Source organism: Vigna angularis, chromosome 6 (genome assembly GCF_016808095.1).
Source record: "Vigna angularis cultivar LongXiaoDou No.4 chromosome 6, ASM1680809v1, whole genome shotgun sequence".
Classification (NCBI taxonomy): Eukaryota; Viridiplantae; Streptophyta; class Magnoliopsida; order Fabales; family Fabaceae; genus Vigna; species Vigna angularis.
In genome coordinates, this window is record NC_068975.1 from 3,527,501 (window position 1) to 3,583,841 (window position 56,341).

Genomic DNA, 56,341 nt, shown 5'->3' on the forward strand with positions numbered 1-56,341 from the left:
GGCGAACCAAGATCATGCAAGGCCCAACAAGGGATGCCTCAGTCTTTGTATGAGCTTTGAATGTTCAGATGAAAAAATTTTGAGATTTAACAAAATTGCTCAATACTCTGAATGGGCTGAAGCATATGAAAGTCACGCCTTGGTTTTGGGTATGAGTCAATTAAGCGAGGTTCCACAAGAAGTTGCCCCCCACTTTGGGTTTACGAATGATAAGATGGACTCAAAATCATACAAAGGATGCCCCTGTCTCGGTACGAACTGAATATACAGATGAAACAAATCTGAGACTAACAAAGTTGCCCCAAGTTTGGGAATCGGGGGAAGAGTTTGGATGAGATTTGAATGTGTTCAGGAATTTGTGATGGATATGGAAAGGATTGGCTTGAAAAGATTGCCCCAATTGGCTTGATTTTCCTTTGTATAATTTTGATCAAAAAGGAGTTCCCTTCGTCCGAGGACATTTATTTTTCATCATCATTTTTTTTTTGACTGCATTGTTGGTCATTTTTGTCTTGTCTCAAAATTAAGCTTCATGAAAAAATTAAGCAACCATCATTCAATCTGTGTGGACTTTTATTGGGCTTGTAATGTGGCTTGGGCTAAAGGGTATTGAAAGAAAAGATATAAAGGCTCAAATAAATTTTTGTGGGTTATATTTTTTTGAACAAGAGTTACCATCTACACCTTGTATCAGCTATTTGTCAAATCTGTTTTGACTTTCCTTGCTAATTTGCAAACTTCACTCTTTGTTCGTCATCACTTTGTGATTCTTTCCGTTTTTTGCCTCACTTTTGAGGAATTATCTTCATTTGATCACTAAGTGTGTTCCTTTGCAATTTGAGTTAACTTCTACTGTGATGATAACCCTTGTTTGGGTAAAATTAGAAAAGAAAATTCTTATTGGCTCAAATTGGGTATCAAAGGATATGTTTTTGTTTTTTTTTTTTTTTGGATGAAGAAAGATGGCCACACATCATTTCAAATTTTGATTGCTTTATTTTCAAAAGATTAATTAGGAGACAAAGACTAAATGATCTCAACAGAGTCATTTTCATTCTTTTTTTTCATTTTTTTTAACGGATTCCAGGATCTCCCAAATGAAAGCAGTGGAGGTAATGGAAAATCTGCCCCAGTGTAAAACTTGGTATTTATTATTTGGGCTCAAGAACATGATTGGGTCAATCTCTTGGTATAGCGAGGGCTAAAGGATGATGTTTTCAAGCAATGCACACACAAATATCCCTTAAGAATATGTGATTTGATCATTTGACTCCAGGAGATTATGACATCCATTATATTTTTTTTTTCATAAAATGGATGTTTTGCATCAAAAATAATTGACTCAACTTTTGCGTATTTTTTTGGTTTTATACATGAAGAAAAGTAAAATGAAATGAACATGATGATACTAGTTGAAAATCAGATTTTTTTTTGTTTTAAGAGAAAATTACGTATGGTGGCCAGTGTGAAAACTGGGCTTGGGGGCCAGTGTGAGCTGGGCTTAGGGGGCCAGTGTGAAAACTGGGCTTAGGGGGCCAGTGTGAAAACTGGGCTTGGGGGCCAGTGTGAGCTGGGCTTAAAGGGCCAGTGTGAGAACTGGGCTTAGAGGGCCAGTGTGAGCTAGGCTTAGGGGGCCAGTGAGAGAACTGCGCTTAGAGGGCCAGTGTGAGCTGGGCTTAGGGGGCCAGTGTGAGAACTGGGCTTAGAGGGCCAGTGTGAGCTGGGCTTAGGGGGCCAGTGTGAGCTGGGCTTAGAGGGCCAGTGTGAGAACTGGGCTTAGAGGGCCAGTGTGAGCTGGGCTTAGGGGGCCAGTGTGAGCTGGGCTTAGAGGGCCAGTGTGAGAACTGGGCTTAGAGGGCCAGTGTGAGCTGGGCTTAGGGGGCCAGTGTGAGCTGGCCTTAGAGGGCCAGTGAGAGAACTGGGCTTAGAGGGCCAGTGTGAGCTGGGCTTAGGGGGCCAGTGTGAGAACTGGGCTTAGAGGGCCAGTGTGAGCTGGGCTTAGGGGGCCAGTGTGAGCTGGGCTTAGAGGGCCAGTGTGAGAACTGGGCTTAGAGGGCCAGTGTGAGCTGGGCTTAGGGGGCCAGTGTGAGCTGGGCTTAGAGGGCCAGTGTGAGAACTGGGCTTAGAGGGCCAGTGTGAGCTGGGCTTAGGGGGCCAGTGTGAGCTGGGCTTAGAGGGCCAGTGTGAGAACTGAGCTTAGAGGGCCAGTGTGAGCTGGGCTTAGGGGGCCAGTGTGAGCTGGGCTTAGGGGGCCAGTGTGAGCTGGGCTTAGGGGGCCAGTGTGAGCTGGGCTTAGAGGGCCAGTGTGAGAACTGGGCTTAGAGGGCCAGTGTGAGCTGGGCTTAGGGGGCCAGTGTGAGCTGGGCTTAGAGGGCCAGTGTGAGAACTGGGCTTAGGGGGCCAGTGTGAAAACTGGGCTTTTGTGTTTTGAGAATTTTTGAAACTTGTGATTTGAAAAATATTCGCCAGTGTGAAAACTGGGCTTAATGGGCCAGTATGGAAACTGGGCTTGGGGGCCAGTGTGAAAACTGGGCTTTTATGGGCCAGTGTAGGAACTGGGCTTTTGTGGGCAATGCAAAGAATTGATATGAGAAAAATTTGATTTAGGAAAACGTTTGAAAAAAAATAAAAATGTTTTTTTTTTGTTACCTTCTGACACGGGAAAATCCAGATCGGATCGGACCCAAGGAGAAGTAAAATAGAAAGAAGTTGGACTTACCAGGCACATTGACCCAATGGATCAGATGACCTGAGCCGTGTGAACTTGTCACAAGAAGAAATGACAAAGAAAACACATTTTTTTTGCATTTTTCAAAGTTTATGGAACAAGCTAAAAGAAAATCATTTTTTTTAATTTTGTTATGAGAGGATTTCACAAATTTGAGCTAAAGAAAAATTTGCAACACAACTAGACTCAATGGGCCCAACACTATTCCTTTTACAACCATGACAAAATCTTTAGACAAGGGTCAGAATTCCTTTACTTTATTTTTATTGCACAAATACTTATCCTCACAAATGAAAAGGGAAAAATTTGAATTGAAAACACAAAATCTACATAAACATGCATTTTTTTATTTTTCAGAAATTCAGATGCACTCGTTCAAGAGAAACCACATATGCCGAAAGGGCCTAATGGGCTCAAAAACTGTTCATCTTTCATTCTCAGATTTTTTTTCTCTTTTTTTTCTTTTACTACGAATTCAACGAAAATCACACAAGACAATTTGAACAAATGTACAAGACATCAATCAACAGCAAAAATGTGAAAACAAAATATTTTTGACATATTTCCAAAAGAAGTATACTCGAGAGAAAAACCACGAAGGCCATTGGGCCTAATGGGCTCGAGCATTGTTTTTTTTTTCAATATTTTTGATTTATTCAAAAATGTAGAAGAAGAAGGAATAAAAATCAAACAAAATGGTGATGTGAAATTACAAACATGCCAAAATAATTTTTCACTCAAATTTATATTTCAGAAGAATTGGGTTCAAAGAAAGCTAACATGGTAATGAGGCCCAATGAACCTGAAAATGTCCTTTATCATGTAAATGAAAAACAATTTTGAACGCTTCAAATTTTACATCACTCCACTTATATATTTTTTTTGGAAAAATTTCCAATTATCATATTTTTGATTTTTTTGTTTTAATATTTTTTGGTGTGAAATCGGGTCATCTAAGAAGTCTTGAATTGGGCCGGATCGACCCAACAAAACCCTACCCGTTTTCAGATTTTCAAAATTTTTTTTTTTATTTTTTTTAAAACTCAGAAAGAAATCAGACCGACACCAGGCAGTTGCAGCGACCGGAACTGTAGCCCCAGTGGATTTGCTCAGCTATAAAATGGGTATCCCTTCGGGGTCGAGCGACATTTTCCCGATCTCGCTCTCTCTCTATCCTTCTCTTTCTCCCTCTTCTCTCTCTTCCTTGAGTGTCTGGACTTCTGCGAGGCTCCTCCGTCTCTGCCTTCCACAGCGTCCGTGCCTTCCGAGGAGCTTCCGTGTGCCTTCCACTTCCAGGTAAGTCCTCTGTACTCTAAATCTCTCTTCATTCGTGCTTTTCTTCTCTTAAGTTTTTTGTTCCTTCCTTCTTTTCTTCCCTCTCTCGATGCTTTATGTGTTCTTTTTTCCTTTACGCTTTCTGTTCTTGCTCTTCTTTCTTGTCACCTTTCGATTTTTTTTTCTGCTTTCCTTTCCTGCAAGCTCTTTATTTTCTTCTACTTTCTGCTTTGTCTGCTTTTATTTCTTTCTCGCCTTTCTCTGCATTTCTTTCTGAGTCCTCTTTTCTCTTTTCTCTTTTAATTTTAAAAACTTAAAACACTTAAAAACACAATTGTCCTAAACTTAAGGGGTATATAGGCTGGAAACCAGACGTTTATCTCCCTTCGTTTGAAGGTATGACAGAGACAATCGGGTAGAACAACGCCACGTACCCCATAAAAATAGAAAACTTAAAAAGAGAATTTATTTGAATGAACCGGACATGAACAAATGGACAAGGACAAAAGGACAAGGACAAAAGGACATAGATCCGTTTAGGACCCTTTTGCAAGGACCGTGAAACAGATCCGAGACCAGACACTGAAATAACAAAGATCGACCGAACAAAATAAACTTAAAAGGAAACAAAAACACATAAAGAAAACACTGAAAAAACTTTTTGTTTTATGCTTTTGTTATGTTTTTGTTCTTTTTATTTTTATATTTTTTTTTGTATGAAAACTTAGAGAGGAAAGATGAGCGAGATGGAGATGGAGAGGTACACCGGTCAGCGGTGGCGACCTACTGACGATCAGGTCAGAATGATGACCAATATTTACAATTACGGGGTCACACATCCCAGCAGAGCGCAAGTCGTCGAGATTGCGTCTCGACTAAGGGTTTTCGCAGATGTCAGCGAATACAATGTGCACTGCTGGTTTAACAACCACGGCAATCGGGTCAGGCGCTGGCAAGCGGAGATAGACCCCACTGGCACTCAGTTTTCACAACTGCCGCTATACATGTATGGTAAGCATCCTGATCACCTCCACCCCTTTTTTTTTTTGCTGATTTCCCTCTTCATCTTATTATTGAAATTTTTTTGTTGTTTTTTTTTTTTGTTTTATTTTTTTTTGGAAAGAATACGACTGGGTGATCATGAGGGCGCCGAGGCTGCTGGACTTGTTCCCCGTTCCGATCATCATCGACGACGATAGGGACACACGACAAATCGCTCCACCCATGCTTCTCACATTCCGCACCAGAGCTCCTTCGACGGAGCTCTCCCTTAGACCACCGCAACCAGCCCGGGAATACTTTCGCTAAATTTCCTTCATTTATTATTATTATTATTTTTTTTTTTTGGTCTGTAACTTAACGATCACCCGTGATCGAACCACGAACACTGTTTATTTGCTTTCGTTATCTGCTTTATTTGCCTTTTTTTTTTAAATTTGTGACTTTGCACTTTTTTTGTTATATCTGCTTTTTTCTCTTTTTTATGCATTTTTTTTTTCATGTTAAGATCGTATGAGTGTATTCAAAATGATACCTTGTTCAAAATCATCTTTCCGACCTTACTGTAAATCTTGCCCGAATGATGAAATAAAATGGATTTTTATGGTTTTTCTTTGATTTCAGTCTAAACAAAATTTCTAATCTAAACGAAATAAAGGAAAACCGGGCTCAACAGAAAATAAATTATTTACAAAGAAAATACGAAAAAAGACTTCGAATGAAATGAACGCCATGAGCATGAAGAACACAATTTTGAAATCATTATGCATATGAGACAAAGAAATGGGAAGAGAAGAACAAAGAACTCGTAAACAAATTTGCACAATTTGAAATTTCGACAAACCTCTTTTTTTTTATATCATCATTTTTTTTTTGTTTGGTGACACCCTATTAGGACATGATTTCCAGTAAACCTTGGAGATACCAAGTAATGAAAGTTCACATTAAAAGTTCATGGATGAAAGCGTGATATCAATGAGCGTAAACCTCATAGTGAGACAAATTAAAGCTCGATCAAAACAACATCAGTTCCAACTTTTACAATAACTTATGCTTTCCAAATAATCCGAGAGTCCTCTTCACTCGTCCATGGAATTTGTAGAGGTGAACTCACGCCTTGCCGCAGTGCTAGATTACATTTCTTCAAACTTTAAACATCCTGAATCGATCAAAAATTGCACTTTATGCTTTAGAGCCTTGCATGCCTCAGTTGAATGTCCACACGCTCCTGCATGATAATCACACCTGGCATTTACGTCATAGTTCTTTGGGTACGGAGGTCGTATAGGCCTAGTTGGACAAATCTTCATGAGGTTTCTACGGAGAAGATCTGGTAGTAACTCCGTATAGGTCATGGGGATAGGAGTGAAGTTGGCGACCCTCTCATCACGATTGTAATTTCTTCGTTCAGTGGCTCGACTAGACCTATGGGAATGTGACATTTGAGGATAGGCAGTAAAATGGGAATTAGCTCTTCGCTTCTTATCTTTCTCATGTCTAAGACCATACCCGTTTAGACTGGCTACTAGCTCTGGGCCTAGTGCAATTTTCCCACTTCTTATACCACTCTCAACCCTCTCTCCAATTACTACTATGTCAGTAAAACTTAAGGAAACGCTGCCTATCATGTGTTCATAAAATGGGGTTTGCAGAGTATTCAAAAATATGATAGTCATCTCCTTGTCGCTCAGAGGCGGTTCTACTTGAGCAACAATTTCTCTCCACCTTTGGGCATATTCTCTGAATGATTCAGACTCTTTCTTCACTATATTTTGCAGTTGTAATCTGTCAGGTGTTAGATATTTATTATATTCATACTGCTTTAGAAATGCGCTAACCAGATCTTTCCATGAGTAGATGTGAGTCGTTTCCAAACGCATGTACCAAGTTAGAGCCATGCCAGTTAAACTTTCTTGAAAGAAATGAATCAGAAGTTTTTCATCGTGGACATAAGCTGCCATTTTCCTGCAGTACATGGTTATATGGACCCTCGGGCAAGTATTTCCCCGATATTTCTCAAATTCTGGCATCCTGAACCTTGGAGGTATCACCACATCATGAACTAAACACAGTTTTTTAGCATCTTCAAATTCAAAACTTCCTTCACCCTCTATGGCTCTCAACCTCTTCTCAAGGACTTCTAATCTGCTCTTATCATCCTTAAAATCTCCTGGTGTAATGACACCAGATGGAGACTTCGTCTTAGGTTGTTTTTTCATCATCATGCTTTCAATATCTGGTCGGATAATCTGCCCAGGAATTGTGAAAGTGGTTGCCCCAGGCTCGTCTTCTACTTCAACTGCATTATCTTCGGCCCTTTTAGTGTCAAGATGGCCCAAGTCTACTCCTAAGGGTGGAGTATAATTCGGGGGAAGATGATGGGAAGGGAAAGTTTGTGCTCCCTGAACTTCTTGTTGTAGTCTTTGTGCGGATGGATCTCCGGGGATTTGTAAGGCATTCAGGGCTTCTAAGATTCGACTGATTTGTCCTTTCAGCTGTTGGATATCGGCTTCTATTCCTTCTTGAACTTCTACTTGGTTCTCCATGATTTTGCCACTGGTTCGTGTCCTTTAGGGTGTCTTAGATGTTTAGCTGTATATTTTTTTTTGTGAAACAAATTAAGAAAAAAGAAAAATAAAAATAAAAAAGAAAAGAAAAGAAAAGAAAACATAGTTCAAATTCTCTAGTCAGAAACTATAAAGCTGTGAAAATATTTGCCCCGGTATAATTTTGGAAATTAACACGAAACAGAGTCAATAAGGTGGTTCATCATTCTGAAATCCCCAAAATGCTAGACATAGGAATTCTTGATCAATCATCGCAGGCTTTAGTCATCACTTTCTTCATTTGTCTGATCAGTTTCTCGCAGCAATCGAGGAATGTTTCAATCCCCTTAGGCGGGTTGATGATTGACATTAGCATCAACTAAGAACTTAAGGACGTTTTCAATGGCTCCATTGGCAAGGGAAGCTAGCTATGAGAGACTTCTCTTCCAATTCTTTTAACTTGTCCTTATTCAACGACATATTCCTTCATCCGACTCATCAATCTTTTATGTCCTCTTTTAGCTGAATGGCAACATTCCTTATCTAGTTTTGTCATTGTTGTTTCTATCCACTGCTCATCATTTTGAAATTTCTTTTCACAAATTGGGTAGGGGAAATTAATGTGAATTACAACTTGATTGTCTTAACCCTTTTTGCGATCCATTGGCTAAGGGAAACTTCCACTAACAGTCCATGATCTTGGGCCTTTCTTTGAAGCGAACAACATTTCCCCGAATTGTCTTTAACTTGTTGGAACATTTCAGCGAAGATTCATTCCTCATATGATCTGCAATGTGGCGAGAGATGCAGGTGTTAGCGATCCTCTCAGGATACTCAAATTATTTTTTGCGCTAACACAGGATTGCAATTAATACAACACCTAATACCCATGAGGGGTACATTAGGATACCTCCCGCAATGATATGTAATCTGCGATCTATGTTGCCAAGGGACACACCATTTAACTTGTTCTTCATTTAAACTTGCACAAAGTTACGCCCATTCATTTACTCTTTTCACATGTGGTTCACAAGGAACAGCCTAAGACAAGTGCAAAAGTGCCTAAAAGTCACTTCTTTTTCCAATGGTGACCCTTATTCACCTGACTGATTACCTGTGATGGACTTTCTGTACAAAATCCAATTTTCTCTCGGGTAATCGTTTACAGTGTCCTTGTAATCGATTATATACTGCAATAACTCGTCCATGGGGTACAGGGAATTTAAGGCGTCTCCAGTCTCACGGAAAATGAATCACAAATACAACACTGGTAGACAACATAACATCTTTCCCCCCTTCAGTTCGTAACAACGATTAAGGGTCTCATAAACTTCGGCCAGGATGGTAGTGACTGGATTCTCACAGCGGTCTTTGTCTCCCACAAATGCATTCATAGCGGCATGATACCATAGAGGAGAAGAGCTAATACATCCTTAAACATTTCCCCATTTTCCTCTTAAGCCAAACGATGTAGGTATTCCTATAAGTATCTTTGAGGAAGGCCCCTCACTTTGCTTTTGATTGTGAACTCGCTTTCCAACTTCATTGGGTGTACTTTCCTTATCCTCGCTAACTGCAAGATAAGTATATACTACTCAAGGTAGCTGTATGGAGTCTTTTCCATATTTAAGACTTGCTCGAATTCTTCCACTGGTGGCACTAGTTGGAAATCTTGGAAAGTGAAGCACCTTAGTGGTGGATCATAGTACTGGGTTAAAGTAGTAATTGCTGATGTTTGGACCTCCACCTCTAACAGACTCAACAAATTCTTATACCCCACCAATATTATCCTCCTTTACTCGACGTGCATCTTTTCGTCAAAATGTATGAACTCGAATACCTCTTGACTCAAAATTCCATGTTAATTCCCCTTTTTTAGCTTAAGGCCTTAATCACAACTTTATAATTTTTTACTAGAATCCACAGAACGTGACAAGACTATAAAAAACGTGAGCTAAGACAAGAAGGAAAGAAAAAAGATAAAGAGATATGATGATATGTACAAGGTGCGTGATTTTTATTAAGCGAACATGGGGGTTATAAGAATACACATTTCTCCCTTTTGTGCCTTATCAAAGGTTGGATGACTGAAGTTCTAAGGCCAAATATATGCACTCACAAGAATAGCTTCCTAATGCTTAAGTCAGGCCACCAGAGCTATGGCTCTTTTCACTGTTTCTCCACAACAGTCAGAGTAATCAACTAGATGTGGAGACACAAATGAAAAGAACAGACTCTGGCTGGGGTTCTCACGATAGCCAAACAGGAAGTACATCCCAGAGTGACACCGCTACACAACCCCTCTATTTCTAAGTTGCGCTCAGACCCGGGTATAGGGCCTCACTCATGATATGCATATAATGTGTGTGTGTGAAGGGAGAATGCAATTGTACACCCCAAACCCTCACCTGCAAAACAACCAGAAAATTCCCAGGCAGATATAACATGTTTTCTATCCTAGGGTTCAATGTAATCAAAACAAACACATATACAATTATGACAAATATCAAACAAAGATAAAGACAAAGAAAGGAAAGAAAAACACAAAGAAAAACCACATTAAATTCGCACATCTAATTAAATGGCCTGACTCTCTGGCATTCCCCAGTGGAGTCGCCATCTGTCGCAACCGGAATCGCGACGGGACGACGATCCAATAAAAAGAAGAAATTTTTTTGAAAAGAGATTTTGGAGTCGCCACCATAGTTTATTCTGGAAAACTACGGAAAAACCATAAAATGATAAGGCATGGTCAAATTGAACCAGATTCTTGGTTCGGGAGTCGGTTACGTGTAGGGAAGGTATTAGCACCCTACAACGCCTGCCCTAAGGCAGTACCTTTAACTAAATGCGCGAATTTGGATGTGGGTTAATGTACAAGGAGTTACAATCGTAAAAACTAAATAATAAAAATCAAGAAACAAACACGAGCAAATAAAGGTCCATGAGCAAGATAGTGTGGATGAAACAGGGTATCAAAAAAAGAACTTTCGTTTTTTATCATTTTTATTATGGGTCCGAGGCCAAAGGAAAGGACAGGAGGTGCGCGGGTGGAATATGGGGGTGTGCAGGTGAAATATGGAGGCGCCAAGGGGACTCGGCCCGAAGTGTTTATTCCCAATTCAACCCGCCCATTAGGGGTTCTTCTAACTTCATCCATTTGAGTCAGCAGAAGACTCCATCTTCTCCTCTGAAAGAGAGAAACCCAGAGACATTCACCTCCACTCTCATAGCCACCGCAAAAGGGGACGACCTTTACCGGTCTCGGCGTCAACGGCAAACTCAGGCGACATCGGAACCACAACCAACCGCGGTGCCGCTGTCTTCTATTCTTCGATGGTCGCCACTCGTTACCGGGATCAAGATGGTCGCGACAGTTCTTCATTCTCCGCGCGCGGCTTCGATTTGCCACTGCTACACGCGACCAACTCCGGCGACCGCCTCGGCTCCACCGCCACCAACGTTGCTTCAGATCCGGCCGCCCTAGTGACTCCGTGGTTCGATTCTGCTCGCGCCAGTGCAGCTGTAGTTCCCAACCACCGTCACTGACGCGTGACTCCTTTGGGAATTTGGAAAAGTGGTTCGAAAACCTAGTCTGCTTTGACTTGGGGTTTTGTCAATGATGGTTGAAGAAAATAGTGGTACCGTAGATGATGCAGGTGGGAAAAGTATGAATCTGGAGGAAATAGTTGCAGGTGCCATGGTTGGCGAATTGGGATTGTGTAGAGTGAAAAAAAGTGAAGAGAGAAGGCAAAATTTGTATGACGAGCCGAGGGGTGGAGAACTTGTAGGAGCGTTTTCAGAGGGATTCAGTCTGGTGAACGAAATCGGGAATCCAAAACAGCTTAAGAGTTGTGCGTGTAGGAAGGATGACGCTTACCAAAGATGGGATGACTGAGAAACGGGTTTGAAATGTCGGGTCCTAGAGATTAAGTGTTGCTGGTGTTAAGATGATGATTGGGTGAAGGAGAATGGAGGTTAAGGATGAAGATGATGATGTTGACCGTGAGGTATTAGAGATGATCACGCGTCTTGAAGATGTTTTGGATTGGATGAAGGCAATGAGGTGGGTGATGGTGGTTTTGAGGATCAGTAGTGGTAGCTGGCAAGGATGGCGGCCTGAGGTCCTGTGGAGGAGAATGGATAATGATTGATGTTGGATGTTGGCCGTGAGTTTAGGATGTTGAAAATGGTGTGAAGGATGATGAAGGTGATAGGCTGTTTGGCCGTGGGATAAGGTGTCAGGATAAAGATGAATGGTGATGGTCTATGTGTAAGGATGAAGGTGATGAAGTTGGCTATGAGGTATTGGATATGAAAATGATGAAGTTGGTTGTGTATGAGGGTTGAAGGTTCAGTGTTGGAACGGTATTGGAAACGGAAGTGATGATGTTGGCCGTATGGCAGCGATGAAGATGGACGTTGGCCCTCATAGCCGTGGGTGCAGTAAGAACAGACATATACAAATATTCACAACACTAAGCATCTATTTAACAGCAACATGCAAACTCAGCAACCAAAGAGACATATTCAAAGACAATGTAACAGAGGCATATTCAAGGTCAATTAACCAAACTCAGAACAAACATGGAGTGGAAAGCATTACTTACCTCTTGAAGCTTGGTTCCGATGGTCTCCTCCTCTTTCTCTGGCTTTCCTCCTCCTTCCTGTGATGTCTCTGGCTTCCCGAAAGTGGACCCTCCCCTCTACTTACTTCCTTCTCTTTAGTAAAATGATGTTTCTTCTGCCTCCTCTTCTTTTTCGGTTTCCTCTTTCTTTTAATTTTTCTTGATGAATGAAGATGGTGAACGTTGGCGGCTGTGAGGTTAAGATGTTGAATATGATGATGGGCGTTTGGCCGTGAAAATGAAAAGGGAAGGGTGATAGCAGTGTGTGGATACGGCCGGAGTGCGTCGGATGGTTTCTGGGCGGAGGTCGCGGTGTTCCAGACGAATATGCGGAAGTGATTATGTTGGAGGTTATTACTGGTGTGTTTGATGATGGTCGTCGTGTGTGTGTGATTGACAGAGAAGGTGGACTATGAAAGAAGAAAGGGATCCCGGTGGCGGAGACGGTTTTGTTAGAGAATTTGTTTTTTCAGTGATGGTCGTGAAGTGATGAGGGTGAGGAGTTGCTATGGTGGCCGATGGCAAAAATGGGTGAATGTGCAGAGGTGAGGATGCTGGAGATTCTCTGACGAAGGTGAGTGGGAACCAAAGTTAATCCTCTGATGAGCAGAGAAAGTCCCCCCAATGAAGGGCTGCCTGGTGGAGGACAATAGCAAGTGGTGTCCCCTGAAATCTTACATGCCAGCTCATGGATGACAACCCAAAAATGTGAGTGCTCCTGATTATTCTCTTCTTCTGTAGAAACCCATACTGTGAGTGGCTTGTCAGACTGTTAGTGGTGGGCAGCGGCAGTGGGAGGTGGAGATAGTGGAGTATGATATTACAGAGTTGCAAGGGCAGCCGTTCCAGATGCATCATGTGGGAGCTCGTGGGAGACAACACCAAAAGAGGAACCTTTCCCTGGTGCAAGATGGGTAGAAGGAATCTTTCAGGTGCAAGATGGGCAGAATAGAATCTGGCAGAGCCTCCTGTGAGTGGCTTTCAGATGTTAATGGCGAACACGGCAGCATGAAGGTGGGAATCCTCACTGACATATCAATTTAAAATGCAGCCAGTTTTGGACGTTCGGTCAAGAGCCTGCTACCAAAACGAACGACCGTTCACGAAGATGAACGAACGCTTAGGCCGAACGCTCACAAGGTAGAAACAACCTGATACAGGCCGAACGCAAACAGTAGCAAAGAATGAACGTTCACAAGGTCAACCAACGAAAACCGAACGCTCACAAACACTACTCCAAAGACCGAACGCTTAAGATTCAAACTGAATGTAAAACCGAACGGTGACAATGGACGCTCGCTTAACTGAGAACAAAGCCGTATCAAGAACGAACGCCACTAATACGTAAGTGACCGAACGTTAACCTTGTCAGGCCGAATGGTTGATGACGATCGTCCAGAGGAAACGAAATGCCGAACGGTTGAACAGTGTAAAGGACGAACGTCCTAAAAGACCGGGACAAACGCTTTAAGATGAGGACGAACGTTCGCAATAGGCATAGGACGAACGGTTGGAAACAGAGGACGAACGTTCGCATAAAGGCAAGGACGAGCGGTTCGAAACAGAGGACGAACGTCCCAAATTAACACATGGCCGAACGGCCGAATAGTGAAAGACCGAACGCTCAAGCATTCTCTTCTGGGCGAACGGTCGCAGAAACAGTGAGTGAGGACGAACGGTCACTGTTTGGACGAGCGGCCAACAGTGGGGAAGGACGAACGGTTACAACAACAGTGGGGAGAACCGAACGGTCACTGTTTGGACGAGCGGCCTCAGCAACAGTGGGGAAGGACGAACGGTATTTGTTTGGACGAACGTTTTCAAAGAGGACGAACGCTCGCAAGCTTGAATACTGGCCGAACGGTTAAGTTGAGGTCGAACGGTTGAAACTGAGGACGAACGGTCACTGGACGAGCGGCCAACAGTGGGGAAGGACGAACGTCGAGCAGCGGACGATCGAGTGGTAGAAGATGGTAATGTCACTAAGACCGAACGCTCATCAAGACAAATGACCGAACGCTCAAGGAACGTTTTACTGTGTGGACGAGCAACCTAATACTCCAATTGCCGAACGCTATACAAGGCCGTTCGCTCACAACCGAACGCTGAATCCAGATGAAGATCGAACGTTCGAAGGTTGGGACAATGAGGACGAGCGCTTGGGGCCGAGAAATGCCGAACGTCCTCCCTTCCTCTTTTTTTATTTATTTATATTTTTATTATTATTATATTTTTTATTATTTTTTATTATTTTTTTTTTATTATTTATTATTAATCAACCCGGACGAAATTGAGTGTTGACACTTCTCAACATCTTCAATGACAACTTTTTTTTTACAACAAAGAAGTTTCGGAGTCTCTTTAAAAGGGAGGGACAACTGCATTGATGCTCAAATCAAATATTAGATTCTCAAGATAAGTTTATCCTTTAGAGCGTAAAATAAATTTCAACATGAGTTAACGATATAGGAGTCAAATCATCACTCTCAACATGAGTCCATCCTTTAGTGATGAAATCATCACTTAGACTCTCAACATGGTTCGATTCTCTACCCTCTTTGAGTTGTTCATGTTACTAACTTCCTTGGGGGTTCTATGATAATGTAGTGGCCATTAGGATGGTCTCCAGAATAAAAATAACATCTCATGACTTGTTAAGATGAATCTTGTGCAGATGTTCCTCAATGCATTTTGATAATTTGTTTCTTTAACTCTTTTATTTGTTGAGAGATGATCTTATTTTGTGCTAAGATGGCATTCTAAGTGTCGAACTCAAATACTTCTTTCTTATTAGGTTGACTTTTATCATGATGGACGTGATGATCACTAGTTGTTAGTGCCTTAATGATGTTCTTTCTTCCTTATCATCTTTGGTCATCATTGATCCTCTTGTTGAGGCATCTAATAACAAACTCGTTTGCGGTCTTAGCCCATTATAAAACATGTTTAATTTAGTCACTTAATTGAAACCATGATTTGGGAATTTTTTAGCAATGACTTAAATATCTCCTAAGCTTCATAAAGATGCTCATCTGCACCTTGAGAGAATGTGGCTATAGCTGATTTGGCACTCACATATTTGGATGAGGAAAAAGATCTTGTTAGAAACTTTCTCCCCACCTCTTCTCATTTGTTAAAACTCTAGTTGGGGCATGATTGCAGCCGCGTTTTGGCTCTTTTTGTCAATGAAAATGGAAAAATCTTGAGATAAGTTGCGTCCTCATCTTCATCTTTTACTCTTATATTACCAATAGGTTCATAGAAGGTGGATAAATGGTTATAGGGGTCTTCGTTGTCTAAACTACAAATTGGTTTGGCATTATTAATGACAGTAAACCTGACTTCATTTCTATTGTTTTTTATGGACTATCTATGCTGTAAAATTGTCTCAGTCCAAGACTTTTAGCATAGTCTCTTAGCTTTCTCCTAGGTCCAGCATCTCCTGACTTGATTTCTTCTTGAGATTGCTTATTTATTTCTAAAGTGGAAGGTTGTCCTTGTTGCCATGCTTGTCTTAATTGTTTCTTGTGTTTTTTGTCATGTTGTTTCTTCTTGTAGTTATTTCAATCTTAGGATCAAACAACAAATCTCCAACTCGATTTTTACTTTACATATACAAAAGTTCCAAGAATAAGTGAGAGCAACAAAGTAGATGCTAAGATAAAACTAACTCTATAGATTTGAACAAATTTACAACAAACCTAAAAGTGATCACATATTTTTGATAAAAATTTAGAATCAAATCCACAATAACAACGTCAAAAACTTGATGACCTCTTGGGTTGTGAGTAATCACACCGAAAAGTGCACTGGTTCAATTATAATACCAAGTGTCGTATCCATAAGTATCTAATCAAATTTTATCAGAACTCGTGATGTTATTTGGATTTGTATTTAAAATTGTTTGATTGTGAAATAGATTGATCCAGAACTTCAAAGTAAAATGGTTAACTCAATCAAATAATGCGTGTTGAGATTAGATTTCACAACTTTGTCCTTAAGTGTGGTTAGTGTTTCATTGGATTAACAACCTTCATTCATTGTTCCTCGAAGTACTCTAATGTAATATTAGACCTATGTCTGCAACCTAAGACTTAAAGACATTCAAACTATGTGTGATTTCTCCACTCTTGATGAATGAACTATTTGCATTAATTTGAACAAGACTTTGTCACCAACTAAAGCATATATATGCATGTCAACCACCAAACAACATTAAATGACTCAATTAGATCTATAAGACGAATTAATTTTTGCCTAACTCGAGTTATTTGTGCAATGGATGATTGACTAATCATATTAATGCAAACACTAGGTAGTTCAACAACTCATGATGATTCTAACAACTAATCATATTCCCCACCTCTCCTTTATTCTAAGAGATATTACAAGTGAAGTGAGAGAGAGGGAGACTAAGAGCCTGAGATGAAATTCTGATATCAAAACAAGAGGTTTATCCCTTAATTTATAGAATTTTAGGTCTTGGTTGCAGCTTCAAACATGGTGGTCATTCTTAAGAGCTTTTCTTCTATGATGGGTTTCCTTATAGCTTAGACTTTGTTCTTAGTGTCCTCACAAAACTTTCTTCAATGGTGGGTTTCATCCATGGTTGAGCTTCAGAGCTTTAGTGCTTTAGAGTGCTTCATAGTGAATTTTTCCTCGCATGGTTCAGACATTATATTTTCTACTTGAGTTGTGGAAGCAAAATTTGAATTATTTTGAAACCGCCATAAAGTTCTCAACTTGTGATTCTAGGGCTCAAGATGTTATGCTTTATTTCTTCTAAAAGTGCTTAAATTCATGAGAAATTGCATTAGTTTGTCACTCATGTTCATATCCAAATGCTTTCAGTGAATTTTAGGAAAAATGTAGTAAAATCTTAGCATATGCAATATAATCAATCAAGATAAGTTTTAAAATGCATGTGAATTATAAGTAAAATGAGCACTTATCACATACCTATTGTCATTCCTACTTGTCACAATCTTGATCTTTCTTGTATAGAATATATTAAGGACGAGACAAATTAACAACTTAATTACATTACACTGCTAAGTAATAGTGTTAGGCTAAGAACAAAGACTATCTCACCTAAAACACATATGCACTTGTCTTGAACTCGCACACTAATAATAACTTGGTACAATTAGTACAAAAAACTTGTGATTTCAAGGTATGGGTGTAAGATCCTTGAAAATATTTGTAAGTTAAATACTAGATAAAAAAAAATTAAAAAAAATAGTGAATAGTAAATTGTGAATAGTAAATTGTGAATAGTAAAAAGTGAATAGTAAAAAAAAATTATTTTTGGAAAGGATAAGTGTTACACGTAGCTTTGAGATCAGAATTCACCAATTTGCAAATAAAAAATTATTTCTGTAATAGTAAAATGAATAAAAAAATGAATAGTACAAATGAATAGTAAAAATGAATAGTACAAATGAATAGTAAATTTTTTTACTATAAATAGCCAAGGGGGGAGGCTGAAAATTTACACCAGAAAACTTAGAAAAATGTTGAGAGAAGAGAATTGGAAGAATTTCTAATTGCAAAAGGGATATTCTGGAAGTTTTTAGAGAGCGAGGAGATTAAGTCTATAATAGAGGTAAGGGAAGTCACTCTTATACTTTGCTTTTCTCTAATCCTAAATCTTGAATATGTAGTATTTTGTTGTTGTATGGTCTTGAATTTTGAATGAGAACATTTATTCGTTTCTTTTGTATTTTTGGAAGGACGAGAAGTTGTCTAACCGGCTCTGCCAGATTCAACTTCTTGTTTCCCCAAAGCTTTGGTTGTTTCTTATATCTTTATATGGTATTTTTGGAAGGACGAGAAGTTGTCTAATCGGCTCTGCCAGATTCAACTTCTTGTTTCCCCAAAACTTTGGTTGTTTCTTATATCTTTATATTGTATTTTTGGAAGGACGAGAAGTTGTCTAACCGGCTCTGCCAGATTCAACTTCTTGTTTCCCCAAAGCTTTTGTTGTTTTTTTTATATCTTTATATTGTATTTTTGGAAGGATGTGAAGTTGTCTAACCGGCTCTGCCAGATTCAACTTCTTGTTTCCCCAGAAATTTTATTGTTTTATCTATTCTTTTTATTTCATCTTTGTGGAAGGATGAGAAGTTGTCTAACCGGCTCTGCCAGATTCAACTTTTTGTTTCCCCTGAATTTTTATATTACTATTATTTTGATGGTAAGGGCAACTAATTATTTTTGTATGAATTTATAAATATACGAATGTTGAACTGGTGTTCTCTTGCGAAACTGTTTTATGACTTTTATTATATTGGGTGTTATAACTGAAACTGTTAAATTGTACATGTTGTGATGTGATGAATTTATTGAATGAGTTTGTTGGCTGAAATTGATCTTGTTAGAAGGTCTGGAGTAAGGGTTCTGTAATTGCTTATATATGAGTATTAAATAGATATACAGATACTGTTTGAGGTTGTTGTGAGAGGAAGTAAAAATATTAAAATTAGGCATTTTAGATTTAGAGTATAAGACAACAAGGTAGATAAATTAAATAAATAAATTGATTAATTATTGAGGGCCTCCCTTTGTTGGTAGGATAGAGGAACCTTAAAAACCTGAGTTGGCACATCCCTGATCATAGAGCAGCCCTGGTCTGGTCCAGTCAGTTGTGACTAGTCATATGTGCTGGCGTCGAAGGTGAGTTTGATGCGTTCAGACATCTGGGTCCTCTCCGGTGACCAATTGGGGTAAAGAAAAATCTCTACTAGGATGAAAATAAAATAAAACAAGTTGATTGTAGATGCATAATATTATCATGGTAAAAATTTCATATATATTTTATTTATCATTACATTGAGCCCAGACTTTAATATGTAGTTCCTACGATATGTTGATATATTTTGGTTGATCCATGATTTTTGTTTGGTGAAAATATGTTGAGTTATACTCGTTATGGGCAAAATGAGTTTATAATATGAAGCATGATATATGGCAATATGTTTAATTTATTGATACCAAAATGGGTTATTATGAATTCATGATTAAAGAATGAACATGATTGAGTTAGGTGGATAAGAGGGTATGAATTGTTGGTTTTATGAAATGTTGGAGTGGATATGAGAAATCATTACTTATGAAATGATGTTTACTACCGGGAGTAGTATGTTCGAGTTATACCATGAGAGTTTGGTATGAGCAATGTAACACCTGAGGTTTATGAAAGCAGGCAGAAAATGGTCTGACCATAAGGCTTTGACATAAACATATGATTCGTAAGTTATATAGAAGCAGGCAGAGAGGGGTCTGACCATAAGGCTTCAGAAAGTAAGACATAGTATATAAGTGAGGCTTAAGGAAGCAGGCAGAGAGCGGTCTGACCATAAGGCTTCATGAGTAAGCATGGTACACTTGTAAGATTTATGGAAATGGGAAAGATGATTTTGATAATGATGAATTAATGACATCGGAATAATGATATTTTATCAATTGCAGAAATACATGATTATAATATTTTTATTACAAGTTTAATGATTTTATGATATGGTTGGCTTACCCTTATTTGTTTGTACTATGATCATATAACTCATGTTATATGTGATTAGATAATGTTGCAGATGCGGTTGAAAAAGCTTAGAGATGAGAGAGATGCGGGGAAAAACTTTCAGGGATTTTTGTAAAAAGAATAAATTTGTATTGGGAAGATTATGTTGTGTAAAACTTATAAGTTGAAATTTCAATGGTGAAAACTATATTGTTTAAAGTTTGTAAGTTTGGTATTGTACTTTGGAGTAATTGAAATAAAGTTTGATTGTTTATATGAGATATCAAATTAATTTAGTCTCTACAATCAGTAATACCCTTTAAAATATTAGGGTGTTACAATGGGCATTTTAATTATATTGCATGTTTATTACTTATTACTCCTATGTTGATTTAGATATGAGAATGTCATTATAAAAACTTTCTACTCTTAGTTATGGATCCTCGGTCACACAGATAACTAGTAAAAAGTTTGGAACATTAAGAGTAAATTATGTAACAACATATGAAAATATGGTTCAACATGAAGAGTCTAAGCTAGAAATTTATAGATCTTGTATAAGAACACTTAACTTGAAGTATCTTTCGAACATCATTATTCTAATACTCAATTTTGGAAACTGTGACATTTTTTAGCATAAGTGTTGGAATCTTCTTTTACACAAATCATCATTGATCAACGGGATGTCCATTTTTTTTGAATTTTTTCTGGTCCCGACATATGATTGTATCAAACGATTTAAATAATCTAATAAAAACAACTATAACCTAATAATTTAAAATTTTAATTATTTTTCACATGTTTTAATTTTTATTAAATTCAAACAACTTTTTTTTTATTTTACTTTTTTCCTCTGGCCCTTTTATATGTGCTTATGATAAAACGTACGTTTGATTCCATGAAAAACATGGGAATAAAAGAAGAAACAACACTCTTTCTACATTCATTTGGATAAATTCCTTGTTATCATAACCACTCTTTTTAATTTTATCATTTTTACCATCTTTTTGTTATCTTAAAAGCAGAACACGCAAACAAGTCACAAAAACGCTTAGCAGATATGGACAAAAACACGTACATAAGCCTTGCTATCGTTATTTACGAAACTACCCTCTGTTCAACTACTACAATACCCTTACAATTTTTTCTTCCATCATAGCCGGCCACATGGACTCCTTTGGAGTCTCAGAAATATGAGTCAAAGCGCCTCAGATTGACCTCTTTCTTTCTTTGTGATATGCAATAATAGAAAATATACATTTAAATAAAAAAAATAGATATTTTTATACATTGTTTTGGTATTGAAAATATATATGATTCGCTCGCTGTATCCAATAGTTTCCTCTTAAAAGTCGGAAAAAAAATTAAATATGTTTTTTATTAAACTTTTTAAAATATAGATAAAATTATGACAGCGATTCTAATTTTAAAAACAGAACATATTAAGTACAAAATTACACTTGTAATAATATTCAAGAATGGAAAAATAAATCAACTACTTCAGCGATTCTGTTCATATCACATATTTAGTTTATAATTCTATGTAATATTAGCATGTTAATTAATTTAAAAATTAAATATATTTTTAATTTTTTAATTTATAAGTAAAATTGGAATTCTTTCATTTATCGTATAAAACACGTTAATTCTTCAGGGGTATTGATTTTTAATTGAGATATGTAATGGTCATGCTAAGTTAAATAGTTGAACTAAAAAAGTTTAACACTGCCAATTGAAGATATATTTCATATATTTTTCATATATTAATGAAATGTAAAGATCAGTTTTGAATGAACATTTTGACATAATTCCAATATTACTTGTTTTTATGCCTAAACTGCTAAACATTTTCTTTCATATTTTTTATATTTCAAATTGGTTGGTTGAAGAGTAATTAATTGTTCAAGGAATGTCCATCATTAATATTAAATCCATAAACCAAACAACTTTCAACTTTAAGTATTGGGGAATATTATTAAAAAAAAGGCACGGGAGAAAAAAGAACTTTATTGTTTATTCTGTCAAACCAAAAAGAGAACAATTAACAATTTAAACATATTGAATGCACAAGAATTTATGCTTCGTTGATGGGACCAAAGTAAAGCGATGAAGTAATGAGCATAGAGAAAAGGTAGCAGAAGAAGAAGAAACAGACACCAGTCTTCCATGGCCAAAATCATTGGCAAGAGCAGAAGAAGAACAACTCAAGTATGTCACAGAATGGTTCATCATGTCAACCTTAACTGCAACCTGTTCCATAGGGTGTCCTTTCTTGGTCGTTTCATCTGGGACAGGATCTTTCTCTGCTGTCTTGGAAGGCCTTCACCTGCCCCTTACCTCAGACTGCCCCTCCGTAGCGTCCCTTCCACGGCCACCGTGCACGGTGGCTCCTCCCTGCATGGACACCCCATCACCACCCCATGTGACTCTGACTCTGATTTGGTCAACCTCAAGATCAGTTTGCTTGGTGATTGCCATATTGGAAAAACCAGTTTTGTGGTACTTGTTTTCATGCTTTAATATATAGTTTATTCCTTGTTTCTGTTTCACTTTTCATTCATCTGAAATGTGTATCAGTTGTTTTTCCTTGGTTATTGTCATATTGGAAAAACTAGCTTCAAGTTTTAATTTGATCTGTTCCTAGCTTTTGTTCAGTTTTCATGCATCTAAAATGGGTATCAATGGTTTATGCTTGATCATTACCATATTGAAAAGAAAAAAAAAACTAGTTTTAAGTTTTGATTAGTTTCAAACTAACTTTTGTTTCACTTTTTACTTATCTAAAATGGGTTTTAGTTCTTTTAGCTGGGTATTTTTCTTCCGGGAAAAACCAGTTTTGGGTTTCTTAGCTTTTGGTTTCACTTTTCATTTATGCAGTGTTGGTTGTCTTTATGTTTTTCATTAGGAACAAACATTGACACTTACGTTTATGTTTTAAGTACAAGATTTGTTTGTCCCTGAAATTTATGTGACCCCAGAAACTTGGGTGGAAAAAAGATTTTCTTTTTCTCATTAATTTATTATTATTGTTTTCCATTTCTTGTTTTGATATATGAGTGTGACTACTATTTTCAGATCAAGTATGTGGGGGATGAGCAAGAAAAGAGGAGCTTGCAGATGAAGGGACTTAATCTGATGGACAAAACATTATCAGTTCAAGGAGCAAGAATTTCTTTTAGTATTTGGGATGTTGCAGGTGTTTAACTTTTAACTTTTAACTTTTCTTTGAACTTTTAAGGCTTTTCTGGGGTTGTCACTTTAAGTGAAGTTTTAATGGTGAATAATTTTTGCTGGTGTATGTATGTATGTATGTAGGTGACACAGGTTCTCTTCATCAAATTCCAATGGCTTGCAAAGATTCAGTTGCAATTTTGATCATGTTTGATCTCACCAATCGTTGTACACTGAACAGGTAGCTGTTTCCTTCATGATCTGTGGAAACATTTTGACAGCAAAAATGCAAAGATATTTATTTACCCTTTTGTGTTTATGTATTGCAGTGTTGTGGGGTGGTACAGTAAGGCAAGAAAGTGGAACCAGGTACAAAAATTCAATTTCACATGGTCAATAATTTTGAAATTACATGAATTCATTGTGTGTGGTACAGATAATTAATACCTTTAACTGTTTAAAGTTAGTTTCAAATTCTTTTCACATGGAATAGTACAAAGAAAAGGACAAGGCACATGCATGATTTTTACAAAGGTTTAATGACCCTTATGATTTAGGATAAGTATGTGGTGTAAACTTCTTACTGAGACCAAACATAGAACATATTAGTGATTGTTTTTGTGTGTTAAAATGGAAAAATCAGTGTCATTCATTAATGAACTCACTGATGTTGTTCATTTTATTTACTACAGACTGCAATTCCCATTCTGATAGGAACCAAATTTGATGACTTTGTTAGACTTCCTCCTGATGTGCAATGGACAATTGTAACACAGGTAAATGATTATTGCTGAGTAGAAGATTTCGAACATGTTTTCAAAATACTGTTTTGTTTTGTTTTAACATTTCAAACATGTGAGATTGAAGAGTGTTTTGATTGACTGAGTCTTGTTTTGATTATTGGTAAGTATGGATTAGTGATGTTGAAGTTTGATTACCCACAGGCAAGGGCATATGCAAGGACAATGAAAGCTACGCTTTTTTTCTCAAGTGCAACCCACAATATAAATGTGAACAAAATCTTCAAGTTTATCATGGCCAAACTCTTTAACTTGCCATGGAAATTGGAACGAAATCTGACACTAGGAGAGCCCACTATTGACTTTTGATATGTATTTCACATTTATATGTAAATAGCAGGACAGCGAAAACAACATTTTAAAGGAAAAAAAAACATTCATATTGACTAAATTTTGTTTGGTAAAGTTTATTATACGAGTAAAAGTTTTTATTTTTTTTACTCAGTAGAAAAATGGGAAAATTCATTGATTATAAGAAACAAGATTTATCATTTGATGGATGTTACTTTTTTAAATAGAAAAATTAATGATTATAGTTTTTAGTCTAGTGATAAATGTTCATAGTACTACATGTTTCCAGTTGTAACTTAGTATTTAATTTTAAAAGCAAACATTTCTAATAAATCAATTTTTAGTTAAGAAAAAACCAATATACTAAAACCAACTTTAATTAAATTTTAATTATGTAATATATATTATTATTATCTTTAATCCTTTTCACGACAAAATCATTCTTATTATTTTTAGTCTTTTCTTTAACACACAAAGATACCATTCCAATGAATCAAATTCAATTTCCTCATTAAGTTTTAAATCTCAACTTAAATCTATTCTTTGCTCCAAAATACAAGTGTAAGCGTTAAAACAATTTATAATATTCAATATTTCAAAATAACTCGAAGCAATTATAAATAGCTTAATTTAATCCATCTTTTAAAAAAAAATTAAGTACTTCTAAAACAATTTTTAAAGTTGGTCAGTTGGTTTCTACCAAATTTCAATTGCCTTTTTCATGATGTTATATTTTTTATCAATATTTTTGTTCAAAAATTAACATAGTATTCAAAACACAAATATTGGTGAACCATGTATAAATAATTCTAAATTTCATTTAAAAGTTAAATTATAGTTCACAGAATCAGTGAAGGAGCTCAGAAGATTCATATCCCAAATTTTTTTGTTATTATTTTATATATGCAAATTATAGTATAAATATATTTTTTTAATTCTAGAATATTTTACATAGTTAATACCTCTAAAATTGTTATGCAGATAAAACTGAGAAAAGTATAAAAACGGACACAATAACATGATTGAGAGGTATTTTATAATAAGACTAACCTTATTCTAAACTAAAATTTATTCATATAGAAATTATCCATGACAAGGGAGCCAGTAATATGAATTTGAAAAGGTGAAAAATGTAAAAAATAATAAGGATTGAAAATGTTGTTTATGTAAGATGAGCTATTCAATTTCTAATTGATGCTTCTTTTTTACCATAATATTGAAAAAAAATAATAAGTGGAATAACAAACTGCACCACACTCTCAACATAAATAATCAAGAAAATGAAAAAGAAGAAGAAGAAATATTCAAAGTAGTATAAAATATCCACAATAAACAAAATAAGAGAAAGACAATGAGATAGGAAGAAATACCTAAATTCGAAGGGTAAACACTAAAAAATTGTAGAATAAATAGAGGAAAAAAAAACTGGTTGGACAGTTCTATATAAAACTTGTCAAAATATGTCATATTATCTAAATCGTGCAAACAAGATAAAAATATTGTATAACGAAAAAAATATGTTCAACATGGTGGTAAACATTGACATATGTATATCAATGTATATTATACTTAATGACATTACGATATCATCGCCTATTAATATAAAATTATAAATATTTAAAAAATGTACTTAATATAACATTATAAATATTTAAAAAAATGTACAAACATACGTGAATATTTTTTAAGTTAAAGAAATGTCTTAAAATACCGAAATTACAAAAGCAACCAAATAAAGAGATTAATTTCTTTTAAAATCATTTAAATCAAGTGATTAAACCAATATTTAATTCAAGAATACAAAATTTATTAGAATATGTTTTTATTAGTAATAAATTGGTGATTTTCTTATAATATTTCTCTTACTTTTACCTTCTTCACTTCATCTAAAAAAAATAATTAAATTAAAATTGAAAGATGAATACGTTAATCAATAAGAAAATAATTAAAATAGATTATTGAAAATTTTGTATATTTATATATCTATATCTTGATACAGATGTAACTTTTTCTAGTATTATTTTTAATTAAATATTTTTATCTATTAATAAATAAAATTTTTATTATATGATCAAAATAACATAATCGATCACAGTCCGATCAAAATCAACTTCGATAAAAAAATATTATTTCTAAACTTTTATCATATTTATTACAACATTAATTATTTAATAACTTTAACATCATATTACCTTTAGCAAGTATTCTCAGAGAAAAGAAAGTATAACATTAGAACAAGTGACTCCTCTATGTAACATTCGAACCAACACCCGAAATAAAATTAATTAGGTAATATGATAAATTAAGTAATTGAATAATTTTTTATTTCAACATAATTAAATAGTTCTTTTAAATTAACGGTTATATATTTTAAAACGTATTACTTTCATGATATTTTATTACTTAATTATAAAAATAATAAAATTGTATTTTTATATATAATAAAAATGTAATTACAATGTATTTTCAATGGAATGGTTTATATATATGTTATTTTTATATAAATATCAAATACAAAGAAAAGTGTATATATTGTTATACATATCCTATACCCAAAACACGTATAAATTTGTTTACTAAAACCATCATTCAACAAACTAATTTTATTACGGTTTTTTCAAAACGATTTAATTGTTTTTTTATCAAATTATTACTATGAGTAATTTTTTAAAAGTTTATACAAATAAGTAAAGTGTGTTTTTGGAAATATGATATCAAAAAGGAAAAACAAAATCATGTTTTCCAAACACATTTTCAAACTAATAAACGTTATATTTTAAATGAGCAACTTCAATTTACTATTTTTTTAGAGAAATTATGTTTTTTACAAACGACTTCTTCTGATTTTTCAACTTCCGTATTCTTTTATTTTACATTTTTATATACTTTTTTATTTCCGTTTTTAGAAGTCGTGTTGGCTTCTCTTTTAACTTTTACATTTGATTTTCTATTACTTTTTTATTTTCAAATATGATAGTTTTTATGTTTTTTCAAATTTTTATGAAAATATTTTTTTTAAGTTTTAAATTAGTTTTTTATAATTTAATTGATGAATTAAAAGTAGTGTTTTTAATTTCTTTTACTCTTTAAATTTTTTTATTTAATCTAAATATTAGAATTTATGGATAATTTTTATTAAAAAAATATTTGAATATTATTTTAAGAAAATGTGACAATATTTTTAGTTTTAGATATTTTTAATAATCTGGTTAATAAATTAAAATGAAAAACTTCTAATAGTATTTTAATATTTTATTTTTAACTTATTAATTAAATAATTAAAAAAATTAAAAACACAAAGTATATTTGAATGAAATAAAAAACACATTTTGAATATGTAAAAACATATAAAATAGAGTATTGGAATTGATAAATATTTCAAAATAATGAAACTGAATATTTTAATGTTAAAATAATTTAATAATATAAATAGAATTTCATAATCAGACTTTATTATCTTTATAACTCATTTTCTAAGTTTTTTCTCTCTTTTCTCTAAAATTACTGACTCTTGAGACATCTATTTGACGATCAAGAGCTGCCTATACAATCACTATTTAATGGAATGTTACATGATATAAAAAGTTGAAAATGATAAAAATAAAATAAAAAAAAGAAGTAAAAATAGCACGTTCAAAGCTCCAAAATGCTACTTACCCATTTTTTACATTTTTTAAAATTTATTCATTTTTGAAAATTTGAATGAAAATTATAGGATTTTAATAATACAAAAGATTGTTATCTAAAAAATATTTAAAAAACTAAAACTAAAATAAAATAGAAAAGGTTAAACTTTTTTATCAAAAAATAAAATGCAACGAGATCATGTGTCAGAACCATTAAATCCATGCTGAGTGGAATCCAGGTGTTAGTGTGAGGGTTTATAAAATTCAAAAAGTGGAAGACAGGTGTGTGTATCTGGTTGGCCGATCGGTTTTTTATGATGGTATATAAGCAAAATTTTCAAACGTTGAGCCACTTTTGCATGCATCTCTTCTCTCCAGAATTCTGAGTTTCTCCTCTTCTCTCTATAATCCTCCTTCTTCTCTCTAAAAATCCTCACTTTATCCTTCTTCTGATCATCATCTAGGCTGTGTGTGAGTTCTTCCTTGGTGGCAAGAAGTTCTCTTCCATCAATCTAGTTGTTGTGTGAAGTGGGTAAGTAAACTCATTCGTTCTTTTTAAGTTTCAGTATTTTCTGGAACATGCAAGCACTGTTCAGCTTGCATGTGTTCTTCATCTATCTTTTTTTGAACCTGTTTCTGTTTTAATCCTCTGGTTGGTCCCTTTTCACCGATCGGAATTGTAGTGGGTTGCTTTAGAAGTGGGATTTGGTTAGTTAAAGTTGTGGAAGCTTAGGAAGTGTCTCGTTTATTCAAGGCAAGGGAAGCTAGTGATTTAATTATATTTTTCTGTGTTTGAAGTTGATGTGTGAACGTTTGCATGTATGAATGATGGTATGTTTGATTGAATTGTATTCAAATTTTGTGTTTGGCCGAGACTTGTGAACTGGATTGGAGTTCCTATTGTAGAACGTTCGGTCAGTCTGGGTGAGAGAAGAGAGTGTCGGAAAATGTGAGTGGTGAGCAGTGTGTAATAGGTTTAAAATAACTTAGAAATCACGTTTGGAGGGTTAGAAATTAAGAAAAATATCTTGTTTTGGTTTAAGAAGTGTTATTCAGAGATTTGTTTTGTTGACCGTTCGGCTGTGTTACGTACTCAGTCATTAACTGGGTTCGGTCTATTAGCAATATTATCTATTTATGTCCGTTTGGTCTAATCGCAGAGTTATAATATTAAACTAGTGTTCGGTCTGGATAGAGTATCCAAAAATCTCTAAGTACTCAGTCTAGTATAATATTCGGTATAAGTTTTTAAGAGTTTTCAGTGTAAGTTATGAGTGTGTGGTTTAAACTCTTTGGGTTGGGCTAAGTGTCTAATAGTTGGTTTCTATGGTGGTCGGTCAATAATATCGTTCGGTCATTTTCTTCTATTTTTTCTGTTATGAACCGTTCAGTTTTCTCGGTTGGGTAACTGTGAAGGTGTTCGGTCTCCAAAGTTCACATGTTCTCTTTATTCTGTGAATGGAAATATAAATGATGAATGATAGATTGTGGTGAAAATGAGAAGGTTGAACTTTTGAATACCGTGGAAGAGAATTCCAAGGCAGAATGTCTCGTGTATGGTTATTGATTTGTAAAGTATGAATATGGATATGCTAAGCTGACGTTCATCCTGAAATTCTATGAGTATCATTCTCACATAGAGAGAGGTATATCAGTTGTGAGAATAGCAGGAGGTCCTACCACCTCAGGGAGCCAAGGTAGGTATTATGGGATTAACCTTGGGTAGTAGCTTGATTGGTGTCAGCTGTTACACTACTACAAGTGCAAGGACGACTGTAGCTACATATTCATACAATCCGGATGGTCAAGTCATAGTGTTCGGTTTATATATATTTATATGAATTATGATGTTTTGGTTGTATGTGATGAATTGTATTCATTGTTGTATGATGTACCGTTCGGTTTCATATGGATTGAACTTGCATGAAATGCATATATGTGTTTATAATTAAATTACAATAGCTTACCCTATTTTCTTGTTCTGTCTTGTCTTGTCCGTTCGGTTTTCTTTTCCCCTGCGATGATCATCCTATGGATGTGAGCAGAAGGTGACGAGTGTTCGGTAGAGCAAGTGTTGGAAGGCGAAGATCCTGTCGCTTAAGTTATGACCGCTCGATCATCAGTTGTGTATAGTTTTAGATTGGGTCGTTCGGTCGATAGGTTTAGTATTCCTTTTGTAAACCGATCGGTTTATACAGGCTGTTGTATCATCGTTCGGTTTATGGTTATATTTTGGTATTAGACTTATGTTACTTTGTAAAGTTTTTAAGTTTTGTGGTTATTTTGGATAATTGTAATGTTAAATACTTTACTAACTCTGGTTGAACTGATCTATCTTATTATTATATGTGATTAATCTATGATATAATATTATGCTATATTTTGGGATGTTACACTATATAAACCTCAAACTTTAAAATTCTGAAGGCATTTTGTGAAAAATTATGTATAATTTTAAAGAGAAAACAATTATATATATATATATATATATAAATATTATAATAAGAAAAAAACTCTTTTTTTATTATTAATAATTATATTATAAAAAGGTAAAAAAATTTAAGAGGGGTTTTCGAAAATAGAGGTTGTTGCAAAAACCCTTACATTTTCAACAGGTATTCTCTTATATTTCTGGTTTTTGATTTTTGGGTTGTGAAAATAGGAGTGTCATACGTGGTGAAATTGTGAAAAGAGAAGAGTTGTGATAAAAACCTCTTCATGTAAGAGAAACTAAACATTTATTTTAAATTTTAAAAGGAGATGCTCCTAATATTTTCGTAAAGTTCATTTTGATTAAATTGTGAATTGTATTGAGTTGGAGATGTGTATATATTAATTTTGATAAATGATAGAGTAAAGACATAATTGAAATATTTTATTGTATGGAATGATGCTCAAAACTGGAACTATATTGACAAACTATGTAATGTCTAATGATGTGAATGGTGATATATGATGAGATTTTTGACTTGAATCTAGCATTAACATATATGAAGAAAGTGATTCATAGTGTAAATGATAGGTTGTGTTTTGTATTATAGAATGAGAGCAAGTACAATGATAAAAAACTATTATGTTAAGCTGAGGTTGGTTCTTTTGATACTTCTTATGATAAAAAGGTGATTTAGAATTTGTGAAGAAGAATGAAAATTTAGAGGTGAAATTGTATCATAAAGAATAATGGGGACAATATTTAGTATGATATTCTTGAAGAAAGAAACAACTTCATTTGTTTAGATTTTTTCTATTGTGTGCATCTTGATGGCATGTAGTTTTGAGTGTTAGGTATTATAGATTTTGTGAAATTTTATTTGTATCTTTTAGGCGAAGTTTGTGTCACATTAACTATTCTTAAAGAAGAATACTATTGTTTAGCTATTGAAAGGGGATTATGACATAAACAACTTTTCAAGCTTTTGCTTTATTTTATTTTTTTTGTGTGAAGTAAATGTCATTGTGAAGGAACACCGTAAGATGTATAACCACAAAATATAAGGTAGTTACATCCACACCACCCATACACCCACACACACTCGCATACTTCTTTTTGAAATTACAAAACACTTGTGTCAAATTTTAATATGTTCTTGTGGAATCAACCGTATCATGTGAAGTCGCTTTGTATTTTCACAAATTCTTTATTATCTATTATTCGTTTTCTAAGTTTTCTTTGTCCACTATAAAATAATGTCTCTAGAAGATTCTTTAAAGATTAAGTCACGACTTAGTCGGAGATTCTGATCAAAAATTTAAATTAAATCTAAAAAAGTGAAAGTTAAATTATGATTATAATAAGATTTATAGGTTTACCTCGTTGGCTATGGTACTCACTCAAATAAGCCATAGTTATGGACTCATTCATCCAAAGATCCAATGAAAAACTTACTTGTGAGAAACTAGAATGATTTTTTAGTTAAGTTATTCAATGAAAGAATGTCCTTAACAGGCATGACGAGAGTCTGGTAGGATACGTGATATCCTTGTTTATTTAGCAATGTTGTTATGAAAGAAGATGTAGTCTTTCATGTTGAAAGCATAATTCCTAGCATTCGATATTTGGTTTTTGACTATATGATTCATTCATGAAGCATTCACTACTTTATTGAGTGCAAACTAATACATGATATTATGGCTTTGTCTTAAGTAATCCAAAAGATGTAGTTGACAGAACCGAAGAGTCTTCGATCATATATAATACAAAATAATATTTTAAAAAATAATTTCAATAATAAGTGTATAATTAGAAAGTGAAAATTAGAAATTCTTTAAATAATTGAATAATAAGATGGAAACTTGAAAGCTGAAAAGTTAAAAATAATTCTTAACAATATAATAATGTATTATAATACGTAATAATATTTAATAATATAATAACACAATAGTTTTAATATAATGATAACAATAAAATATGATATAAATGATAAATAAATAATTGAATAATAAATACGTAATTTTGTATTATTTAATTTAATTGTATTGTCAACCAAAAATCAATTATTAAATTTTTTATATTATTTACAATTTATCATTTCAAAATAAATACGATAAATAAAAGTTAAAAATATAAATTTACGCTAAAACATCACTATAAGAAATTTATGAGATGAGTTCATTATACGTGTAACTTTAATATTTTTATAAAGTCTTTCATGATCCATCTTTTTTAATTTTAGATAATTTATTATTGGGTTAAATATGTTTTTCATCCCTTAAGTATTACACGATTTTGGTTTTAGTCCCTACTCGAAACTTTGATGGGTTTTAGTCTTCATAGTTTTGACACTCTTACTATTAGTCCTTAAAGTTGTATGTGGTTAACTTTTGTTTGACGTGGCTAATGGCCCACGTGTTATGCCACCTGACTACTTTTAATTGACGTGACAGTAAAGGTGTGGTGGTCGGTCGACCTGGTGGGTGGTCGGCCACTCGGTCTGGTGGTCGGCATGGTGGTCTTTGCCCATAACCGTTTGGTCTTTTCCCAACACTGTTCGGTCTTTTCCCAACACCGTTCGGTCTTTCATATATTGCACTCCACCCGTCACCATAACCGTTCGGTCTTTGTCCAACACCGTTCGGTCTTTGCCCAACACCGTTCGGTCTTTCATATATTAAACTCCACCCGTCACCATAACTGTTCGGTCTTTGCCCAACATCGTTCGGTCTTTTATATAGTCTGCTTCTATTGCATTGTTTTGTTGATTGTAATAGAACCCACCAGGCCCACCGACCACCACACCTTTACTGCCACGTCAATTAAAAGTAGTCAGGGAAGGTGGCATCACACGTGGGCTGGTCGTTAGCCACATCTACTAAAAGTTAACGCCGTCCAATTTTAAGGACTAATAGTAAGAGTTTCAAAACTACGAGGACTAAAAACTATCAAAGTTTCGAGTAGGGACTAAAACAAAAATTGTGTGATACTTAAGGGACGAAAAACATATTTAACCCTTTATTATTTAACTTCTACATTGTTCATATTTTTTATTATTAGAGAGTCATGTACTTACACTTTTCTAACCATGTTTTACGTAAAATTAAATTTGAATTCTTAATTTTAACTCAATATTTTAATATTTATTTGAAATAACTTTATACAACACATTTTATTAAAAAAGTATATAAATAAGTTAAATAAATTTTCATCATAAAAACAATCAAAATATTATTATTCAATTTTATAAAATAAAATACTTAAATTAAATTTTAGTTATACTTTTATAAACTCAAAAATAATACATATTGGACTTTATATGGTCGAGCGACCGTAACACGTATGCGGGAATATCATACTCGGACAAGATATGACGAAGACCATTTGGTCGGCATGATTAGAGATCGAATGGACGGTTCCATCAGTAAAGAACTCCTTAAGAGACATTGCAAATCAGGATTAAGGGTAAGTATTGATTTGTGTATAAATGGGCCGAGATTGGGTCGTGATTAGGGTTTCACTAATCTTAGGCTCATCTCAAAAACTATAAATAGAGGTCAAAGGTAAGAGGTAGGTGATCTCTGAATTTAAGACTTTGCTCTAACTCCCATTCGGATTAATTACTGACTTAAACATCGGAGTACCTTTGGTAGGTACCCCCGATCGGTTTCGAGAGCGGACGAAGGAAGACTTGGACTTAGAACGAACCTAGGGACGTAAACAACTAAGGAGAAAGTGTGAAGGTGTGTTTTTTGGAGTTGATTGACCCTACACCCGAAACACATATAGTTTAATTTTTAAAATCCTATTGCACGGTAAAATAATAGTTTAAATACTAGTCTGAAACAATTGAGGCAAGAATAACATATATGCTTTCCCAACTTCAATCTGAGTGTGGCATTTTACCTAGAATAATGTACAAGAATAAGAACCAACATCCACACTCTTCGAATTTCCAACATCTTTTAGAGGTTCACTACATGTTATGTTTTACACTTTCTCCACATTCAATAAGCAATTGCATAATGTTTCACAACTATCATGAAATTTATTTATTTTTTTAAAGCGAGGATTGCATTTGTGAGGAAAATTGTATGTACATCTTTTTTGGGGTTTCTTTGGTCTATATTGAAATTTGTTGGTGAGAAGGGACTTTAAGACTTATGTAATCAACAAACTCGGAGGAACTTGTATTTTAATATCATGCCTCCTTGTTATAAAACAAACAGAGGGTTATTCTTTTAGAGAAGTAACTCTATATTATGTCTAACAATTATTTTGCATGGTGTTTCCCACACACATACATAATAAATTGGCTTATTCTTAGTGGATGTAAAACGTTCAACACATGATATTATATTAAGAAATAGACTTTAAATTTAACTTAATTATACAAAATCAACATGTAAGGTGAAGTTTGCACCCATTTATATACTTTAAATTGATTTTATCTCTAGTCGATACAAGACTTCCAACAATAATGACAAAAAACATTCAACACATGATATTATATTAAGAAGTAGACTTTAAATTTAACTTAATTATACAAAATCAGCATGTAAGGTGAAGTTTCCACTCATTTATATATTCTAAATTGATTTTATTTCTAGTCGATACAAGACTTCCAACAATAATGACAAAAAAATATGAGTGGATATTTAAAATATGTTGTATTCATATTTATGTTGTGATGATGTTTCGGGCAATTCTTCTCTAGTGCTTAGCTCTTTGCCATGACATGAGGATTTTTTTTCCAATATATTGAGTTTTGTTTGCCTTTTCCTTACATGTGGTGTGTGCAAGACAAAGAAAAAGGAAAGTAAAGATATATTAGATACTATAAAACATAAATTATTGTTTACTATGATCATGCATTTATCTTATAGCATTATTGATCGAATTTATTTGAACCATTTTTATACTCCTTGCACATGTATTACTGGATGTTGTTTCATTGTTCCACATGGTTTCTTCTCTCTCTCTATAACCAAATAGTCAAACACAATAATTCTTGATGGAATTGAGGTTAGTTTGTTCCTCTTGTTCCTCTAAGTTTCTCATATATGAATGTAAAACGATAGGTTGATATATTTTCTTCTCCTTTATTAGTATATCTTATTGATGCAAGCTTTTAGAAATTTCTATCCTGTTAGTGATGATTTTGTAACATTAGATTTAAGGTTTAAGGTTTAGACAAGATCGTCTAAGCAAACCTTGTTTTGAAGTTTAATAGAATATTTAAATGAAATAGCATTTAATTGCCTAGGATAAAAGATAAGAAGCGTTAGATGATACACCTTAAGTGTCTAACTAGAATAGCGTCTAATGAATGTTTAACCATCTAGGATAAACACTAAATGCTATAAGGAATTCTAACGGAGTATCTAATATGAACAACGTCTAACGAAAGTTTAGATCAGCGCTAAATGCTATAACTTTAATATCCTAAACGACATAATGTTACTAAAACAGACTGTGTTAAACGATAGTATACGTATTATGCCTAAAATCTTATGATTGTTTAACGCTTCAAAGCATGTACATTCTAGCACTTCTTTATCTGTAGTGTTGTGCTCTCTTTTTCTGTGCAAATCTCAACCTTTATTCAAAAGCCTACTTAGCATCAAAATAATGTTAACAGATAGGAAAATATTAAAGAAATGTTTCCTTCATTGTTTTTTGCCTATACTTTTCATACACATAACATAGTTGCTTTGTCAAGACACAACATAGCTTCTGACTCAGTACCATAAAGGCTACACACTTAGAAGAAAGTCAAAGGTCTGAGTTACAAATCTTTTTTCGAAGAAGTTTATATAAAGAGGATTGCATGAAGAGATGACAACAACAAGAATTATATTATTGCAATACACTCACACTACTTCTCTCTTTAAGCTTTGTCTCTTAGACTTGGCTTTGAAAAGAAAAGTTCTTTTACAAGTTTTTAGAATATATTGTATTGATTTCAAATCCTCTTTAATAGATTTATACATTTTGTTCTTGTAATCTTTCAAAATACCTTGTGTTTGTATTCAAAAGTGAAGTAAAAGACTTGTAAGGTTAACTCAGTGAAGTTAGACTGTCTAGTCAGATAGACTAATGATACTAGGTGTGGTTATACTCGTCTAACCAGTGAGTTAGTTGTACACTAAGAGTGGTTAAACTCGTTTTTAATCATTCATGATTAGTGGAACCCTTTAAAGGAATTTAAGGGAGAATTGAACGTAGCTCGGTTTGGAGCGAACTAGTATAAAGACAATTGTGTCTTATTGCTTTTGTTTTTCAAAGGTTTTTCATTAAACGATGCTTTATAAACTTAAGTGTTTAACAACTATTGCAGACCGTCTAACCCCTACAAAGAAAATTAAACACTGATTTGCAAAAAGTTTAAAACTTTATTCAAACCCCCATTTCTAGAGTTTTTCCTGTGTTACAGAAATCATACAAGTTTACATTACACGAGAGGAAGCATAAAAGGAAGAATGAAAGTCAAGTTGAGGACTCTAATGACAATGTCTTTGTCTCGTCAATAATCTTATGCTAACTTGACACACATCTTAGTGTCTGTTTGGTTGTGGTTGCACGTTACCAACACTTAAACCATGTTTCAGCTTAAGCAATAATTCATAAGTTTTGTATAATATTTCTTGCTTGATGATGTGAAAATTTGGCCAAAATTGAGTCATGAGCTATTCATGTTAAGATATTATTCAACTTCATGGCAGATTAAAAGTGGCTAAAAATTGATACATGGGAGATTGAGTCATGACTATTGATGGTTATTCACTCACGTAAATGTAAAGACTAATTTTGAACATAGAAAGGTAGTTTTATTCTTTCTTATATCTTGAACACTCCTTGGTATGTATGAATCATGATTTTGTTTTGTTGAGAACCTTGCATCATATTTAAACTTGCATTTGACTTGTACCTTTTAAAACACATTGCCATTTTAGGAAGTAAGGATAATTGTTTCGTTTTTCTATTTAACTTAATTACTTTACTAAAACTTACTCATTAGCAAATGGTTTTCATGAATTATTTTTATATTTAAAAGTACCTATATGATGTAAAACTAGAGGGAATATTTTGATAGTAAGTTTGTAGACGAACATTAATACTCAAGAAAAATGCTCAAGAAAAATGAGAAGAGGTTACCTAATAAGATCTAAATTAGATTTTTATAATTTAAAACTCCATAAAACTCTTACAGATAGAAAAACTCTTACAAATAGAAATCTCATTTTCTTTTAGAATATATATGTCTTATTCTTATAAGATGAATTAAGCAATATCCTATGAATTTTACATTAATTCTCACTGAATATCCTTTAATACCCTTTAATTTGCATTTAATTAAAAGATAGAACATTATATCATTCTATGTTTCTTCCATGATAACATTATTTTATTACCTTTTATTGGTGTTAAGTTTTGTGAATAAAATAAACTTCTCTGTAGCTTTTATCTTGTTTAATCCTCAATTTCATCTTGTTTTTGCATTATTTGTATTTTAGTTGTTTTATGATTATTTTTCTCTAATATCTAGTTTGAGTGTATGAAATAAGTCAGTAAGAAGCAATTCTAGTGAAGGAAAACAAGTTGAAACTCAAGGAGACATGATTGAACAACAAAGAGTGATTTTTAGACAAATACTCATGCCGAGGGGCACTAGAATCGCACCCAAAACATGAAGAAATGACTCACCTATAATGTTATATAGCTACAAACCGCCCTTGAATGACCAAAAAACCACTATTAGGTGTTAGGCTGAGTTGTTGGGCTCATTAGCTGCTCGCTGAATGAAAATGATAACCTAAACCTACAGTATTCGAGTCGCTAGGTGAAAATATGGCTTGCCGAATGAGTTAAATGTTATAAAGCATCGATTTATACGTCTCATTGGGCGAGAATGAAGTCGTTAGACGAGTTTGTCAGCCCTAATACTCAAAAGTGGATATTTAATCATGTTTTTGCGAGGGTTTTGGGGATTCCTCGTTTTTACACAAATAAAATCACCTAGGGTGTTTGAGAGAGACTCTTGGAGATCGTTTGAAGTGTTGAGAAGCTATTCCTCTCCTCCTTTATCCATGGTGGTTTCCTCCTTTTGGGGTTCAAGATGAAGATAGGTTGTAGAATGGAGGTGAAAATGTGAAGGAGAGACGTGATTGGAGCTTGGAGTAGTTGCCAGGTGCCTTGGGAAAGGAACTTCATCTTCTTTATGGTTTCAATTTCTTCTTTATTTCTTCAATTTGTAAACCCTAGGTTCTCTACCATGGAGAGTTATTTCTATTTATTGATATTAGATGTAAAATACTGAATTCTTGTGTAAAATTGTGTTGTTAATATATATATATATATATATATATATATATATATATATATATATATGTGTGTGTGTGTGTGTGTGTGTGTTTTCCAATTCAAGTTAGTATTTGATTTTCATGTTTAATGCTTTATGTGGATTGTTCTCATGCTTGATTTATGATTATTAAAGTGTTGGGAACTATCTTTAGAATTTAGGCTTGAAATTAAATGTCTAATGGATGTTTGTATATAGGAATAAAACTTGTTTCTTTAGTAATCATAAACTCTTGAAATTAATGCATGATTTCACTTGTTGAAGATTTAAGGGATTGACACTTGATGAGTAATCATAAGCTTAAATATTCTAGGAATAAGATTTGAGTATGTTGGTGAGCTAATTTTGACTTGAATATGGAATTGAAATGTTTGTGGATGCATGAGAATAAAGTGGATGAAATATAATATTGACAATTGTAAATATACTAAATTTATTGTTGCAACCAATTATTTGATAAAAAAAATTCCATTGTGTTTTTGTGAACTTTGTGGTCTAATTGAGTTATTGAGTACGAAAGTTACCGAGTGTTGTACAAGTCTATTAGGGAATAAAAATATTTATCACTTTTTACGTGCGACCAATACATTTGTCGTGTAATTGGTTTTTCATTAAGAGTGTATTCATTCTCAAATGTTATGAGGACATTTCTTACCACGAAAATACAAGATCAAAGATCATCCTTTTATTTTAATTCATAACTAAAATTTGTGCACACATTTTCATTGATTGAGACAAAATAATAAGTTTCTGTAACATATCATTAAAATTCTTCCTTGAATTGTTGAAGAGACAAAAAAAATATTGCATAAAAACACAATCTTTATTATTACATTTTCTTTCCTCTTTGTTGGCCACTTTTTTTTTGTTATTTCTACTTTTCTCCTTTCTTTTATATTTTTTTAGATTTCTTTTTTCTCTACAATGTCTTATTTTCTCTATTCCTCTTCAATTTATTTCTATCTCAACTCCTTCTCTTTAATTTCTTTCTCTTCACTAATTTTCCTTTCTATATGTTTACTTTTTTCTCCATCTCTATCATCACAATTTCAACATGCTTTTTCTAATATTCATCACATATTTTTTCTTTATCTATGTACCTTTGTTTTTTTTTCTTTTTCTCTCCTCAAAATTCTCTTTCAATTCCCTTTTCATTTCTGTAAAAAACTCATCAACAAATCATTTATGATCGACATTGCGTTGAGAAACACTTTTAGCATAAATACCTACCATAAGTAAAAAAATACAAATAAATTAAAACCATATACTCAATGAATATTAAAAGTTGAAGCTTTGATATCAATTATTGAGAAATTGGGAGAAGGTTCTAACATTTCATTTAGAAGAAGATATTGACGTCACACTACAAAAAAAAATGAGGAGATGAGTGAGAAATCATGAGAATGATAACTACAAATTACCCATTAACTCACATTTAATTTTTATCATATGAATAATTATTTATTTGTCATATTTTATTAAAAGATAAAATATACAAACAAAACTCAAAAATTTGTTTGAGATAGTCTCATTGATGAGAACTCAGGAGGACCATTTTGATTTTTGATATTTACTTTGAAGAAAAATATTGACACTATCTTCAATAAAGATGATGAGAAAGTGAGTTATAAATTATAAAGTTGGATTGGTCTATGTGAATATATTAATAAGATCAAAATTGATTCTTATATCTTATAATTCCTACAAATTTTCTATCAAAATTTATATAACTTATATTACAAAGTAATTTTTTCATAAAATAAATGAGAAATTTTACATTAATTTCTTAATAAATAGGTTTAACACCCACTAATTTACATTTAATATCTCTTATATGAATATTTAATTTTTATATTTAATTAAAAGATAAAATTTACAATGAAAATTCCAAAAACTCCTCGAAATCTTATCACTACACCTCAGATTTTAGAAAAACCAACTAAGAATTAACTCTATTATTATCATATTCTTAAAACTGAGGGAAATTAAATGAAATTTAAAAAAGGTGCATGTTAATTAAGTTCCTTGTATGCGCTATAAAAGTAAGTTTATATTTCTTTTAAATGTGAATATCATACTAAGGATTATTTAAGATATAGAGTACGAATAGAAATATAGAGAAAGAAGACTTGATAGTTTGGCTTAAACTTTCAACCGCGGAGAATAGAGAAAACAATTTAGAAGAAGATTAAATTCTAGGTTTAATAGGTTCGGAGGTCCCTGTATTCGTGGGTTCGTTTCAATTGGGTCCTCCAATTTTGAAAGTGATCAATTTGGTCCTTAATTTAACAAAATTGAGTCAATAATACCCTTTCCGTTAAATGCAATGAACATCATTAACTTTTTAAACATGTGGTATGTTGAAGCATCCTTCAAATAAAACTGTGTCACCTGCAAATAAAAGCATGTCTCAACATGTCACATGTTTAAAAAGTTAACGCCGTCCATTATATTTAACGGAAATGGTATTATTGACTCAATTTTGTTAAATTAGGGACCAAATTGATCACTTCCAAAATTGGAGGACCCAATTGAAACGAACCCACAAATATAAAGACCTCCGAACCTATTAAACCTAAATTCTATTGACTGAAAATGGTTGTCAGAGAAAAAGATGAGATATTTTTGTTTTTACCTTTTTAACATCTGTGAGGAAAATCTATTTACCTGTAGTTTTATTTATTATTTAAATTTTAAAAATGGTATTTTTTTTTACTATTTTCAGATATCTTAATTTTAAAAATCAAAACCAACATAAAAATAACATTTTAAATAAACATTGGGGCCCACCTATTGGTCACATATATGCATCTTATTAGCCATTAATGTCTCGTGTCACCAAACGAGGACTATGATAGAACTAAAACAATAACTGTCGGTGTAGGGTTTTAGATATTACCGTACCTTTATTAGTCTTTTAACAAAAACATTATTATATTTTTATTTAATTTCACATTCAAATAAATAATTCATACAATAATTTCTTTAAGTATCTTCTGTATCAAATTTTCAATAATCAGTTAATTGAATCATATGGTTGCACTTACTAAATTATTTATTAATTTTCTCAATTTTGAAAAATATTTTAAAAGTTACTTATTTTAAATAGAGAAAATAAAAAAAAATAGCATTTTCAAGTTATCAAATAATGTATTAAATTATGGATAAATTATTCTGCATATCTCTCTCTTTCATTTTTAATTATTAGAGTTTTATGTAAATTATGTTGTTCTTCTTATGTTATATTTTAAACTCTTTTTAATCAAATTTAATGTAAAATAAAAATAACCTTATTTTGAATGTGTCAATTGATATAACTTTAAATCATAAAATAACATAAATAGTTCAATGGTTCAAAATAAGGAGCGTAATAAAAATATTAAAATAAATTTATCATCTATTAATATCCTTTTTAAAATTATTTAAAAATAATAAATACACATAGTAAATAATATAATGATTAAAATGAACAAGATACTTTAAAAAATCTAAATGGTAATAAAGTAAAATAAAAATTTTATATATCACCATAGTTGTCTTATTTAAAAGAATAATAAAATTAAGAAATCTCTAGTATGTATAAAAAGATAAAAGTAATAAACACTATTTAGAAGAAGATAGAATATAACCATAATTATCTGGTGTAAAAGGGACAAATAATAAACTTAATATATATTTTCCTAATAAAGGAAGAATAAATGTAAAAAAAAAGTTAAGAACAGTCTTTAAAAACAATCTTCAAGTTACAAAAGAATAAGAGATAGGCATATATTATGCTTATGTAACAAGTAAATACTACTTATATGATCAAATAAATTTGTAATTAAAAAACTAAAAACCAATTAAAGCAACATACCAAAATATTACTTGTTTGAATAAAAAATGGAAGTGTTTTTAAAAAATTTATCCACCAAAAATGTAAATTTTTCCCTAGTAAAATAACTCTAAAATATATTTTTACCTTATGCAATCTATAATAACTAATACTGGTTAATAAATGTAATAATATGTGTTTGTTAACCTAGTAGTTTATGAATCTTATTAACACTATTTTAATAAATCATGATTAATTTTAATAAAAAGTTATTGTCCAAATATATTTTTTTAACTCAAATATCCTAAAATTTGTGTAAAACTTAATTTCATTATTTGCCTCCAAACATAAACCTGAAAATCGTGTCACCAATTCTTTTTCTTCCACCAACCTTACCTGCCCAAACCATTTTTCCAAAATTAAAATCAAAGTTTTTGATATTTCAAACAAAAAGAAAAAAAAAATCTATATACCAACATTGATTATGTGGTAAATGCATAAAAAAAAAATTAGTTAAAGGGCAATAAATCGATAATCATCAGCATTAACAACAGGTTGGTGACTCTGCAAGACAATAACCTTCAAACAAATTCCGCGAAACGCCCAACGCACCTTTCATTCAAACCAAATTTCAGATCCGACTCCTTCAAATTCAGATCTGTTTCGTTCCTTTTCGATCATCCCCAGGTTAGTTGCTTCTTCCTAAACATTATAATCAATTTCTAGAATCAAAGTTTCATCATGGGTATGATCAAAACCTGTATATCCTCAAGGTTGCATTTTTATGGAATTTTTCCTGTTTGACTTGGACGGGGTAATTTTAGCTCAAATGGGTGTTTATGTCTCTCAGCTTCTGTCAAAGTAATGATCTTTTTATTCAGCTTCACGCTTGGTGACTATGAGCTGATTTGGGCCGATTAAAAATGGCAGTGCAGAACAAACCTTGAATGTGTATTTACCTATTCTTGTGTTGCAAAGGAAATTTTTCATCGATTTCTCTTATTATCTTTAAGTGCTACAGCAGCTTTGGGGCTTACCGTGATAATAGGCAGTTGAGGGGTTTGTTGCTTTTTCAATCAATTTCAATCTAAATTTTAAAGAGTTGTTTTATTTTTCTCTATGCGTTCTCACCAGTTTGTATTGTAATATGATTTTGTTTAGATTTAGTCACCTACCAAGAAATTCTGATTTCTTGAACTGTACAGGTAAAGTTCTTGTCTTTAGTTTAATCCAAGCCATACTATAGAGTGGGAGAGCTCTGGAGCTGGTTCTTTTTTTGAACCGAAATAAATAGAGCCTACTTTTATTTTCTCTGTATCAGTGGGTTCGCACGCGAAGGTTTGATCACAGAGGCAGGTTCTGTGCCTGAACAGCAGTCCATGCACTAGCTGTGTTATGCACTGAAGTGTACTTATGTTGTTGGATTTGGTAAAACGTGATGATATTAAACATAAGTTGGATGGAAGAATACTTACATGGATAATAGGAGATGGTACAGAGTGAATTGGGTTCAGAGAATGGTGTCACAGGGGTTGATGATGTTGGCCTTGAAAGCCTAGGTCTGGGCATTCGTAGAGAACTTTCCTTTTCACGCTGGTGTGATGATGATGATGGTGATGGAAGCATCCATTTGGATCGGGAATTAGGTAATGTAGATGTTAGTTTAGCTGAGGGCTATGATTTTGAGTTACCCATTCCTCAAAAGAATGAGCTGCAGAGCAAAGCTTTAGACAGAGAGAGATTCTTTCACCAAAAGTTTCAGCAGAGGAGTATGCAAACAAACGGTATTGGTACCATGGATGATGATTTTGTTCACCGGAGAGGTAATGGACCCGAGAAATATGTATCTTTTGACATTGAGGACAAGTCTGAAGGAGGAACAAATGGAGTTGATTCCTACATTTCTGGGGATGTTGATGAATCATTGGATAAAAGCTCCCAGAATCCTATTAATTTAGCAAATATATTGAAGACATTGTTTTTGATACTTATGTGGTACACTTTCAGTCTCTTTTTGACAGTGTAAGTTCCTTGTTTACCCTTTTGTCATTGCTGGTGTATTTATCCTGTTTAGTGTTTCTGATGCAAGTCCTTTTTTCCTCCGTTTCTTATTCTAAAACATTTTGAACAGGTATAATAAAAGTCTATTGGGAGATCATATGGGAAAGTTCCCAGCTCCTTTTCTAATGAATACTATCCACTTCACAATGCAAGCTGCTTTCTCAAGATTTATCACCTGGTTTTGGTCTCATAGGTTTGAGACTAAAGTTGTCGTTTCTTGGAGGGATTACTTTTTGAGAGGTAAATATGCGGTTCCTGTATCTAATTCTTGTTATAATAGGTTTGAACTCTCCCCACCTCTTTATTATGTAGAAAAGGTATGTATTGCTGTATCTTCTAAATACATTTTCGGTAGTGATTTTTCATTACTTAATGACTGTTTTAAGTTATAAATCCGGATTAACTTCAGTTATATTTACACCGCTGGTTTTGATTGAAAATCATTTGTTATTTTTTGTGTGGTGATAACTGTTCTCAAAATAGGAGGAATTATTTTTCTCATTTTTTTTTCTACTTGAACCTCCAGGTTCTAGTATCAGTTTGGTTCAAACTAATAACTTTTTTGTAGCTTGGAATAATGACGGACTCAAACATAGACACTTTCATGTTTGTAGGTTGAGTGTATGTTTATGGTGTGAGACAAATTAGCTCAACTTATCACATTTTTCTACTCAAAAATTAAAATATCTGGCGCTTAATTTTGTGGAGCTACTTCCATATTTCTGTTTGTCAATATGGGAGCTTAGCTATATTCCAGCAAACAGCAATTATTGTTATTTGCTGCTCTGAGTATGCACAAATTTGCTAGCAATATGAATTGATAACTCCTAGGATGGTTGACTGTGCCATTTTTTCTGTTATTCTTTCTTATTTGTTTCTTTTGCTAACCTTATACCTTGAATCACACATTTTCAGCAAATTTCTCATCACTTATTACATTAACTTTTATATCAACTAATGCCACAGATGGACTTTGCCTTTAACAGTTGTACCAACTGCTTTTGGAACTGCAATGGATATTAACTTGAGCAATGCATCTCTAGTTTTCATCTCTGTCACGTTTGCTACAATGGTTTGTGACATTTCTCTTTTCATGAAGAATGAGATAGATATATGTTAATTTAATTCTATTTTGCTTTGTAATGTTCATTAGATTTGATTCTACGTTTTACCTCGTTTTAATGGAAGCAAAGTAACTATTCTTCTTATTGAAAATTCCTTTTCTCTTGCAGTGTAAATCTGCTGCTCCAATTTTTCTCCTTCTGTTTGCTTTTGCTTTCAGGTGTGTTTCAGTCATTTTGCCTTCATAATCATTATAATTATATGATTCTTCTGGTTGCGTTAGGTTAAATGTTAAACATTCTAAAATTTAAGCAGGTGCATCAACAAGATAGTTTATAGGCTTTCTTTATTCATGAAAACACACTTTTTATCATGAAATCTTGCATAATCTCGAAGGCATTAGGTATGTGCTTTCATTTATCATTACTTTCAGCAATAGGTATTTATTCTGTGAAAAGGTGGAATTCTTTTAGAATTGACATGCTTACAATTATATCAATTAAGAATTTATTTTCTACTTTTTGTTATACTTTGTCATGCTGCTTTCTTTCTTTCCCAAATGATTGCATGTTTGGTTATGCATCCTGTAGGTGATATATATATATATATATATATATATATATATATATATATATATTCATTTCTACCTGTTTTCTGACATCTTGTTTGTAAATTTTGGTTGGAAGGTTGGAGACACCAAGCTTTAGACTCTCAGGCATCATCTTAATCATCTCTTTTGGCATCTTATTAACAGGTATTATATCTTCCTTCACTTTTGTGGTAGTAAATATGTTAGGACTTTAAGAGTGTATGAAAGGAGGCAGAGAAATAAAATAAAATAAGCTGTTATAGGCTGATAGGCTGTTAGGAGGTTTAGGAGGTCTGTTGGGACCGTTGGGTGGTTAGTAGTTGGTTGTCAGGAAGGGTTAGCTTTATAAGGGGGCAGGGGTGTCATGGGACAGACATGTTTTTGCTTTGTAGTATCTTAGACAGGACCATTGCATCCTGTGAGAAGGGAAAGTGTTCCCTTGGAAGTGTTTGGCAGTATACCTTGAATTCTTTGTCTTCAAGAATAATAATACGAGGCTGTTTCAGTGTTTCCTGTGTGTTTGGTGTTGCCTAGTGTGTGTTCAGGATTTCTTGTTCCAAGAAATCTAACAAAATATGATAACTATTTTTAAGAGATGAAGGGAAGACTATTGGGTTAAAGCTGATGAGAGCTTGGACAGATTGGTAAGGGATTTTAGGCAGGATGGGTGACTCCAAAGTGACGGCCTGTGCATGTGGTGTGGTAGCAGGGAGGTGGCATTTCAAGTACATTCTGCATGGGAGGATACATAAATGTAATGATGAGGGGATTGAGGGGTTAAGCAGGTATCGAGTGGTAAGATTTGGGAGGAAGGAGATATATTGAAGAACCTTTGGTATCTATCATAATGTGCTATTTTTATAGCGTTTATTTTCACAAGCACCTGAGCCAGTTTTGCTGCCTACATGCTCAGTGATAAACTATAGAGCATGGTAATCTTCTGAGAATAAGCAGCATAGCTATCAAGGATTCTGAAGACTAAATTATACTTCTGATTCTTTTTTGGTGTGGAAGACTTTTCTTCAATTCCAAAATGAAATAGCATCTAGTAGAAGTTAGGATAGACATTTTATTCTTATAATTTAGTTTGAAGTTTAATCAACAGAAATGTTTTCAGAATCTAAAACAACCAATAAACTCTTCATAATTTTGTTGGAAATTTCCACCAGTTAAAAGTATTGGGTTTTTCTGTTAATGTTTTAGAATTAAACCAAAACTTGTTCAATTGCATTATATAAGATTTTGGAATTTATAGCACATTAAGAATTCAAACCTTCCATCTTTAATTTATTTTGGTGTGGTGCAGTTTCAAAAGAGACTGAGTTTGACTTCTGGGGGTTTGTTCTTGTTATGCTTGCTGCTGTTATGTCTGGGTTTCGTTGGTGTATGACTCAGATCCTTTTGCAGGTATTGTATTTGCATTTTCATTTCCATGTATATTTGATATCTAGATGTCTGTGGGCACAAAACAGACCCACAAACACATTCATGCTCTTACTCTTCCTGCTTTAGTCAACCATATATTCTGATACATTGCTTCATTTTATTGTATTGGAACCTGATTTGCATTCTTGCCATTCGTGTTGAACTGAAAACCAAATTGAAAGAAAGAAGCATACGGTATGTTCCCTGCATAACTTCATGTCAATAATTTGTTGAGAATATTAATTTTATTAAATTGATATGATATATTGGATGAAATGTTTCGCTTAATTAAATAATTGGTTATTTAAATTTATTTATTGTGGTGGTTTTGGTTCATCAATTCATTAATCTGACATTAATTTCTGCCAGTTGACTATGCATTCTTTTTGCCCTTTCTGTAAATGTTAATTTATGTGACCAAATAGTGTAAATTGCTGGTTCAGAAAATGGTGCATTTTGCCTACGTGTTTTAGACATTGAAGCTTTGAAAATACTAGTTACCATATAATTTAATAGCTATTTTTTTCTATGTAAAAGAAATAATTTGTATTGAGATTAAGAGAAATAATTTCAAAGAGCAAAGAGGACAAACAGTCCTCTTAAACAAAAGAAAAGAAAATATTGAAAAAGAGAAGAATGGTGCAGCTCTAAGATATTAATTGTACACCTATTGTTGGAATCTCCTTGCGATGAGGCATCAACAATGGTGACTTCAACTGTCAGAGAGATATTGCTTCTTTTGAAAGCTTGTACTGCCCTCTTAGTTAGTTTGTCCTTCAGCTCAGCAGCTAAATACATCTGTTACTTCACAGTAGATTTTTTAATCCAAAATTAGATTAATAAAGCAGTTGGCTTCTAGCTGAAAAATTACGAGAGTCTTGTGTTTTCTTTGTATATTTACCTTCCATAAATTTTAAACCTGTTAGAATTTTAAATTGTGTCTTAAGTTACTTTACATAATTATTTGTATTTGGCCTTAGCCAATATTTTTTTATTATAAATACATTACCCTGTATATTTTCTACACAAGGAAGATTAACCCTATTCCTAGTTTTCACTATATTCAACAAAATCAACTATCATGTAGACCACATAGATTTCCTACCTTGTTTAACTTGAAATCTGAATTTAATTGCAATCAATATATTTTTCAGTCCTGGAATCTTCCATTTTTAACACAAGGTTATTGATTATTAAGCTCCTTAAGAAATTAATAAGTGGGGTGTAGTTAATAAATAGAAAAAGATATGCAACTGATAACTTAATTACGCATCAGGAAATTGACTTTTTTCTTTTAATAAAAGAACATAATAGAATGAATACAAAATACTGGAAGAGGATCAGGAATCCTCCTTAAAGCCAAAAGGATAAATTGAAAAACCAAATCGACTCAAGAGATTTAGAGCACTCCAAGCATTGATGTGGGCCTTGAAGTTCTAAAATTATAGAGCCTAGTAATTATTTGAAGACTTAGCGAGGCTAATTTTTTATATTGACATATTCTAGTATTTTCATCTTTTTAAATTCTGACTCCATCTAGCATTGAATCATTTTTCTTTGCTCAAGTTTACTTTCGAGTTAAGATTTTGTAAGTGCCGTTCTATTTTAACAAAAATATTTCATGCTTTTTTCAAATAATTTCAGGTCTGAAAAATCCAATTACCCTGATGAGCTATGTAACTCCAGTAATGGCAGTGGCAACTGCCCTTCTTTCCCTTGCTTTAGATCCATGGGATGAATTCCGAGAAAATCAGTACTTTGATAATTCAGTGCATATTACTCGAAGTTGCTTGCTGATGCTTCTTGGTGGTTCAATTGCCTTTCTTATGGTAAGGCTGTGTATTTCCTTCATGATACGTGTATATTATTTTGTTTCTCTTTCCTCCTAAGACTGAAGTAGATGTCTAACAATTTTATGCTCGTTAGTTATTGTTTAATTTTACTTGTTACACCTGTCCTGAACAGGCTTTTGTTTACTGTCACATTGTTTAGCTTTAATCTTTCTTCTCACCTAAATTTGGATCCTGATCTTCTTGCAGGTACTAACAGAATATGTTCTGATCTCAGTAACTAGTGCTGTTACAGTGACAATAGCTGGGGTTGTTAAGGAGGCAGTCACCATATTGGTATCAATTATATTTTTGATGATATTACCATTTGTTGATATAGTGTTTGTTGATATTGTTATCCAGTGTCCGTCCTCCCTCTTATTATTCAATCAAGCATTTCTATACTACCAAGTTCCACTTCTGTGATGTAAATGTATCAGGATTACTTTTTTTGCAGCGTATGCTTTCATATAACAATATTTATTACAATAGTTGCTGAGCTAAACACTGGGATTCATTTTAATATAAAAGGGAAAAAAATAGCATTCATGGAACTGTTAGTTATTTGCAAAACGAATTGCACAGGTTTTTCTCTCTTTTATTTACTCTTGTTAGTACATATAAGACAAATTGGCTAACGATCAGACGGACAGAAACCTTTAAACAAAGAAGTTTCATATCTTGGTTTGACTCTGATGTTGGAATCCATCTGTAATATTTTAAATTTATTGATTAGAGCTATCCTTTTTGTTTCTACTTTAGTTGTTGTATTTAGATTGAATTAGGGTAATTTGTCAATTCCGTATTGCAGTATAGTTTTTGACATGTTAGTTTAGCTAGAGAACTAACTGATTCGTGAGTTTCAACATCTGCTCATAATACATAGATTTGCATTTATGCGTAGAATGCAATAAATATGTATTGTTCTACATTTCTACTCATATAGGGCTCTGTATCGAATGAATAGATGAATGGATATGTTTGTTTCCCCCTCACATCTGGGCTTTCTGCTTGTACATTTGAACTACTCTTCTGGTTTTATGGTGTTTTTTGTTTTTTGTAGGTTGCAGTGTTATACTTCCACGATCGATTCACTTGGTTGAAAGCATATGGTCTATTAATTATTTTGGTTGGTGTCAGTTTGTTTAATTGGTACAAGTAAGTCATCAATCATAAAGCAGTCAAATCTGCATTCTTGTCTCAACTTTTAATTATTCTCTGATAACAATAAAATGCGTTATTTTCTAAGCTTTCTGCCACATTGAGGGGGACAATTGAATTGAGTAATTATTATAGTCTATATTCCCACTTCCAAAACTTGTAGGGTAGGTAGATATGGCTTAGAGCATAAAGAAGGAATGATTTTATTACATGATCTTTGTAGTTTAATAGCTCGCACAGTTGGGAAGTTCAATGCCTTATCATATGTTTAGTGCTGAATTTTTCATGTGTAACCAATTTTATACTCAATTTATTATATGTAAAACAATGGATGCAAGTATTTTTTTTGATCTAATAATACAACGTCAGACCTTGAACAACAACCTGCTACTATGTATTTCTTCTTGTACACACACATACTATATTGTTTAAGGAAGCCATACTGGTGTTTCTCTAAGATGTTGTGATATGTCCTCTCAATTTAATGGCAGCCGTTGAGTGGTTCTGTTTTTTTTTTTTCTGAAAAATCAGATACCTTAAGCTTCGGAAGGGCCATGCTGGTGGCAGTGACATGGCAGAACCTTCAATAGATTCTGCAGCCAAATATGTTATTCTTGAGGAGATGGACGAACAAGAAGATATTATCTGAAACCATTAACCAGCAAACATTTCAAAGCCAAAGTAAGCCTTTTCTCAGATGCCAGTTTAATGGCACAAATCATAGCATTATCTTTTATTAGTTCAAAAATGAATATATTGTCTTTTCATCCAGAAACATACATGTTTCATGGTATCATAGATGAAAATGGAATCATGCAAGTTGAAGTTTAGATCATAGGATATTTCCCATTTCTACAATTTCTATGAAATATTTAGTGCATGTTAATTATGAAGTATAGATTCTATTTTGTCACTCAAATGTTAATACCTTTGAGAATTTTGCAGAAGTTACATTTTTGTTTTTATTGATTAAATTATTGGCTAACTATTCACTGAAGCCTGCTTTCATGACTTATATGTATATCGAAGCAATGTTCTCTAGAGACCAAAGGGCACATAATCTTCCAGCGACTTGCCAGTTGTTTTGCCACATTTCATCAAGAGACGCATGTTTATGTTCCCTTTTGGAATTGTGGTGTCCGAGTTTCTTTTGAAGTTTCATTGAGTGAACAATTCTTGGGATATAATGCTTGGTGTAAAAATATGTACTCAATCAGTGAAGAGATTTTGACACTGCTTGGTGTCAAAGTTCTTTTGAAGTTTGTAAGCCAACAACTTTTTGGGATATAATGCCTTTCTACGATCAACATCACTTATTCTGTAAAAATACGTACGCAATCTGTTGAGAGATTTAGACATATGTTGGCAGAACACGACAGATTGTGATTGATCAAATTTTATCATTTTTTCTTTCTAGTATGAAATTGTATTTTGATCATATTACCATAATTTTTGTTGTATATACTAAATCCAGTTCATTATTTCTTATCAACACAAATTGGTCTTGAATTTGAATTTCATTGTTATGATGGAAAATAACTTAACATCAACTAGACCTTTATGTATTTATTGTAACATCTATGCTTAGGATCTCTAGACTTCCTAGTTGGAAGTAAACGAATGACTTAATTGTTTATTTAGTCTCCAGTTTTGTTTTAGTGTGTCAATTAGGTCCAATTTTTGAAAAGAGTGTCAAATGCGTTCTTATTTCGTAAATTTTGCGTTAACGAAGTTCTTTTCGTTAAATAGAAACAAATAGAGTTAGTTATGTGCTCACATGGCAAAAAGGTCAACAACTTTTTTCTCTCCTTTGTTCCTCTGTGTTTATATGTTTCTCTCTCTTCTCTGCGCTCATCTTCAGTTAATGAAAGTTTAAATCATTTGATTTTTTATTTTCTTCTGAAATAAGTTCTTAATAAAAAGTTTATTTGATTAGTGTTTAAGTAATTTTTGATTTCAACTTTACCTCAAGAACTCCAAGAATTGATGGTAAAGTACAGAAACGAGCAACCGTAAACAAGGCTTGCAATTAGGGTTTGGAAACGAAATAGATTGAAACTGGTGTCTACAACTAAAGAAATTGCTTATAGTTTCCCCTTGATTTGTCATAAGCTCGTAGCCAGATAAGCCTTTAGCGACATTCTCCTCTCACGTTGCCTTCTTCGTAATGAGGCTTCTTCTTCCTCATGTGTTCCCCTTTTTTCCTTCTCCCAATATGCGAGTCATACCCTTCACCTGAAGCACTACTAGTTGAATCGCCTACGACAACCACACTAGCTTCCATCGGCTGCATTCATCGTTGCACTGAGCCCGTTGTCAGTGACACCATTCCATTTTTCTTCTACTAAGCCCCAAATCGGGATCCTCGCGTAGCCTCCACCGAAGACAACATCGCGCCGCTTGGGGCTTCAGTCGCGACCACACCAGTCCTCCTCCATGTCACCGACAATTTTCCCCTCTGTAGCACCACCGCCATTTTGGTGGCGATTGGAGGTGGCCACTGGCCATTGGCACTCTTATGTTTGCCTTTTGTGTGATTTGACTCTCTCATCATATTAACATGTCTTTTGGTGTTCTTTTTCTCAGAGTAGGTTGATTTTTGTCGAGAAAAATTTGATCTTTCTCAAATAGGCACGAATGAAAGCGACAACAAGGCACTGAGTTTATCTTTTCTACAAGAAAGTGGGAGCGTGGTTCGAGGTTTAGAGCAAGCGAAGGAGGTTGAGGAAAATGTTGGGGGTTTGAGAAGTGAGGAGGGGTGCAGTGGGGTTGTTGTGAATTGGGATGGGTTTTCTAGCATTAAAAACCAATGTTTGGGTGATGAAGGGCTGTTAACATTGTCAATAATAGTAATGTATTAGAGGCCAAGGTTTCGGTTGTGAGTGAAAACGATTGTCAAGTTTTGGCTGATTCTAAGGTGAATGGGATGTCCTCTTGGTTGGGAATGCAAGAAAGTGATATGAGCACTATGTTTTCTAGTGATGGAACTGAGAAGCTAGACTATGATTATGCATCTAAGATTGAAAATACTATTGTTTTAAGTTGTAGGAGATATCTGGGGATAGTGAAGAGGAATTTTTGGGAAGAATAATGGAGATGGAAATCTAATAGAATCTTTTCAGTTTTGCCATATTTTTTTGTAATTCTTTTTAGAGATGAAATAATTACTTTCTTTTTTCAATTTCTGGTGAATGAGAGAGAAGAGAGAGAAACATATGGGGCAGAGGATTTCAATTTCTGGTGAATGAGAGAGAAGAGAGAGAAACATATTAGGGCAGAGGAGAGAGAAAAAAAGTTGTTGACTTTTTTGTCATGTCAACACATAATTAACTCCGTTTGTTTCTATTTAACGGAAGAGACTTCATTGACGCAAAATTTACGAAGTGGGGACACATTTGACACTTCTTTCAAAGGTATGACCAAATTGACACACTTGAGCGAAACTGGGGACAAAATAAGCAATTAAGCCTAAAAGAATATGCATATGGACATGCAGAGCCAAATGTATCTTGTGAAGATAACCTTCAAGGATTTTCTCAATCTTCTATGTGTTTAGTAGGTTTCTTTCAATCTTCATCTCGCTACACATTCTCCACAAATGGATAGTGGTATGTTTGTAGAAGACACTTTGATATCCAAGTTAGTAGGGTTTGTCAAATAACAATTGATATTGTAAAAAATGAACTTCCATTATTTACCTCAATGAGTGTACTATTTATAGGATAATTATGGATTTGAGTCTTCACCTATATGAGTTTGGATGGGTCACGACTCATTTATCTCATGAGTCAGTTTCAGAATGTGCTAAGTTAAAAAAAATATATCATTAGAGTATGTAAGGCTAGGTTAGGGCTAGGTCAGCTTATGTTAGGGTAAATCAGGTTGATTTGTGGCTGGATAGTATAGGTCGTGTACAATACATTAGCCCCAAGTCTTCTTATGACTGAAAGGTATGTGAAGAACTTCAATAAGTTCGATAAAATAGTTGTAGCTTGTTGGCTGTTGACTTACGAAATGTGATACTGATAGTTGGTGCTTGGTAATATCTTGTACTACAAAGCGAATGCAAAGAAAAGCAAAGAAAATTTGTATTTTGCAAAAAGAATTGTATCTTTATAGAAACCTTACAGATATAATACCTCCCAACCTTGATAAGCATATTAACGAAGATGTTTGAATGATTGAATGTAGGGTCTGACTAGATGTGAGTTTCCAGAAAGCTGCCTTTCATTTAATACTCGTCTCTGAGTTGTTAATCTAGGTCACGAAGATCCAAAGCCAAGGTAGCTGACACACGAATCTGTTATTGATAGTAAAGGTAGGTGACACTCAAGAGTTGTTAAACTTAAGCATGGTAAAGTAGATGACACATAGGAGTTATTTGAAAGGTTTAACCAAGACCATCAGGGTAGGTGGCAAGAAACTGTATGAAAGGTTCAACCAGGACCACTTGGGTAAGTGGCAAGGAATTGCATCGAAGGTTCAAACATGACCTCTTGGATAGGCGGCAAGAAATTGCATGGAAGGTTAAACCAGAATTGTTGGGTAAGCGATAAGGAACTACATAGAAAGTTCAACCAGAACCGTCTAGGTAGGTGGTAGGGGGTTGTATTGAAGGTTGCACAAGGATTTGCTTAACGGTGGCAGGGGAACTTTTTCTCTTGCAAAATAGTCAAAAATGAGGTTTGAAAGTGAGAACATTTGTTTTATAGATGAAGCCGGGATGTTCCAAGCCATCCTAAGCAATGGTCCTTATAGATAGAAATGTGTCAATCCACCATAGGGTGAGATGTTCCAAGTTAACATAGGCATGTAGAAGGCTTGAAGAACTGAGTATCAGGGTATTAAAAATGAAAAGTGAGTAGTTAATATGTTCATTATAAGAAAATCAATTGACATTCACCTATTTTAGTATTGTAGGGATGTGATGTATTAGTGTTGTTAGACAACATGGATACTTTCATTAGGGAGAAGACTTCCAATTGCAAAAATTGACGCATTTAAGAAAAATGCACTTTCTGATTGACTTAATTGTGAAAATTGGTACATGGGGTGTTATGCGACAGCTATCAGTTGTGTCACAAACACATATATCTTTCTCCATCAAATGGTGAGGATGTCAACTTCATTTCAAAACAAAACTCTCGAAGGACCATTGTTTAATATGGCTTGAAACATCTCGACTTCATCTATAAAACACAAAGGTTCTTACTTTCAAACCTCATTTTTGACTATTTTGCAGGAAAAAAAGTTCCCTTCAATATAGTTCCATGTCGCCTACTCCAACGGTCCTGGTTGAACCATCCATGAATTTTCTTCTGCTTACATGGTGATCCTAGTTAAACATTCCATGCAGTTCCCTGCTGCCTACCTAAAAGTCCTAGTTAAACCTTCCATGAAGTTTTCTATCGCCTACCTAACAACAGGCTTTGTTGAACCTTCCATGCAGTTCCCTACTATCTACCCAAACTATCCTAGTTGAACCTTCCATACAATTCGTTGCCACCTACCCAAGTGGTTCTGGTTAAACCTTTCAAATGACTCTTGTGTGCCATCCACTTTACTATGCCTTAGTTTAAGAACTCCTAGGTGCCACCTACCTTTACTTTTAATAACATATTCGTGTGTCAGGTACCTTGGCTTTGGATCTCTGTGACACAGATTAACAACTCTAAGACGAGTATTGAATGAGAAGAAACTTCCTTGTAACTCACATCTAGTCAAATCCTACATCTGATAACGGTTGAAAAACCGTTATTTTTATACTTAATTTTGACTTTAAAAATACCCTTTTTGACTTAGAAGCTAGTTTGAAATCATGATTTTGCTTAAGTTGTGGAAATAAGAGAGTTGAATGGGTTTTATGCTTGTTTTTCCTTGTTTTGACAGGAATTAAGATGAATTGGATGAAGAAGTTGAAGTAGAAAGGAGTTGGACTCAAGAAAGGAGGGAAAATTGCACAAAAGAAAGAATCACAGCCACCGCTAAGCGTCAAGCTTGCTGTTGAGTTCTCTGTCTAACGCT

At 33.8% G+C, this 56,341-nt stretch overlaps 4 protein-coding genes across 11 annotated transcripts; 3 read left to right on the forward strand and 1 right to left on the reverse strand.

The window, feature by feature from the left end:
* Nucleotides 1–4,750: 4,750 nt before the first annotated feature.
* Nucleotides 4,751–5,354, forward strand: LOC128197331 (protein WUSCHEL-like). The gene is made up of 2 exons (XM_052878695.1): nucleotides 4,751–5,014; nucleotides 5,127–5,354. The coding sequence occupies exons 1-2, from the start codon at nucleotides 4,756–4,758 to the stop codon at nucleotides 5,309–5,311; spliced, it is 444 nt and encodes a 147-aa protein (XP_052734655.1). The 5' UTR covers nucleotides 4,751–4,755; the 3' UTR covers nucleotides 5,312–5,354.
* A 781-nt stretch (nucleotides 5,355–6,135) lies between these two features.
* LOC108341260 (uncharacterized) lies at nucleotides 6,136–7,548 on the reverse strand. The gene has a single exon (XM_017578955.2). The coding sequence runs from the start codon at nucleotides 7,546–7,548 to the stop codon at nucleotides 6,136–6,138; it is 1,413 nt and encodes a 470-aa protein (XP_017434444.2).
* A 14,214-nt stretch (nucleotides 7,549–21,762) lies between these two features.
* Nucleotides 21,763–24,057, forward strand: LOC108342485 (septum-promoting GTP-binding protein 1). Its single transcript, XM_017580268.2, has 6 exons — nucleotides 21,763–22,194; nucleotides 22,771–22,891; nucleotides 23,011–23,107; nucleotides 23,196–23,235; nucleotides 23,559–23,642; nucleotides 23,811–24,057. Exons 1-6 carry the CDS (start codon nucleotides 21,862–21,864, stop codon nucleotides 23,973–23,975), a joined length of 840 nt encoding a protein of 279 aa, XP_017435757.1. The 5' UTR covers nucleotides 21,763–21,861; the 3' UTR covers nucleotides 23,976–24,057.
* An 18,668-nt stretch (nucleotides 24,058–42,725) lies between these two features.
* Nucleotides 42,726–51,815, forward strand: LOC108343092 (probable sugar phosphate/phosphate translocator At1g06470). 8 transcript variants are annotated; one of them, XM_017581151.2, is made up of 15 exons: nucleotides 42,729–42,877; nucleotides 43,041–43,249; nucleotides 43,352–43,395; nucleotides 43,512–44,212; nucleotides 44,322–44,491; nucleotides 45,238–45,323; nucleotides 45,484–45,533; nucleotides 46,000–46,067; nucleotides 47,209–47,309; nucleotides 47,510–47,522; nucleotides 48,972–49,156; nucleotides 49,367–49,453; nucleotides 50,220–50,314; nucleotides 50,849–50,998; nucleotides 51,347–51,815. In XM_017581151.2, the coding sequence occupies exons 4-14, from the start codon at nucleotides 43,680–43,682 to the stop codon at nucleotides 50,964–50,966; spliced, it is 1,506 nt and encodes a 501-aa protein (XP_017436640.1). In that variant the 5' UTR covers nucleotides 42,729–42,877; nucleotides 43,041–43,249; nucleotides 43,352–43,395; nucleotides 43,512–43,679; the 3' UTR covers nucleotides 50,967–50,998; nucleotides 51,347–51,815. The 8 variants fall into 8 exon arrangements, with proteins under 8 accessions (XP_017436643.1, XP_017436637.1, XP_017436641.1 ...); XM_052878697.1 differs by having other exon boundaries at nucleotides 43,072–43,249; XM_017581149.2 differs by lacking the exon at nucleotides 43,352–43,395 and having other exon boundaries at nucleotides 43,396–44,212.
* Nucleotides 51,816–56,341: the final 4,526 nt, after the last annotated feature.

Excerpts from the sequence above, each read along its gene's own strand:
- LOC128197331 (XM_052878695.1), top strand. The coding sequence starts at position 4,756 with ATGGAGAGGTACACCGGTCAGCGGTGGCGACCTACTGACGATCAGGTC. Across the intron at positions 5,015-5,126 it reads ACTGCCGCTATACATGTATG|AATACGACTGGGTGATCATG; the intron begins GTAAGCATCCTG and ends TTTTTTGGAAAG.
- LOC108341260 (XM_017578955.2), bottom strand. The coding sequence starts at position 7,548 with ATGGAGAACCAAGTAGAAGTTCAAGAAGGAATAGAAGCCGATATCCAA.
- LOC108343092 (XM_017581154.2), top strand. The coding sequence starts at position 43,680 with ATGGTACAGAGTGAATTGGGTTCAGAGAATGGTGTCACAGGGGTTGAT. Across the intron at positions 45,534-45,999 it reads CTGTTTGCTTTTGCTTTCAG|GTTGGAGACACCAAGCTTTA; the intron begins GTGTGTTTCAGT and ends TTTGGTTGGAAG. Across the intron at positions 49,157-49,366 it reads GTTCAATTGCCTTTCTTATG|GTACTAACAGAATATGTTCT; the intron begins GTAAGGCTGTGT and ends ATCTTCTTGCAG.
- LOC108342485 (XM_017580268.2), top strand. The coding sequence starts at position 21,862 with ATGGCCAAAATCATTGGCAAGAGCAGAAGAAGAACAACTCAAGTATGT. Across the intron at positions 23,108-23,195 it reads AATCGTTGTACACTGAACAG|TGTTGTGGGGTGGTACAGTA; the intron begins GTAGCTGTTTCC and ends TATGTATTGCAG. Across the intron at positions 23,643-23,810 it reads AATGGACAATTGTAACACAG|GCAAGGGCATATGCAAGGAC; the intron begins GTAAATGATTAT and ends GATTACCCACAG.